Below are 71,580 nucleotides of genomic sequence, written 5' to 3' on the forward strand. Positions count from 1 at the left end.
TATTGAGAGCAGAAATTTAGAGATGCATTCATTTAGTAGTAAACACCAACCACTGACAAAAATTTGGCTCTTGTATTTATTCATAGGCGTGGGTCCTGCACAACTTAAGTGGTCACCATTGGCTGCTTAATAGCAGTTGGCCTAAATAGGGGTTTGTCCAATGTGAAAGAAACATTACTTTTATGGTAATCCCCTTGGAGGCTTGTCAATCATTTATAATTCTAAGTGAGCAGCCAATAAATGACGTTCATTTGAGTCAGATGAATGAATCTTGATATCCAATGAAACACCGGGCCCTGGTTGTTCAAAGTGTGGATAACATTATCCAGTGGATAAAATGTATTATTTAGTTGGAGTACATTTTATCTGCTGGTTAAAGTTATTTGCTCTTTGAACAACTGTAGCCAGATCAAGATCTAAGGGTTTTGATCTGAGATCAAACACATTTTTTAGCTTACATCAAACTTGCATTTTAAGTACTGTACTAGTGTTGATACTGAAATGTTAAAATTGCACAAATTTCCAATAAAGCTACATACAAAGTACAGCCCACTCCTGCCATTTTTCAAATCGTAAGTGCATCACTGTTCTCTGAATGGCTAAAAACTGCCTTTATGCAAAGTATGCTGAATGTGCAGTCTCTCTTGGTCTTTGTCCTTTCTGTTTTCTTTCACCATGACAGAAATATAATAAAAACTGAAATGACTAGGAGAAACCTCTGCTAGCAGAGTTCCTATTTTAAGGTAGAAGTTATCAATAGACACTTCTCCAAAATGGCGGCCAAAAATTCAAATAAGATAAAATAAAAAACGTATATACCAGCACTAGAAAGTGCACTTTTATTTTAGTAACCCTCCAAAGTTTCAGCATATCAGGTGTAATATCAGCTAAGAAAATGTAAGTTGAAAAATGAAAAATTTACAAACGTTTGTATGACTGAGGGTATGACGTATACCCCCAGTCATACAAACGTCTGTAAATTTGTCAAATTTCATCTTACATTTCCCAAGCTGATATAACACCTAATATAAAGAAACTTTGCTAGGTTACTAAAGTAAAGGTGCTCTTTCCAGTGCTGGTATCAGTTTTTCATTCAGTTCAATTTTAACTCATTCAATCTGTTACCGCCATTTTGGAGAAGGGTCTATTCTCCTCTTCATAAACTGTGAGAAGACTAGTACGAGGAAAGGATTGTGGGAAGGTTTGCGTAGACGAATGACCTTTCGCCGACACGCATTTTTGGCATTTTCTCGGAGTTGCAAAGCTTTTATTAAATAGTTTGACCCAAACGAGTATTTCCTATACAACTGGCTGCCGAGGAATTCAATTTTCATTTCGTTTACCCAAACGACCCCACAATCCTACACTCACTACAGTCTCTCCGTAGTTTATGGAGTAGGGATTTTAAATTCTACACTAAAGCTGAATTGTATGGTCGACGTATCACTCTTATCAAAATTCCTGAGGTTCAATTCACCATTACTTAATCCCTTCACGAGGCCTACACAAGGCTTATACCTCTATGATATAAAGTTTATTAGACAAATTTCGTATAGGAATGAGTTAATATGAAAGTCGTATAAGTACGACATAGGAAAACCCATGCAAACAACGGCCACCTTTAATTAGAACCTAGTTTAAAATCAAGTCCACCTTCAAATTAAAAGAAGTAACAAAAACAAATGAAAACACCACTTGAAATTCTGCCCGTTTTATTCTCTAACAATAGTATGCAATACAGTTAAGATAGGAAGAAAAATTACAGGATACAAAACTTAAGTTTTACTGAAGTCGCTATTTATCGAGTTTGAGCTTTAACACAAAATCTAACTGGAGAGGATCATGCTGGCCACAGCGAAATTCTAAATCGAATTCTTATTTGACATCCTATGTCCAAACTGTTGTTCTAAACCGTGTTTCCCTAATTCCTACCTTTTAAAGTTAAAAAAAAAAATCCTAAGCCCTTATTCGTAAAGGTAATCACAAAGGCTAATTTTAATCCCTAAATCCTACATCGGCCAATTCTACAACGTAATTGTGTCTGCCAATAATGAGAGTTCTTCTCATTAAACATTGTTCAGTTACTTGCATTGTAACACCAAGAAATCTTCCTGAATTAGTAGGTTGTTAGTTTATTAATGTGGTTATACTTGTTAGAATCAGGAAGAATTCAGATGTTCCAAGAGCAGCCAAATTATAAGTCATTTTTCGTTATCAATCTACGTTTGTTGGTTTCGGAAAAAAGTAACCCGCGTTTCTAAAATCTTTTTTTTTTTCAATCAGTCAGTGAAAACCAATGTAACATGGGCACTCTAATGTTAAATTCGGCGATTTTTTGGCGAAGATCCAGGATTGCTTGTTGCAGTAATTTCTACACACAGGCCAAAAGTGATACGTAGAATTTATATGGTCGCATCGAACACGATTCAAGATAATATAATCGAATTTGCACTCTTTTACACTTGAGGCCGGCCTATCACCGGTCCCAAACTAAAGCCTATATTAGTTCCCATCTGCGTGGTTATTAGGTCGATTTACGACGATCTTTTCTAGTTCTGATATGCGCTGACTTGAATTATACTAAACGCAATATTAACACAACGTAATCACTATAAGTATGGCCACTTCAAGGGCCAGCGTCCGCATCTGTGTTTATCGTATGCGATTCTATGTCTTCCACAGTCTATAGTTTAATACATTGATGAACCAGGATTTTATTTACAGCTTCTTTTGCGTATAAGAACTTAATTGAAACAAAAGTTTCAGTTTATTTTTCGCTTATGAAAAAGAATTACCGTTATTTTTACAACTATTTCTTTTAAAAATGCTGTTGCAAAAAATATTTATGTACATTAACAGCAGAACATTTTTTTACAATATACTCAACCACAGTATAACACGAAAATTACTCGGACAAAATTAAAATGACCGCAACAAACAAAGTAAAATTTGCCTACCAAGTCTTTAGATAGCGCAGCCCTTTCCAATATGTGATGGTTTATTGCGTCACATATTGATACGTTGAGCAAGTTAAGAAACAATCAGATTGCAGAAAAATTTAATGTCCTAACGCTTCTTTCTTCTTCTTTCATTTCAGCTGAAAATGATAGCCTTTTTAGTTTTTTACCCTGTTACTCCCACAGCAAAGCATCAAATCTTTTGTGGTTCACTGAGTTTCTCGTCCACGGATGAAATGCCATTGTGTGACCCTTCAAGTTAAAAATCTCATGCAATACTTTCCAATGGTGCCGTTTTTTGTTTTTCAATAGTTTTAAAAACAAGATTTAAAAATTTCTCTTGAATTTTGATTTTAAACTCGGTATGTGGGGAAAAAGATTAAAAAGTAACCAATTATTTTGCGAATCTCTGTGAGTGACTACACTCTTTCCAGAAGACCGCAGCAGTAATGCAAACAGACCGGAAGACTTTGAAACGTCATTGTATAAGAATGATGATTCTTGCACAATCAGCCCAAACAACTCTTTTGTAAACAGTAAAGTGGAAAATATCGATACTCAAGAACAATTACTAATGAAAGTAATTTGCGAGCCTTCACAGAAATGTTTTTTAAACTCAAGGAGATGTCAAGAGGCCTGTGGAGTATTTGGGTTTATTTCAAATGGTAAAAACCCACGAAGCATGAATCATGAAAGATCAAAGGGATGGCGCGCTTGCATGCTCAATTTAATTCTGAGGTGTCGATAAAGGTTTGAACCTACGAGAGTCTAACACGAAATAAATTGATTGAAAGGCTGTCAGTGCAAAAAGTTCCCATCTATTTCTAATATATATGATATATGACCAGTGTATAAGTAGAACTTTTTGCACTCAGTTCTCTCAATTGCGAGATTATACAAGCCCCTCGCCCTAAATTCATTTCATGGAAAACAGAAATTCGTCTGCGCTCGCTCACACGCAGGCAAGTCATCCCTCTGCCTTGTAGGGTTGGTAGGAGTGGTAACAATGTATGACCTCATGAACCTTGAAACAGAGCGTAATGATATCATGAACTAATGACCTCATGTTCAAAACCACGTTAGAGATGTCGGAAGTGGTGGCAAAGCGTGAGGGTGGGGAGGGTGGCACAGGGAAAGACCGTTTCAAACATGTTGTTGGTTGTGGTGTGTGTGGGTGGGTGGGGGGGTGGGGTGTTGGGAGGGGTAGGTAGGGAAAAGGGTAATGGGAATTTGACATGATTTTTATGGAAATGACCTCGTTGACAACTCCTTGAGTAATAAGGCCAATACACTCTTTTACGCTAAATCAATCGAGTTGTTAAGTAAGTTGTTCGGGCTGATTTGCACACGAAGAAGAAAAACTCGAAGCGAAATGTTTTCATCAGTCGAGCTCTCTGAGATATTAGGTGGCCGGTAAACGTTCTAGAAAGAGATAGTCACTCACAGAACCCTTTTGGGAGAAAAAGGTTTTCTACGTAAGTTACTCTAGATTAATTTATCTTAAACTGCAAAACAGCCATTCGTTTTTTCTCTGCGAATTTCCAAAAGGAGAAGCAAATCATTGATAGTGCGAGCGCGAGTTCAAAGAGCCGAAAGCGTAAAGCGAAATGAATTGTTGCGCGCGAGACTCTTTGCTCACTAGCTCCAAACGTTGTGTTCTAATTAACACCGCGTGCGTTCTGTACAAACGAAACTAACTGTTTTGCAGCGTAAACTCGTCTTAGCTAGTTGGTGTTTTTCATTCCAACAGCTTGATCCTCTCCTCTCATTTGCGGCAAGTTAATCCACAATAATCTGACGACGACTTCCTTGACTTGTCCCTTGTACACTGTCGAGTAATGTTCTTTACGGAGTCATCTAAAAAGAGCAAACCCGAAATAAGAAAGGTGAAGTTAATTTGCGATGCCTGCAGAATTACCACATCACATTTGTTTTGGCAATTAAAATTACGTTTGCAGCCTTTACTGAATGTCACTTAGTGCTTTATCCCTGGTCACCCTCTATACTTGAAGAACGCTAACAAAATAGGTCTCTAAAACCTTCCTGTTCGTGGCTTATCTTCTTGCAGTAAGTTATTTCTATCGATTTATTTGGGTGCACTCCCTCCTTTCCCTACAATAAAAGGTTTTCTTAAACGATTGTATACACTTCTTTCCGGTAACCATGCATCATGTAAGCCTGTTGGTCAATGATTTCCTTTTTTTGTTCGCGATACTGGTCGTCTTGACAACCTATCGATTAACGGTAAGGAGAAAATGGAAGTTGAACATTCAAAGAGATGTAATTGCTTACCTCTTGAAACACAAACAACACAGGTTGTGCACTTCAGTTCTGAATGCTTCCAGTGATGGTATGGATTGGATCATAAGGAAAATACAGTTTGTGGTGTTAGCTTCTTCTGTGAGGAAGTAAAAAAAGTAAGGAAATCAGCGAAGGCGTTTAGAGATCCACGTTCGGTTAGCTTTATTCTCCTCGGTATTTCTGATTGAAGAGAGAACAAGAACTTGAACTAACACAGTGACAACAACAGAGAATTGTGTAACAGCTTGTACAAGAAACGTTTGTAATCCCGTGGTTAGCAATACAGCTATCCTTGGTTGTTGCCAGAACAATGATTGGGTATATTACTGTGAAAAAACGCCTGAATCAAAACGTGAAATGTGGTATCGCAACGTAGGCTTCTGGAACCTGCATGTACTTTTTTACACGTTGTGGATGCTTTGATGGTTTGTATCGTAAAGACATGATACGACATGCGATGATGGCCGGTTCTTCTAAAAGGAAGAACACAGAAACAAATAAGCTAATGTTTGTAGAGATCAACACCAACGACGCCAATTGCCCACTTTTTCTAACCCCTGAAAAAAACTTGAAATTATCTACTCTCCCTTTACGAGATACGAGATTATCACAAACGTGGTTTGTTTTTAAAATTCGTTGGCATTGACGCGTTATCAAGCTTTGGTGGAAAGGATTGCGGCTTTCATATCTTTCGAAAGTATAGCTAAAAAAGAAAATTAATTACTAACCTAAGTGTGAACGACTTTCAGTGACGACCAGTGATGGCATTGAGTCGACCAGCAGGACAGGTACTACATCTGGTTTAGAACCTGAAATGTCCAGGAAATTAAAAAAAAATTGTGACTTTTTAAAAGTTAGAAACATGTCAACTGCTTAAAGTTGCTTAAAACGACAAACAGCTACTCAACTTGGTCCTATGTTTTTAATTACTAACCTTTATGCCTATGTAAATCTAGATCAGCCAGCAAACTGACGACAGCACAACTGCAACAGGATAGTTTGCACTGTCATGTCACGCCACCACATCATGTCACGCAGCAACATACGTCATTCTTGACCTGAAAATAAGTTCAAATAGAAACTCAGCGTGGTTTCCAATCAACAAACGTAAACCTGCCCAAGCTGTACTCAACTGGCCAATCACACATAGGTACACAAACACAACAATTCAATAGATCTCTTTCCAAATTGTACGTACCTGGCGCCACGCGCTTAAAAAAACGCGAGAACCACTTACTACAAAGTTTTGGCCTAATTCTAATTGGCTGATTGACTTAGATATCTACCTTGTACTATATGTGAGGCCAATTCATACTGTGACGAACTTAGTTGCACCTGATGCACAAAAATTACTCACCACGTGAATTGAAGTAGACAGCAGAAATAGCTACATCGCGTTCAGTGGACTGTGGGAACTGGGCACCTCCTGAGTGCTGCTGTCATCCTCTCAGGTGGGTCCTGTGAATAGCCTGTATAGTCTGTAGATTTGGCCATGCTTCTGAAGAATGGTTCTGCGTCAACACTGAAGCGGGACGTTGATACACTGGTAGGTCAGTAGTCGTGTATAGGAACATAGGACTGGGTCAACTGATCATGAAACCGGGACGGCGGAGTTCTTGGAAGCTGTTTCAGCTTTCTGATGATGCACAGGTGCGCGACTCCTACAACTTCCTGAAAAAATTTGACTTGAAAGATAAACAGTTTAGTATCTGCAAAAATGTAAAGAACTCAAACCAACTGAAACCTGTACTGCTTGGAGTGCTCTAAGCAAAATTTTTAACACTGAATGGGACGGAACGGGACGGGACGTCCCTACACCGGCAGGCAGTCATCGATAGAAACCTCAGCATCATGAGATGGTAACTTCAGCGCCCTGCAGGAGTCTCTCTCCATCTCTTGGATGGATGCGTGAAAACACATGGAATCTAGGACAACCTGGTAAAATTGCAACTAAAAATATTCACAGATTAGTCAATCTCGTACCCAGAGTCTTCAGGCCTTTTGGTCAGCGGGACAACGCCGGGAAGACTCTGGGGACATCGAAAAAATTCAAAGTTTTTGATTGGCTGTTCCGTAACGGTTTCCATTGTTTTACCGCAGAAATCCTGCGGTAATAAAATTCGATGTCCCCAGAGTCTTCCCGGCGTTGCCCCGCTGACCAAAAAGCCTGAAGACTCTGGGTGCGAGATTGCAGATTAGTAGCCTGAAGAAAGTGAAATGCAAGTGAAATATTTCTGATAGGCTGTGATATAGTAGATTGCGACAAAAATAGAAATAATCTATCCCCACCCCAAAAATTCTGCTGGTATTGGTCATTTTATGAGGTTGAGTTTTAAGTTTGAGTTAAGTTCGAGGTCGATTTTATAATATAATAGAACTTAGAGGTTAAGTATTAAATTTTTATTCTTTAGAGTCAAACGTTTATTTTAGTTTGAAAACCTGGCCTAGTTTTATAGTATTTTATCCCTAACGCTTATCTAAATTTAGTGTATTTAAACCTAGTACTGATTTTACTAGATTTAGAATTTAGCACCTTGCTGATTTAATGCAAGCCTAAGGTCCTTAAGGGCTATGGATACTGTTTACCGACATATTCGAAGTATTATTGTTTATTAAGTTATAATTTCATACACTGCACCTAAAAGTGAAAACTTTTCCTCGAGCTCAAACTCAACTCAAACTCAAACCCCGCATGTAATCAATTGCCTTTAACCAGCTCCCCGGTAGTACAAATTATATCTTGTTTTCTTAGTCTATTTTTTCGACTGGCAAGGTTAAACACCGAGATCATATCCTATCCTATCGAGATGAAATTTATTCCAGGCTTCTGACGTGTGACAACACATGACAATTACTGATAGACAGTAGAAATTTTCACGGATACCACAATTAAAGCACGTTTGGCCTGCTGTTTTTGTCGCACCTCTTCTTAACGTCCACTACTGTAGGTCTGCGGGCTGACTGTTAGCTGGAATTGTAGTTAAAACACCATGAAGCCACGGAACGGCATACAGCTGTTCAAAACACTGGCAGGAAAGTCCCTCAAAGACGAAGACAGGGATGCGAAATGGTGACACTGCCTGGAAAATCCTGAAAAATTCTGCGTGGTCAAAACTTCAATTAGAGAAAAAGTTATTGTAAGAGTAAAACTGCTAGAAGCAGATTAAATTAATTCCCTGTTAAACTTAGAAGTCCGATTTCGGTGTCCTACTAGCAAAACTATATATTTAACTGACTGAGGCTGTAAGGGTAACAGGTTTGAATCCTGTCCCAGTTTCCGGTCTGAAATTACTAGCTTGTAGGAAGCATGTTTAACCTGTTTGCACGAGCTGGCTTTGAATCCATCGAGGCTACAAGCAATGTCCTGATCTTTCGATCCCTACAGTTTCCTTGAATAACACAACACGGTAAGCAGAAAGGTACATTAGACGCAGAAAGATCAACTGGGTTTGAATCTCATTGATTGAAGCCACCGAATCTGGTTTATATAACAACACAAAAAGATTGTAATAATCAACATGTAAATAGAAAAAAAGTACAAATAAACATTATCATTATCATGGTCTGGGCTTTTCATCTTGTTAAGCCGTCTTACCTGTACCCACCAGAACACAAATAGAAAACGAGTCAGTTACCATTATGATCACTTGGGTGTCAAATAAAGTCTCACCGAAGCTTCACGGGTCTCTCTCAAGCGGTTGTCGATCGACCTGCTTTCAATGTCATACGTAACACAGCACAATTAGTAAAAAACTGAATCAATACCAGAGAGGTCATTTTGGTTTGAAACTCACTTGATTGAAAATTATCTCAGCTTCCGAGATCATTCCAACGTCTTGTAAGAGGTAACGTATTTAATGGAACACTGAACGTCATCACAGAACCTTGGGTTGGAATCCTATTAAGCCTGCGGTCTGTATTCTTGAGATTCTAGCTTCTAGGAGTTTCTAAGAACTAAACAGCTATTGAATTGAGAATACTGATAAACTGCTTCGCTCCACTAAGGCCATTGGGTTTGAATCCCAATGAAGAAACGAATTAATTATCTTGGGTTTGGCCTACATACACTGGATTGCACGACTCGTTAACACTCGTCATCCATTCCGGTGTAATGATCGAGTCTCAAAACCACAAGGTTGCTCATGTGCTATACTTACAGTCTTGTGTACATGCTCCAAAGCCATCTGAATTGCTCGGTGTTAGCCTTGATAAAAAAAGGGTTCAAGAAGTGGCCGTCGGCAAACATACGTCGCACGGAATAGGAACTGAAAGAGTGCAGAGTATCATTTGTTAAAACGAGGGAAAAAATGTGGCTCACCTCTCTCGCCGGTTCGATGCCGTGATCACAACGTAGCTCAACGTCAGTGTGTGTGTTATGCAATGACAAACTGACAAGGACTGGTGATCTCTCTGCCTTGGGATTCTACAATCAAAAGAAAAGATGGTGGCACGCATGGAAGACCTTCAATTATGGGCCGGCGTCTTTTGCGTCTTGACTGTATTCTTCTGTCGGAGGAACTTGGTAATCCTTCTGATCGCCGCAAGTGGACTTAACGCGTCTTGATTTCGCATTCCAAAAGAGATTAGTCACTCACGCTGGATGGAGAAGGAAAAAGGGGAAAATTCGGTGGACGTCTTCGGAACTGCCCCAGCAAGTGGAGATGGCTGCGACTGATAAAAAACTGAAGTACTCTGAAGTCTCCAAAATCCAGATGATTTGAATTTTCGGCCTGAAACAAAAAACGTTAGTTGCCTAATAAACCACACAAGGACACGACAAAAACACGCATCCAGTCTTGTGTTTGTTTTTCAGAGTTTTATTTCAAGAAATTAAGTGCCATTTTATGGCTATTACATTCACGCGACTTTCATAGTAAAGTCGCAAATCAAAGCGCATCCATTGAATGTCGTAGCTGTTGTCGGCGAAAAAGACATCGACTCTTTTGAAGGAAAAAAATCGTCGTTTGTTTGCTGAAACCGAACCAAATGCATCCATGGAATGTCGTAGTTGTTGTCGACGAGAAAGACGTTGACTTTTGAAGAAAAAAAATCGTCGTTTGTTTCCTAAAACCGAACCAAATGCAGCCATGGAATGTCGTAGGTGATGTTGGCAAAAAAGGACGTTGACTCTTTTGAAGAAAAAAAAAAGCGTCGTTTGTTTCCTAAAACCGAACCGAATGCATCCATTGAATGTCGTAGCTGTTGTTGGCAAAAAAAGACGTTGACTATTTTTTGAAGAAAAAAATCGTCGTATGTTTCCTGAAACTGAATCATTTGGTTAGTATTGTCCCTGAAATAAAATTATTGTGTTAGTACTGTTTAGTTAATTAACTGGGCGCAGTTTAAGAATAAAGACACAAGACGCAAAATAAAGACACAAGACACAGTTTTTTGTTTTATTTTCCTAAGTATATTAGTTACATAATTGCTTAAAGTAATGTTAATCAAGCCACAGGACCTAATTGATTAAACATGCGACGGGGTGCGCTCTTACATGAAAAATTTAGCGTCCAGGAAAACCAAAGAGTGTTCCTGTGCCCGTAAAACGTGACACCCCGAGAAAATAGAACACTCTAGGGCCCCTGGACGTTTCGCAGGGATCAGCTGTGGCTTGCTATCGAGACACTCGATACCAAGCTTGCGCGTGCAGCACAGGAACTCTGCACTGACGAAGCCGAAAGCCGAATTGATCGGAATCGTAACGAAAAGCCGAAAAAAAGATTTTCGAAGGCCGAATGAGAGCGAAAGTTTCGAAATTTTCAATCGAAAGTCGGACCGATCGTTAAATGGAAGATAACATCATTCCCAACCAGTGCTTTCTACGGCGAAACGTTTCGGAAATACTGTTTAGTAACACGGACGATTTTTCTTATATTAGCCAGCAGTGATTGGGAACTGGTGTTATCTTCCAGTGTGGTACAGCTTCGTGGCGGTATCACGTGGTTAACCCACGTACCTCATGCCAGGGTGCATGATTGGCTGCTTCTCCTCCAAGGTTGTGTTGCAATCTCTTGTCGTAGCTGGAGCGAAGGCGGGCGATGTTAGGTCTTACCTGGGACGGGTGCCGGCCGGTCAATAGCACGTTTTCACGACAACTTCATTCGAATACAACTACCGGGATTCAATAAATGGGGCTGAATTTTTGAAGTTGTCTAAGGCCTTATCCCTCTTAGGCTGCGCGAAAACGAAAAAAAAAAAAAAAAAAACAGCTCTAAATTCTAATCGACTCATTGAAGTAATTTTCGGGTTAAAGATGAAATTGCAGTGGTCGTATCCAAATTACGCCATCGCGAAAAAACGCACTATTTGATATTACTTAATTACAATACAGCAAATTTAACATGCGTTGCTAGGAATAGCTTCAGCGCACCATTGTAATCCTCTTAAAACCCTAATTTGCGTCAATGTCATGAAACTCTTTTCCCTTTCCACTAAATTTAGTTCGCTCGCGTGCCAACTTTGAAGCTTTCCTTGCAACTCAAGTTAAACAGCTGTGATTTAGCTGTTATAACAGCTATCTGCTATCTTCAATGTCTACTCTCTTCTTCCTAAGTACTGTAATTAGAGGAAAAAACCATTTGCACGAGAAGGCAGTTTGACTACAGCTACTATAATACTTCAGGATGGACGCGAGTCTTTTTAATTTCAAGCCAAAAAGTCATTGCAAAACCAAAGGAAAACGTAATGTGGTACGGAGTTGTCAAATACGTTCACAGTGCAAAGGATATCATTTTTACCTTATTCAGGTCCGGATCCTTAGTTGGTCGTTTTCTTCCATCGCCGTCTTGGCAACTACCTCGTCTACTTTCACTGACTGCCTTAGCTTCATAAGCTTACCCATGGCGCGAGATGATCTTTGGTCTTCTTTCTTCGACCGGCCGGCACCAAAGCAGTGCCAATACAGTGCCAGTGTAGTACCAGTACAGGACCAGTGAAGTCTGAGGGACGTTTCGTACCATACCAGTCTCCATAGGTTGTGAAGACTACATACGCCTACGATTTGTAGACGATCTAAGCTCTCTCGCCCACAAGGTGCAATGCAGGCCTTTCTCATTTGCAGAGAAGACTCCTCCCACGAGGCAAGATCAACAAAGAAACAGATATACGTGAATTCGCTTATGACGAATTGGCTTTCGTATTCGTCTCAATGTCCACGCTGCCATAGCAAGAAAAGCCTTCTAAATGCCTGTCACTTTATACAGTACTCCTGAAACTACTGTACTATCTAGATATTTGCTAGCTGTTGGGCTGGCTATGGTGAGGCTCCAGATGCTGTGATGATTCTCCGTGGTAGGTTTGTCTCGAAGGCTAAGTTCTTAAACGATTTAAATTAAGGGGAGTGCATTGTCCCACGATTCCCAACTAACTACTATAACCCCATTCAGACCGGAGAAATGCAGGGGGTGGGGGGAGGGGGGGAGCGCTTCTAGTAGGTAAAAAAAAAGCAAAAAGCTGGTCTGAATAGGGTTATGAAGTCAAGAGTTTCCTGAGAACTGATCTACGCTCGCAAATTTGGCGCTAGGCTACCGTCTTTATTCATTATGTCCTGCGTGTACCACCCTGAATACTATAGCGATAATTTTCTTGGCAATTACTAGGCGCCTTAGAAAGACAATAGCCGTCCAAAACTGCGAGCCTGGCTAACTACCTACCTGTAACTAGAGAAACCATTAAACTTGTAAGGAGTGGCCAAATAAGGGCTCCTTACGGCAGTTGAATGGCCTTGCGTTTCCAGTTTACTAAATTCCGCTTCTTAATTAAAGTCTGGTTGAACCTTACGATGAAAAGCCTCACTTTTTACAGCGCTTGGACTGTCAAGTGAAGCGTGATAGATCAATTGAATTTCGCACAACTAAGCGGGAGAACGCCACGGAGACGATGATGACGATGACGAGAAGTGTTTCCGAAAAAAGTTGACGTTGAAGCCGATCGATCGAAAAAACATCGAACAGAAGACGAATAATTTGGAGAAAAAAATCACTAATGAAAAAAATCCGATAACTAGCCGAATAACCAACCCACAGGAAGTCTGAGGGGAGGCGCGCGAACCATACCCAGGGGACCCATTAACTAATTAAACTACAGTTAAGTTAAGCCGAATAAGAAGTCCGCAGACTTCTGGCCGAACGTGTGTGTATAACTGAAGTGTGCTTTGTAAGGTTCATCCAGAGCTCCTATTTAACCCCCATTCCCAACCCACAAGGAAAACACTGACCAATGGGCTCCTGCCCATATTGAAGATGTTTTCTTTGCCTTGATTGGTTGAGGAGAGGCTGAAGGTAAGTCTGAAGTGGCTGAACGAACAACTGGCCAATAGGGAACCACTGGTGGTTTTGACGCTGGCAACTGGGTGTGCTAGCTTTGGTTCTAGCAAATGGCAATTGGGCGTACTGTGGTACTGGGCATGACCATTTGCGTGCCATGGGTTTGGAGCTGATCATATGGGTGAAGACCATTGGGTGTGCTGACGTGGGATGCATTGGAGCCACGGATATTCAGGATATTTCACTGTAATGTTGAAGCAGCAATGTACTTCGCTGTGATGTCTACTCAGGAGGCCAAGAAAACTAAAAATTAGGAGCAAAACATAATTTCAATATATCGTTATCACACTGTTTCCAGATAATTCAAACCATTCCCCAGTTCTTAAGCCCTCGCTGTGCACTTACGTTTAACTTTCAGCATTTCATTTGGAAAATGAAGTTGCCTTTTTTTCCAAGGAAATTACAGGCGAATGCTCCGTAACAAATTCGCTCACTTAGTACATATTAAACCACTGCTTAGCGTCAATTCTTGCATTTTAATTTTTTTGAGGACGTAAAGCGATGAAAACAAACATACTTCTTCATTTTGAAAGTAGAATTAGAACAAGACTTACCTTTAAATTTCTAGGGCTTTAAAAACAGCGTACTTTTGTTGTTTGAGAAGGTGTTGTTGTTCGCAAGCGCCGACCAGACAATGTGCTTTGTACGGCCACTTTTAATAAACTCTGAGTTTTTTCTCTTGCTCTTGAAATTTCTGCAAAGAATAAGAAAGATTAAACTTTAACTTACAAATGTCCACATTAAACATTGTAATAAAAAACTGAACTGAACAAACAAGCCGCAGAAAATTAAAAATTCACAGAAGCAAATCTGACAAGTTTTCTTTGACTTGCATGCATGTGTGAAAGAAAAAGTTGGAACGACGCAAAATGTTTAAATGCGAAAACTTTAACTAACCTGTTATCGTTCTCTACATTAGTCTTCAAATGAACTGCTGAATTCACGGTGCTTTACCGCTGTTTCCGTCGATATTCCGGCGAACGAAGGCGGACATGTTTCCGTTCACCGCAGCCTGAGTTGTGTGGCAAAGAAGACAAATTTGAATAAATTTGAACGAGTTTCAACGACGAGTTTGGAAAGCGCGCCACTTCATCCCACGTGCTCCGTAGTCTTCCCTGATTGGCTGGTTGAATTAATTACTAGTAGCAACGCACGACATATCGCAACGCACTACAATGGCTTTGCACGCACGAACTGCACGTGAATTGTTGCTCATCATATCGCTTATTTATTGTAATTAGCGCCCTTTTCAGAAAAAAAAAGTTCATTTGAATTGAATAACTGAGTCGAGTTTTCGCTCTTAATCTTTGGACGAACATTTCCCTGCAAAATTGTCTTGCAGCAAAATTCGGCACAAATTAGGGACCGTTCATTTTTTATGAGCATGGGGGGGGGGGGGCTGGTGGGATTTGGGGGGGGGGGGCTACCAAAAAAAATTGAGTGAAAGAGGGGGGGGTCACCAGCAATAATTGGCTAGTAGGGGAAATTGAAAGTGGCTCAACACAGAAACAGATGAAGAAATTGAATATATTTTGTTTTACATACTGAGGTCGAAATCTGCATTTCATATTAACAACAACTGAGGAAATGAAGCATATCTGTTGGAAAAGCAATAATGAATATAAACTGAAGTAGACACCTATGTTTGTACAAGTTCAAATCAATATAAAAACGTAACAGTCTCACTATTGAATCATCCGTGGGGGAGTAGTTTTCTATTAAGTGGTTGTACTCAGAACTATATCAATAGATTGTTTAATGTTCTGTTTAATAGTACTCACTTTTATAAAGACTGTTGATTGGTAAATTATTTGAACCCAGGAGTATCAGTAGACTCAGTAGTATGCCTAGTGTGAACATCCAGATTAGTTTTTAATAATAGAACTGTTGTTGGTGACTTCAGTTGACGGTAAATCTGAGCAGAGGCCATCTTCAGAAAAGCTTGTAACTGTCATTGTTAATAGCAGTACTTTAATATCCAGGCGCGTAGGAGGGGGGGGTTCGAGGGGTTTGAACGAACCCCCTTTGAAGATCAATACTGGCGGAAGAAAAAGCACAATGAGGAGGTTGAACAACTACATGAGGTGTACCATGCGAGAGAGTAGAATGTCCGCCCTGGTTCTAAATGCATATCAAATATGATATGCCTGTCAATCTTGACGAGATAGTCAATTTGTTCGAAGGCCTACACCCGAGAATGATGCAGTTTACCAGCTTGGTGTATGACTATCAGCAGATCGAATAGCTATCAGAACTTGGCAGGGCGAGGAATGTACATTGAACTTTCTTGTTTAAGTTGAAACAATTATGCCGCAGAAATGATGTATATAGCTTAAAAAGCTGCTGTAAAACAAATTTGTGATTCGCCTAAAATGGGTCTAAAAATGCAGGAAATGAGGTTTCTGGGAACCTAGATTTTCACAAATTTCCGGGAGAGCATGCCCCCGGACCCCCCTAGTAAGAGCGCCTCCAGCGCTCAGCAAGATTTGGGGCTCAACGAACACTCCTATCTAACCCTTACCTACGCGCCTGATATCTGTGTGTCCGCTGTTTTTTTCTGTTTAATATGACTCGTAATCGTTGATTGGTATGCTTCGATCCGTATTTTGTTAGTCAGATCTGTACGTGTATTAATTGTTTCTACTCGAAGGGGAGTTATTTCACGTTAACCATTTGCTTGATTAATTTTTCTAGTTCATTTGAGAATCTAAATGGAATTTTAGGGTTTGCCGTTGTCGTAAACGTGTTGCTATCTATAAAACGTTTTTTTAAACAATAGAAATCTTTACCTAAGCAGAGAACGGTAACTTTTTAATAGTACTGTAAAGAAATCACAGTAACAATTACGTTTATCTTTGATATAAACAGTACATAAGCGTTTTGTTAAAGTTAGGAGTATGATTTGTTTCTGGTTGGGCGGGAGGGGGGGGGGGGGGTCATCAGAAAAAAATTGTTTCTGCTGAGGGGGGGCCATGTGGAAAAAAATTGCATGCTAGGGGGGGGGGGGGGGGGTCATACAGTTTCGTAGTGGTAAATAACCAAATCCCACCAGCCCCCCCATGCTCATAAAAAATGAACGGTCCCTTAAATTGCACGAATAAAACGCTCAGTGTAACATTTCTTGCGAAGTATTTTTACTGCGGATTTTTCGTTACCACAAACAGGTGTAGTGAAAGACGACTGAGTTAACATAACAGAGCGATTAAAATTGGGCCAGACCCTTTTCCTCAAAGTACCGAAAACCATTTTATGTGCAGAATGTTCCTCAAACAAAGAATTCATTTCTATTGACTTTAAACGCTAGGTTTTTTATTATGGACATGGTTATGGTCTTTATGTTAGAGCGGTTTCCAATTGAGTGTCGTAAAACCAAAACCAAAGTAATTACTCAGGCCAATCCCAACAGATGTAAACAACACAACAAGCCAATCAGAATTCGAAGCAAATACGTGTAACTGGCGCCAAGCGCGGGAAAACGCGTGCGGCCAAAACACGATTGGTTTTGGTTTGGATTCCCATTGGTTGAGAAAGTGGCGCGAGTTTTGTTAACCAATCACAGAGCGTAGTAATGCAAAACCAAAGCAAACCCGCAATTACTTTCGACACTCAATAGGACATTTTCACTATGGCGTCATTTGACTACAACTACCAGAATCCTCAAGCTTCAGTTTTTTATTTTCTCATGCTAACTAGAGCTATTGTTCTTTGCTCTCCACTGGCATTACAAAATTTGAATTTGAAAAGGAAAACGAAATGAATTCTGGTAGTTGTAGTCAAATGACGCCATCATGAAAATGGCCTATTGAAAACCGCTCTAACGTCCGACAGGGGTACTTCAGGCTGCCTTTTTCCACCCCTTTAGTAGTTTAGAGGGAAGTGAATACTTTAAAGGTTCCCAAAATATACTTTAATACCGAAAAGGAAGCACAATCAACCCCCGTCATTATGGACACCGTGGGGAACAGAAAAAGTGCCAGTTTTACGAAGTGTACTTATTCCAAAAGCGGGTTAATCTCGGCTAGGGAAACTGGTCATAACAAGTTTGCTCGAAGAAGGCCAGCCTTGTCTGGGGTTGGGGGTTATCGAAGACACCACCTATCTGAAAATTTTTTCTTGGCTGCAAAATTTGAGTTGACACAGAAAGATTCAGCTAGCAAGAGTCAGCATTGCTAGATTAAACAAGAAAAGTGAGGTTTGAATCTCATCGTCGTTTGGCTATGCCGAATAAAGACACCACCATTCATTTTGTGGTTTTCGTGGGTCCTGTTCGAGTATAGTAGTTTTGACCACTTCCCCAGACCTTCACTAAGCTATAAAATAATTCTAGAACGAGAGAAAGGAAATCAACTCAATTCAATGCATGGAGTGGGACAAAAAATTTGTCCATAATAATGAGGTGCCCGCACGAAAAGGGTGTTCGTAAAGCACGGTTCATCTGCACTTTAATACTAAGGGTCAGTTATTTAAACAGAGTTTAACTTATGCCCCGGCTTAAGACAATCAGTGGACCTCCAAATCTGTTTATAAGTGATTTATTTTACGTAGATAAATAGGTTTTCTAGTCTGGGATGCAAGCCTTCTTGTTACCGTTAGCAGCAGACAATGTTTAGATTTGACTGCTGGCAAAATTGAAAATGACTTAGAACGTGGTTTTGTTAAACACCGTCTAAACTATCTTTTAATAACTGACATAGGCCCAGTTCAGACGCTGAACTTTTCATGAGCCGAACCTAATGCCTTGAATTAAGTACATGAAGAGTTCGGCGTCTGACTCAATTGAGAACGGCTGCCTCGATTTGGAACGGCTCAGCCGTTCTTCCCGCCTGGCTCAGCAGGGAATATCGGCTTTGGAACGGCTTTGGTTCAGACGTCGAACTTTTTATGAGCGGAACCTAATGCATAAATTATTATAACGTATTTCAGATGCTGTCTATCGTAGAGAGCATGCTTTGCTTCAAGTAAATTAAGTTCGCCGTTTGAATCATGATCAAAAGGCGGGAGTTTCGCCATTTGGGCCGACCTTAATTTGAATGAAGTTCGGCTCATGAAAAGTTCGGCGTCTGAACTGGGCCTAAGTATTAGAAATAAGAAAACGTAGCAAAAACGGAACAGAAATGCCTGCTGAAAATATGAGTGTAAATAGTTCTGCTGTACCAATGACGAGGCGATTACAAATTTTCAAGTTTGATGTTTTATTGTTATAAAAATTTTGTTTGTTGGAAACTAACATTCTCCACATTTGATTTCATTTATTAGTAATTCAGCCAGGAAAAAGAACATTCCATCAACATTGCAGAAAACACCTTTGAATTTGTCTCAGAATGACAGAGAGGCGCCTGTCACCATTAAAAGGATAACTTTCATTTTAAATTTTCAAATTTTCATTTATAAACGCAATGCATATTCAATATTACATTTCCCACCTATTTACATGGCATAAAACTAGCGGTTTTTACCAGTACAGTGTGAAAAATGCACCAATACCAGTTCAGTCAGTTTAGCCAGTTCCCAATATAAGTCGAATGTTTGGTTTAATCAACAAAGTTGATAGCTAAAGGTAAATTGATCGCCGTAAAGAGATTCGAGTGCTGACGGTTCGAGCGTTTTGACGTTTCGCTCTGAACGTCAGCACTCAAATCTCTTTATGGTGGCCGATTTACCTTTAATTAACAACTCTGTTGATAAACCAAACATTCGTTTCTACTCCTCAATGACGCAGAAACTAACTCCCTTCTCCAATTGTCTCCAGGCCCAGCAAACTAACTTCTTTCAAAGACAGGATCGCGAGTATCAAAGATACTCATACTTATCCCATGCCATGGAGAATACAGCCAATCAGAAAGCTAGAAACCCGTTGCATATTCTGCGGTATGCAGAAAAATTCCCGAAAAAATCCCCCAAAAAATCCCGGCTTTTCTCGCGGCCTACAAGGCTTTTATTTATTAAATGAGCAGTACCTATTAATATTTTTTTAATTTTTGATCAAAATAATGTACTTTCAAGAAACGTTGGCAATCTGTTGAATATTCTTTCACTGATTGTATTTGCTGTTAAAGCATTAAAGAGTGACGTTTTGTGTTAATTTAATGAGTGGCATGGGATAAATTAGTTATGCAAAGAGTTCTCGTGGTATACCGTGAATATCCCGCTCGTGACTTGATTTTTCTTTGTATACGCACTCGCCTAAAGGCTCGTGTGTATACTAAGAAAAATCAAGTCACTCGTGGGATATTTCACGGTATACCACTCGAAAGCATTGCATAACTAGTGTAGAAGAATATCAAAGATAGGATCGCGAGTATAACACATGAGCAAGCGCAAAAATGCTCTCCCACGAGGCGGCACGATGTGCGCTGTGCGTGTTACATCCGCTCTTCTTTCCGTCAGAGAAAAGACTTCTCGTGACCTATGGATAAACGTTCTAATATTGTTGTAAAAACATCCAACATTTGCTGTGTATCAATGTTAGATGAGCGGTAAAAAAAGCAAAACATTCATACCACAAAAAATGTTCGTCCCACATCATCTAACATGCTGTACCAAGAAATGTTGTACAACAATGTTAGAAAGTTTAGCTTGGGCTAACTCCGAAAATGTTATGTTTTCTTATGTTATGCTGCTGACAACAGATAGCCATTCTGATGACCCATTCTGAGCATTCTGTCATTGATCATTGTCCACATCCTTCATTAGCTATAACTGAAGCAAAAATTCAACCATCTCTCTCACGTCTTGCTTGGTTAAGCAGTTCTGAGAAGAAGCTAACGTTGTTGTTATGGCTCATCTCATCCGACTGGGTTACTTTTGAACGTCCATGGCACGAAGACATCGATAAACAAGACAAACTCTCAATCAGCTCTCCTGAATCTTGTCTGGATTGAAGAAAAAGTGAAGTTTTTTGGGAAGAAGGCTTATTGTTATTGACCTTGCTTCAAATGGCTCGCCATCAATTGAGAACCACGAGACCTAGAACGAAAAAAATATATAAATTAATTAAAGCAGGTTTTGATTGGTTCGAAAGATGTCCTCAGTAAGACCCAGCCCCAGTCCTTCTATAATTATTCTAATTTATGATATTCTGCTTCCAGTTGCAGGAAAGGGTAGCGATGCACACAAGCCACAGGTGACTCACGTTGCCAGAGCTTAGCGGGGCGCTGGTCCATCACAGGCTACCAGCATGAAGTGACTTGGAGTATTACTACTCCCCACTGGATAGAATGTTAGTCAATCACAGAATAAACCTCAGAATGGTCTCAATGGTGTCTATATTTTATAGGTGGATGAAGCGATACGATGTGCAGCAAAGTTACTTATCTAAGCAAACCATGTGACAATGTAGAGACCAAACTCTTCTCTCCAACTACACTCTGATTTTTTCCAATTTAAAACAGTTTGATGGAAAGTCACTTTCAGGAATCACGAAATCTATGTGCCTCTGCATGAAAACATACAACAGCGCTAACAGTGTAAAAAAACTAACAGACCTTCTTAGTGCTTAAAGGGCCATTTACCTTGTGGTCTTTTGGTTCCAGTCTCAGCTGTTTAACCACTAAACATCTGTGCCCTAGGTAAGGTAAATTTCAAACTTGCATTAAGTTCCAGTAACTACTCAAGAGTATTTTGGAAAATGAATCACTGCACTACTTGGTAAGTGACTCCTTTTTACTAAAACTGATAATCTTCGTGTTACATCCTCGTCTGCATTCCCAGAGGGATACAAAAGTGATGGGGGATTTAGAAACCAAGGAACCCTCATTTCCAAATGTCATTCAAGTTCATTTTAACTCTAAAAAGGGAAAATATTCCAACAAGTAGAACTTTATATTTTCTGTCATAACGTTTCCAGCATTTACCCTGCTAGCACAGCATTTCTTTTTGGCAAGTCTTTTAGCATGTACAGAGAATAGCTAGGCAACCAGTCAGAGCATGAATTATGTGATAAACGTTTGATCATTATAAATAATTATTAATGAATAATTATTGTTCATTATTACTTGTGTTATCTTCCTGATTGTGTCTGCCTTCTTTTTCCATTTTTTCCATCTTCCACCTGTTGCAGTGAAATTAAAAGAAAATTGGAATTCAATGGACCAAGGATGATTCTGTTTGCCAGGCATTTTGTTTAGTACACAAAACAATACAAAACTGACAGCAAAGATCAATGTGGGTGTCTCTTGACAGTTTAAAGACGAAGCTCAAAATTCTTCTTACTTATTTCCAGGTAAATAGATGCGTGATATAGCAGACAGTTGATATTGGTTCAAGATGATGATCAAATAGGACCCCAATGGTACACAATAATGAGAAATGGTAGCCATTGAACAAGGAGAATGAATATAGTATAGAACTAAATTAGGAAGCTTATATATGATAGGATATCATACTGACCCTGTTTCAATAAACTCAGTCTTTGTGAAGTCTGAGGGCCAGAGCTTTACCTCCAGAAAACTGTCACTCTGCAGATTTAACAGAAACAAAGTTATATCTGGGCATTGACTGATGGGAACTTTCATGGAATGGTGTGCCGTGCAGGATACCCAGATGAAAGTCCTTGGATATATCTTTGTTCCACTTGAAGCTTCAATTTACCACAAGCCTCTTTCCAGAGATACCCTCTAACTGGACTTAAGGATTTGCATTCTGTAAGTAATTTTCTGAAATCAATCTATTTAATTTTGCCAAAACATATTTGCATCACCTTAAAATTTGATTTCTAGCCTTCATGTCTGTTTGACGGTTCAACTCATTGACTTCATTCCACATGGCTTCTTACTGATGACTGTCATTTCAACTACTGGCTTGCTACCTTTCCTTGTATGTATGTAAAACTTACTTTTAAAATCATTATTTAATTGTATCTTAATTTATGTAAATGTCATGCAAATGTGTTTAGGACCATTCAGTTTTTTACTTTAGAACATACCCTTAGATATAAAGGGGCACGTAGTCAAGATGGGATAAAGATTGCACAGACAAATTCCATACCAGAAACAGTTTACAATGTGTGCTAATTTCACATAGAAATCCTTGCCCTATCTTGACTATCTGCTTCTGGGTCTTTGAGGATAGCCAGAACACTAAATTCCATGCATACCTGCAAACCTGTTTGACTAAAAGGTTCCACAGTCAAGCCAAATGTTTGAACGGGAGTAGTAATCCATCCATCAGTTACGGTGCTGCCTTCTGCATCAAAATACCTCTGCTGTGATTGGATGGTGCTCTCGCAGCTGGCTGCTGCCAAGACGTGGGATGTACCTGTTTTTTGTAAGCTAGTGGACATGCCTCTTGACACATTTTGTACTGACTGATTCACTGGGTATGAGAGGACAGTATTGACAAGTGGAGGCCAGTCCTACAAAGTACACATTTGTGGTAAGATACATGTAAACCTCAAGTCCAATGAGACAGATTGAGCAAACTGTTCAAGAGAAGCCATTCTCTTTGCCTGAGCCCTCTTAATAGACTTTTTATGTTTTACAAACTACAGTAACAATAATTTATTCCTGTAACAAGACAGCTAACATCAAAATGGAAAGCTTTTACAGACCTTAACGGCTGCTACAAGATAAGACAACTTTCTTCTTAAAGGTCCCACTATCCAGAACCTGTTGAAAGAGATATGAGCCATTTAGAAAATGCTTGTCATTATTTTCTAAAGTATAAACTGGTGTTTACATGATACAAGTTCGTATTAACCATTTTCATAGAGAAATGAACTGAATTCAGAAATGAAGTAGTTGAGGCCATGTCATTCCATGTTTACATGACGTCGAGATGAGTTTTCACAAAAGCATGAGAATCTTGATCCAGTGGGTGTACATACTGGTGTTGTGACTGGTACCAACATGAGATTTTTTTTTGTCAGTGTCTTGTAATAATAATACAGAGCCACACGAGAGAAATGAGCTACATTTGCACTGTTGCATTGGTGCCAGTATAGTCATGTTCAAAACCTCTTAACACTTGTTATGATCAACTCAAACCTGCTGAGTGGTACATACTTATCTTCCTTTTCATTAGCGTCTCTAAAGGCACCCCAGTGTAGCTTGGAAAGAGCAAAAGTGGAGCGACCCTCATCACCCTTAAACAAACAAGATAGCCACATTTAGCTTGCCAACAGCATGAAAATGAACCCAGGCTACTCTTATGTAAAAATCACAGGACAGTGTTTTTATCAAGAATTTTTGACAAACACCCCTAGAGGTACCAGTCTCGCCATAAATTCCTCCCCTTCCCCTAGACCCTTCCCCACCCACTGCAAAAGGTAGAAAAAAACCCCTAATTATTTCTTAATTCTTCACTTTATGATTATTAGGGTGTACTCGATAGGTCAGCTATCTTGAGGCTTTCACTATCTCAAGTGATCAACACCTATGACACACAATCATGAGACAAAAAAATAATGATTAATTTGAGCTATCAACTTATTTCCTTTAGATTAATCTTTACTTACAGCTACTCCCCTGCCTTTGTTGAACAGTCTTTTGCTTTCAGTGAGTGTTCAAGAGTCACAAGCTGTGCATAACGGAAGCAAAACTAACCTTGATTTCCATTACATCCACTGGCTTTATGTATCCTTTGACGATGGCCAATGCAGCATTCCCAATTGTCCTAGAGACAATTTTGAACAAATATATGTTAGTGTTTGTAGAAGCTGATAGGTTATGCAGATCATATCATACATCTTCAATTGGCTTACAGTATATCTTAGTCAAAATATAATAAAAATAGGACATTGCAGCAACCAGGACGAAGTTTCTGAAAACTGTACTGTTCCAGTTGTTCCACCTCCACCTCCAGTCAGGGGCAAAATGGCGCGACGAAACTTTTGTTGTGCCATTTCGCCTGCCCCTGACTGACTGCCCCTGGGTCTCCGAGGATGCTCAACATCTGGCTTGTGATCAATTCTGATCTCTGTAACATACAGCAACTACACTGTAGGGTGCATTATTTATTACTGTCTCTCAACACCTCCACCAAGTAAACATTTTGGCAATCACTAAACCCCTCAGTATAACACGTAGTGAATACTGTCTGTGTTACAATACTAACCTTGCTTCTGTGACATTCTTGTTTGAAAAAATTCTGTTACAGAAGGAATTATGGCTTCCAAGAGGGATTACTCCAATGGGAATCTTGCTAATTTCTTCCTAAAAGTAGTGACAACATAAAGATTGATGTTATTCTCCTTACATGCAGAAACTCAAGGAGAGCAACAGGGATCCTTCCATTGGATACCCACAATCTATATCTTGAAGCTACTGCTATTTGAAATCCCTTTAAGCCCTGGTATCAACATAAATATTCTCCTTAATGTTCTCTATAAACTTCTTTTACAAACTTGGCCTTTGGAGACCCCCTCCCACCCCTCCCTGGGAATTTCCAATGATCCTCTATGGGGTAGGTATGGATATTTTCTGGAGCCACATTTCTACACCTATAAGGATTTAGGACATGGCATCTGTGTGAAGTTTGTACGCCTGGGGAATGGCAGATCTTAAAACGGTCCTAATAATCTATTTCACAGATGTGCCTCTTGAAAGAGTCAAGAGTTACACCTGAGGCCAGATCAATGGGAAAATTGTTCCCCTGTTTGACAGTACATATGTTATGGTTCATTTTTATCCTTGGTTTAAATTTTACTTTCCATTGTTTCAAACTCATTTTATCACATATTACCAATTACCCAAGAACAATAGGAAGACAAAATTTAAACCAAGGACAAATTTGAACTACAACATATATATACACTGTACTTTTGGGCAGTATTACTTTAATTGACAGTTCATTACTAAACACTTGTTTCTATCTACCTGGTCACTCCTTCTTAACAATCCAGTCACAACCTACAGCCACAAACAAGAAAAAATACACAGTTTGAATAGAGACACACTAGCCAACTCCTTGGAAATGAATAAGAGAGTTTGAATTCAAAGAATTAACCTATTGATCTTTTTCATGAAACTAAACACAGTCACAAAAAATGTTGCTCGTTGACCTCAAGCAGAGTGCCATCTCCTCCTGCTACAATAATTCCATCTGTTTTTGGATCAATGTACTGTGTTAGGGTTTTAATTTGCCCTTCATAATCTGTCTGAAAAAAACAATAACAACAAATCTCAGAAAAGGTTCCAGAAAACTGTGGTGCGTATGATGTTATCTTCACATTCTGTATAAGTAGGAAAATAATAATTGATAATTTGCTATATGTTGAGGTGGCATTGTAATGTCGCTAAATGTAATAAAGGCAAAGTTAGGCTTGAGCCAATGCAGTCAGTCTAGTTTGTGGTAGTTCGTGATCTATGGGGCAGTCCATAGGTCCCACCAGGGCAGGTTCCAGTTGTGCAATACATTTAGCTTGCAATTTAGCTAATCTTCAGTGATCATTTGTTGTCAATGTGCAGCAAATCGTTGCAGATTCTTGCCCCACCACATGCACCCACATTTTGGCTGGGGGATTTCAGGAAAGTGCTGGGTTAGATAAGTAAATAAAATCAGTGTGACGGTGTCTGGTGGTGGCTGCTTTGCTTGCAGGGGTGGTTCCCAACTGCAGAGTTGCCAATTATTGGATACCTCTTGGTGTTTCCCAATTGTACGAGGCCCCCCACTAACTCTCTAGGTTACCAGTTTCTCAAGCTGGATCATCTGTTGGTGGTGAGTTTAATAACTTTCCTAAATATCATTTCACTTATTTCCTATAAGTACCTTAACAATGGTAATATCTAGGCCTGCTATATGAAGTATAGGTTCAGCATTTTTCTTTAAAAGAGTATCAGCACTTCCACTAGGAAAAAGAAGATAGATAAAACAAAAAATGAAATAAAGGAAGATGAATAGAGTTCTTGGTATAGTCTACATCTGAATGATAGATAGTTGTAATGTTGGTCATTGAACTAAAATCAATCCAGAAATGTCATTGTAACTATACTTAAGGCATTATTATGTAGTACACTATACTTTTTTTAAGATGTGTGTCAAATTACAACAAAAATAGGGGAAGAAGGGAGCAAAGAGAGATTCATGTTCATTAAGTATTAGGGATTTGAAAGATCTGTTAATACCTTTAGTAACATGTACCATTTGTTTGAGTCTTGGAATATGACATACAATTTATTAGTAAATAAAATTAACAACATAAAATTCTAGATCTAGTCCTGGGCTAAAATTTGCTTGAAAGTCAGTCTTATTATACCTAGCTCGCCCTACATTAATGGAGAGAATTTTGCTATTTCAAAACTGCCTGGGTTTGACCATAAAAACAGCTTGAGATAATGAGCCACAGGGCTGTCATTAACAGCCAGTAGCTGCCTATCATAGTCATCAACTACAGAGAAGATAGCCGGCTACTTAGAGTTTGAAAATCACTACACAGACCCCAAGATTGAGAACCCAAAATGCTGGTCATGTATGTTGTTAAGAGCGCTGCAGGCGCTAGCAGCGAGCGCCAAAGGCGCAAGCTTCTAGGGGGGTCGGGGGCATGCCCCCCAGAAATTTTTGAAAATTAGGGTCTCTAAAATGGCCATTTCATGCAATTCATGTAGTTTTTCAACATGTTTTACAAGCCATTTATTTGTCATTTGTAGGAATCATGGCATGAAAATTAAGATTCTTTTAGGAATTGGCTGATTTTATCAAAAATTCAGAGCTTGAACACAAATGCGGGTTTTTACTCAGTTAAGGCGGGTCAGCGGGTTTAAACGTTCAAATGTGGGCCAGACCTGCCTGGCGTGGGTCACTTGGGGCCTATGTCACTATAAGCTACAGCCATCCTTGGAGACCCAGGGGCAGATAGCTTGGTCAGGAGGAAGTCAAAACGGGTAAGTTTACAAGAACGAACAAGCTTGTTCTTTCTTGTAAACTTACCTATTTTGGGTCTCCAAGGAGGAGCTACAGCAAAAACGGGAGACGTTTTAGAACAGCTACTAATTCCTTGTGGAGACAGCTTCTCCAAAGCTTAATGACAGCCCTGAGTCTATGGGTATACATTTGGGATGGCTTGTTATTTGGAATTTATGGTAAATTTTGTACCTTCCAGATGCTGGATTGAAAAACAAGGTTAATCTTCTTGGCTTTTTTAGGGATGGCAATGTTTTGTCACCAAAAGCCTGTAAAAAGAGATCAATTCTCACATGGTTAATGACCAGAAATAGGTAACGTATCAAATTGTGTCACGACTTCCAACCATACCATCTTGGTTGGGAGGAAAACAAGATTAAAATTACACTGACTGTGTCGGATTTCAGTACAACTTCACTTGAGATTTAGAATGAAAGCGTTTGTACAAGAAACGTAGCGCAAATATCTTACCTTCGCTTCATGGCACAATTCTCGTCTAATCATGTACTCCCTGTAAAGGCAACACATACAATCTAAGCTTAAAAGACGGCCACAGCAGGGTAGCAAACAAATTTACTTTCATGGAAAAGCATGGACAATTTCCTCAATATTTCGTTTGAATTTCATTAGTTTAAGGCAATAAAATGCTACCTATACTTATTAGCTCCATAAGTCATCAGCCAACCAGCAAATACTGCAGCAGCAATAGACTTTTTTCTGTGCTTTCTTATGGTGTAAAACCACGGTTTTACGTCCGCCATGTTGAATTTCTCATCTCTTCCCCAGGCCTTCCCGAGGTTAAAGCAAAAGCTACTTCAAGTATCGATAATTTCGTGTCCGCGTGATTTCCAATCAACAGGAAGTTGAAGAACAGGAACAGAACAACGCGGTGGAAATTAACCCAAAATCTGGATTCTGTTTAATATGTAAAATAATAGTATCTTATTTCATTCCGCTAAGTTTACAGTCAGCAGCCAGCCGTATTTAAAAGCAGGTAGCTATTTATTGTGGCAACAAATTTTCACAAAAGCTAAACAGTAGTTGCTGCGGTAATTTTTCCATACATTAATTTTTTTTTCGAGACATTTATCCTATTTTGCGGGTTTCACAATAAACGGTAAAGGAAGACAAGAAAGCAATAAGAGAAAGACTCTTAAATTAGTCCCTTTTTTCCTTTTGGTGTCGCATCAAAATTAACTACAGTGTTTTTGACGAAATCACGGTTTTCATTATTCAACTTCCGTTTTTTTCGATTGAGAATTTCTGCTCGCATAGAACGTGGTTTGTTTAAACAATCCACGTTCTAATTTATTAGTAGGTACCCCAATAAATTGACATTTCTGTCGAGACAACATGCACTTGACATGGCCATGAAAGCCAAACGCCTGGAACTGGTGTCCAAAATGCCAAAACCTGCAAATGAAACACGAATTTTCCGCATTCCGGAACGTCCCAACCGGGAAAACGACAAAGCGGGACTTCCTGTTTCGAACTTCCATTTTTCCCAGAAATTTTCCATTGGGACGTGCCGAAGTATTTCATTTACATCGAAACCGGAATTTCCGGAAATTTTTTGAAAGTGGTAAAGACCTCGAGTTTCTACTGCACTTCATATCCTATATATTTGGCGCACATGCCGTCGTCCCGCTCAGTTATCTTTTCTGCGAGCATACGTTTCCTGAAAGACTGTCTGTTATTCCTGAGATGCAATAATGCCTGACTGGTTATCTGGCTGCGCTGACTGGACGCTTGGCGTTCGCGCTCATTAGAACGATTTAGAATTGCGTTTACTGCAGATTCGCGTTTATGTTTTGTTGAAGAAAATATGTTCATAGACCAAAATAGTGCAAAATAATTCTGTTCTGTCAATCTAACCCAAATCTACTCAATTTTAATGAGAAACTGAAAACAGTAAATGGCGGTGAGTGGCAAATGAATTAAGGATAATCATGGTCACGTCGTCATTTCTACCGTTTTGGCGTTTACCGATTTACCTAAACGTAATTCTAATCTCTCTAATCGCCCATTCAAATATCCATAGATTTTATTTCTCCTGGGTTTTCGACAATGTTGAGAGAAATTGCCAAGCGCTGTCAGCATGACTCAGAGTATATCTCTCTCCCCTTTCCAATCTTTTTTATGTCTTGCGGTATAGCAACTCTGACTTATCATCCCATCAAGTTAAAGAAGAGGGTTAAACTCCACTTACGGTTGGTTGGGGAGAGAACTCAATAAATTCAAGGGCCGGAGGTGTTGGTGGTAAGGGGGGGGGGGGGGTTGAAATTACAGTCATCCCTGGGAGTCTCTGTACCTCTCAAAAATAGTAGAGTCCATCAAACGCACAAGCAATGGGCACCGGGAAATCCCATGTCGTGAGAATACATCCCATGAGTCGGGCCTTCTCGTGGAATACGATTTTTGTGTTTACGCTCGCCTAATTTTTCTCGGTCTTACCACCGAGAGAAACGAGGTAAACTGCATAGTAGGCGTAATTGGGGACGGGGAAGGAGTGCAAGAAAAAGTGAGCGAAGAAAGGGGGGGACTTCTCAGTCCCCCCCCCTTTTCTCTCACTTTTTCTCGCTCCTCCCCCCCCCCCCCTTCCCCTCCCCGACGCCTTTTCCGCCGCTCTTTTCGCGGCAGATAAAACAAAATCCCTGAAAAGGCGTATTCTCTCACAGGCTGTAATCGTAGGTATGTTTTCATTACTTTGAGCAATGGATGTTGTTGTCTCATTGAGGCTTTAAGTAATCCGAAATAGTTAGCAACCATAGGGTTTTAGCCCGTGCAAGGGTTATTAAATTTTTGAGAATATTTTGAAAAGATCTATTTTGGAAGGGAGGTAGGGAGGATGTAAAGAATGAAGTTACAATTAAAAGACGTACCGCCAGACAGTCCGCTATCAACCCCCTCAGTGAGTGCTTTCCGCGTTGTAAGCAAACTATCTTTTTAGACTGTGAGTTACTCAGCTAGATCGATCACTCGCGCAAAGTGACTTCGCTCGCTAGATCCATCGCTCACGCTACAGAACTTAGTAGAAGAGACTGCCCTCAGTCTAGAACAAACTCGCTTCGTGTGTGTATCGTTTTGTCCCAATTTCTTTCCCCGAAATTACGCCCCATTTCATAAAAAAAAATAAGTGTAGGCCCCTCTTGAAAGAACGAAATCCTAAGGCATTCGTTTTAAGGAGCGAAACTGAGAGAATCGGCTATTACATCATGCGATTACAGTGAAGATATAATGGAAAGTGGATGTTTCGGCTAGCTGACCCTGAATTTATTAGCTTCTGCACGTAGTTTCTTTAGTCTTCCTGGCCAATCAACTTTAAGATCAATGCACGTCTTCTGCGTAATATTACTCGCTGTAACTGTCCATGGCAATCAAACACATTAAATAAAACTAATAAACAAAAAATTACCTACCATGAAACCCTGCTCTAATTTGAGCAACACTAGTACTGTTTTCGTATAATGTGGCTGAGCTAAGTGATTATTGCAAATTGATTTTATTTCTTTTCGTTCGCCTATTCAATCTATTTTGAATTTTGTAGCAGCATTTCATAATTATAGAGACTAGCCGAAGCAGCTTGGTCTACCTCATTGAAAAGCTCTCTCGATATCTCTAAATTTTACGGAAGCGTTAGTCGAAACAAGAAAAGTGAATACTACGTTTATTAAAATTTCTCTGTCAGCCGTCTTTATACGGTTTCCCTTGTCTAACTACTCATCTCGGTCAATAATAGAAATGCCTTTGTTTGTATTCATGCTAATAAAAATGCAGAAACTGATGTACGCTGTTTGAAACAAAAACGGAAAATACACCGCGTTTCTGCGGTTTCAGTTACATTAAAAGGAAATATTTCTATGAAGCATACCGTTCAGTGAAGCGAAACAAATGTTTTGTCCTTATGGAGTTGACCTTGGCAGTTTCTTTCGGTATAATTTCTCAACAAAATTTTATTTTCGTGCTAAAATTCAGTGCGCTCGTGACCTTGAAAACGCCGAACGAAAAGCGAGGCGGTTTCACGTACAACAAATTATCGTTAAATTTAGAAATTAAGCGTTGCAACTCGGCCTTTCTAGCCCCTAACGAAGGTTAATTTTGTCTTCAACCGAAACAGTTGGGCAAATTTATTAAAATAATCAGCCGGCTTGAATTCTTAAGCTTAAGTCACGCTTAAGGATTGCCTGTGAAATTGCTCCTTGCGAACGAATTGAGTAGAGCGTAAGGCCGCGTGAGTGAAAACACTTCTCTCTTTTCTCTTTTTTTTTTCTTGTCATTTGCTGGTAAAGGTTTTTTCTTAACTTCAGAATAGCTAAATCAATGATGGAAACATTATTTCGCAATTTTAGCCTAAAGGATTTTTAGAACAAAACATACCGTTCCGGAGAGATGACGCCCATCAATTTTCAACCGAGCGGGCGAGTAAGGGGGCGAGAAAAGACGAGGCGGTTGCATGCTTGATGAATTGCACAAACGGCGTTAAAAATATATGTGTAAAAGCCTGTTTTCAAATTAAATTGTTGGGCAAACTTGGTATTGACAAACGAATGAAATCCTATCTAAGAATGATAACAATCATTCAAGGCAAAACTAGGTTTAGAGCACTCCTTAATTTTTTGTGCACGCAATCGCAACCTTTTCTTCGGGATTTAGTGCTTGTCTCGTTGGGAAGATCAGCTTTTTCTGTTCCACGCTTGGTTGCAAAATGAAATGAAACATTATAAGGTATCACATGTCTATTTTTCAAACTCAATATCTCTATAAGGAATTAAAATTGTATTCTAACAGACATGTTTTTTCTGTTGTACTTTGAAAGTGTGGTATCGCGTAGGATGTTTCGCGTTTTTGCAAGCGAATTGGTTGCCACGATACCACAGCTATTCTAGGCAAACAATTATTTTTTTTCATTAGGAACTGAAAACTTCAAATGCAAGCTAAGAACGTGTTTATTTGTTCCCGTGGGACACGATTTCAATCAGCAGGATACAAAGCCGATATTCTCTTCAAATCTATTCGGGAAAACATTTTCTGTTTGAGTTTGCTAAGGCAAACCAAAAGCAATATTCTTCTTAAGAGCGTACATCACGTTAACTTTGTTTACAACGCTTAGCTTAATAAAGGAAACGAAACGACAACCGAAAGATTAAGAGCCGAGTTGTTTCTCCAGCCAATCAGAATGAGACACGCCCCTAAATGGGTGGTTCCCAAAACGTAAGTGAAAATCAGTTGCGATAATCAGCAAATTCATTAATTACGGGTTGCATTTGTGATTTGAAGTTTCTGTTACAAGATTTAGAACAACTGATAACGAGAAAAGGTACACAATTTCGTTTAGCAAAAGTTAAAACGTGAAGAATAGTAGTTTACCAGCGCGCCACTCCCTAGGGACGTGACAAGTCCCCACCTCCCCCCACCCCACCCTTGGGAAGTGCAGTGTATTGGCTTTGCTCGGGTGTGGCCGTCGTGTTTAGCTTCCACAAATAATATGGCGTCGAACGAAGAAGGTTCGACGCATACAAGAACAATACAGAAGAGAGCGAAGAAAACCCAAGATCAAGCATGTCAGTTTGATGCTTCTCTACTCGAAGGTGAGCGGTAGAATGAAAGTTTCGTTGCGTCTACGTAGTGTGTTGCGAGGCCGGAGAACACAATGCCTTTGTAATGCGACGATCGTAATAATACAAACTAAAATCTTCTTTCCTTTTGTCGTTTTTCAGAGGAAAGGGGCACCTGTGAAGCTTGCAATCAAATTTCTGGGTAAGAAAGTTTAACATTACTGAACCAGCTCTGAAAAGTGCGAAACAGACGCCGCTTGGTTGAGATTTTGTATTGTTTTGTGCCCCGCGTCGAGCTATATGCCGGCGAAATTTGTCGATGCAAGCCCCCGCGTATCCTTTCAGCGGTTTTGGGCAATTTCTAGCAGTTTGCGTTAAACCGATTTTCGCCTTGGTTTGCTCCAGCAATCTTTCTAGACGAGCCAAGTATTGTGGTGAATTTCTTTTTCTACAAGAATTTCAACTTTGATACCGAGGATCGTGAAGTGTAAGAATATTTTACAAACAGGAAACGGGGAATCCTTGAAATTCCAAGGGAATTGGATTCGTTGGCGTGCATCGTAACTTGTTCTGATGATTTCCTTTGCTTCCTGATAATTTGACGATTATACTGCCTGGGAGAAACAGAAATACAATACTATCTAGTCGTAAAGTTTGCGGCCAGCGAAAGGAATAAACTTTGCGCAACTTTTCCTTGTCGATATTGGAACTGCAAGCTAGACGAATGAGCATAATTTTTCACGTCACATTCTCCAATTCTGACGTTCATTCGTGTTCGGTGAAACTCGCATATTTCTGTTATCGTTTTCGTCTAGCGTTGTTGCGTTGCGTCGATTAAGTTTATATTTTGATTTAGAATAATCTTTACAGCTAACGAGGGAAAACCGGCCAAAGACGCACATACATACACGCTCGATTCAGTGTTTAGATAAATACAAGATTCGAGTTGAATTGACTCTCCGTTTAGCATTTCCTGTTTAATAATTTTTTTTCTCTTACAAGAACATAAAAATTACAGAACTTTTTCTTTTGATTTTAAAGCTGATGGCGTTTGACTGTTATGTATCCACAATTCTTCATAGCGTAAAACTGAAACCCGTTTCTTAAATTGATTTTCTTTCGTAGTCCATTTCACTATTTTAAGGAAGTCGAATTTAGTGAAGACTTGTTTAGGCCTATCCTATAGTTTTCTCGTCTCGATTCACGACTTGTCTCCGTTGCCAAGAAAAAATATGGGATAACGTCGTATTTATAATTACTGGAGTTATTCATGAATTTGTAACGTATGTCTTTATACACACACAAAAGTTCAAAGCCATGATCAATTTTTTTGAAAGCTACATTCTACCAATTGCCATTTTCTCTTATAAGACACAATGCTTGGGTTTGAGATTCGAAATAAGTATATTTTATTTTGCTATGTATATATAAAATATTTTTGTTGCCCAAACTAGATGATTTTGCAAAATAGTTTTCTTTCATTTGATATATAAGCTTATATGTTGTGTAGTTGTATCTTATTGGGGTTTTTGTTTGGCCCGGTATTTTGTTCTGTTACCACACCCTTGAACCCATTAGTTCTGTGCTCCACCTAACAGCGTCTACGAAATATAAACATCTTGCTTTAATAAGCCAAAATTTTTTACAACAGTGCAATTAATTCAGGAAAGATGCCTTCTGTTTTATTTGAAATGGTAATAAAGGGCATTTTTGACTGGTGCTATTAACTTTTCAAGAAAATTTCAGTTTAATGTGTCAAGATTCTTCAAATTTTTTGATTGCAAAAGAATAGTAATTAGTTAGCTTGACATTAAGTGCATCAGGAGGTTTCCTCTGAACATTCGAATTTGTCATGTTGTTGAACATGCATAGTCAATGTGGGCATTGTGGACATCTGCTTTGCCACAAAAGGGTTTTTGAAACAAATCTTTTTGCTGCATGGATCAGTTCTCGACACTCTCTATGTTTGCTCCCAGGAAAATAAATCATGTCTTGTAATATGTAGTATTTAGAGTCTGAATGAAAATCTTAAGTGTGATTATTCTCATGAAAGCTACTGAGCAGTTCTTTCCTGTGGTACTGCTTATAACATTGTACAAGGTGGTTCTAACTTTTGAGTCTGTGGATGGAATCCTAAAATGTGAACATTCAGGCATTTCCGGCTGAACTTTCTTTTGATTTAGTTTTGTCAAGTACAATATCTTTCAAAAGACATCTGTGTTTTTTGCCCAGTTCTGAACTTGCTTGCTCTCACACACAACGATATACATGTACTATGTTTAAGACATGTACTATGTTAAGTGCATGTAGATATTAGCATCCAAGCAAGCTCTCTTAGGGGTGGGGGAAGGGAGCTTGGGAAAGTACTTTCTCTCCCTCTCTTCCTACCCTAACCCTAAGATGTGTTGCTTGTTGGCTAAATAGAGAAATTATAAATTTTTGATGAGATGTCAAGTTTATTGTCACAGGAATTTTTTGTAGCGTGTGCTTCTTTGCTTGAACAAAGTTTCAAAGTTGTTGACTGAAGTTGTTATATGCCATGGTTCATCTGTCTCCACATGTGGTTCTAGAGTCTGAGGTCTAATGATGTGCGCACAGCTGGTTGCTGTGAAATATATTTCAGGCTGGATGGGAGAGGTGCCACTCTATGCCACTTCTCGTGTGCAACTTTGCCATTTCTTCCTTGGAAAGTGCATGCAATTCCAAAATTGTAAAATTGAGTTGTTTGAACAGAGAACTCTCTAAAATATACCAAAAGGCGTATAATTTTGGTACCACATGGACAGTCATGCAATATGCCAAAAGGCATATTTGGTAACCAAAGGGTTAATGGGGGTATTTTGGTACCTGTATCCTGTTACCTGTCTTCTTCATATGGCAGATAAGAAAATACTTGTCTAGAGAATCAACTCAGAGATTGGTTCATGCGTTTTTTACTAGCAGATTGAATTACAGTTGTAACCGTCTTCTGTGCGGTCTTCCACAATACCAAATCCAAAAGTCTGACAACGTGTGCAGAATGCATGTGAGCAACTGATTTTCATAGAACCAAAGCACTCGCTTATTACTCCCTACATTCTGCATGATCTAAGTTTTCCTTCCATCTTGCAAAGCTCATTTGAATACCTATATATCACAGGAGCTACATTGCCAGACGTAACAGAAGCCAAAGTGTCTGGTGAACTCTTCCCACATGTCATTTGTTCATCTTTGTGGAAACCATTTCATTGTATGAACCTTGAATGCAATGCAGTTTGTGATGCATTTGTGTTGTTTGATCTTGGTAAACTGACAATCTTTAATTTCTTTTCAGTTCTGCAAATTGTCTTTCTCAACCACATGTAATACAGGTGTGTAGTTTTTGTTGCTTATTGCAAAACTGGTTGCTCAGTTTTACAGCATATTATTACAATACTGAGTCAAGCTTTTGCTGTACCTTGGGGACTGTTTCTCATAAGGTCTTGATCCTTGTTAACAAAGTTGCAATAATTTTTTGTTATATTTATTTGGAAAGCTAAATGCAAAAATCTTTTTAATGGGCACATGTAATTACAAAAAAGATTGAAATAAAAAAAAGATGTTTTTGGCCCAGTAAGTCTTCTTTTGAGAAACTGTCCCCAATGGCCAAAGCTCAACTCAGTTTGCTGTAGCTTGAAGCAACTATTTTAGGACTGGAGCACTACTCTTAAAATGGGTAGATTTCTTTTTCTTTTTCTTTTCTTTTTTTTTCTTCGTCGTAGTCACAAATCTACACATTAATTTATTTATTAAACTCTGCCCTCTCCAAGAAGGGATATACTGTTCTGATTGTCTTCAACAAAAGCAGGCCAATCAAAATCCATTCTTGTCGCGTATATCGCGAGGGAGGGGACCCACTCACTTCTACCTGTGTGACGTCAAAGCATCATTTGATTTATTCATTAAACCTGGATTAAATTTGTGGCGGCCATATTGCCGTTTTCAAGGGAAAATTAACCATTTTGAAGTGTAAACCGAAATATTAACTTCTAAGAAGCACTCGCCATTTAAACAGTGGAAATTGGAGAGTTCCTGGCGAAGGAATCTTTTTTGTTTGACAGTTGTAGAACCACAATGATCTGTCATACATTAATGTAAATGAGACCTTCTAAATACTAGTTCGGATGCTCTACCACTGAGCTATAGGAGACTTGTGGGAGCTAAGGCCATTGAACGTTAGCCTTAAAGGGGAAGTATCATGGGGTTTTTGACCTCTTTTGTTAAAAATGGTGAAATAAGACCTTCACTCTGCTACAAAATAATTCTAGAACAACAAGAGGAGAGAAATCAACTCAATTCTTGACAGGAACACTCGTACTCTGTTCTAGCGCATTTTGGAAACAAAAATACGAAAACTTGAAAAACATTAGCCTAACATTTTTCAAGTTTCAATCCATTTCGACCTACTCTGTCTCTGGCCAGAGGCTCTAATCGACAGTTTTATTACACTGGGGTGATAATTTATAACAAAACTTGACAATTATTGGGTTTTGGAATGACATCAAATTTTCGTGATACTTCCCCATTTAAAAAGATAGCTTTTTTTGTGACCCCATTAAATAAACCGTTCTAGCGCAGCTCCATTCTGAGTCACATCTTTTTAGCACTGTACACATGTATTTGTAGAAAGTTGAGTGTAGTCCCCAAAGTAATTTGGAGAGTTAATAACAACGGGCTAACAAATGAGCATTTATTTATTTATTCCAACAGCTTGACCCAGATGGGCAGTTTGAGCGAACTACAGTAATTCGAGTTGTTACTACAGATGATGATGAATATAAGGTAGGCTAAAAAATTTTGCTGTTCACATTGTGAATTGCTTGGGGAGCAGGGATGACACAGTGGTGAGAGCACTCTCCCCCTACCAGTGTGGCCCGGGTTTGATTTCTGAACTCAGCGTCATATGTGGGTTGAGTTCAATGTTGTTGGTTCTTGTCCTTACTCTGAGAGGTTTTTGTTTCTGGGTACTCTGGTTATCCCCTCTCCTCAAAAACCAACGTTAATTCCAATTTGATCTGGAAATTAGTGCTCTGCGTCATATGTGGGTTGAGTAAATTTGTTGTTGGTTCTCGTCCTTGCTCTGAGAGGTTCATCTCCAGATCCTCTGGTTCTCCCTTCTCCTCAAAAACCAACATTTCTAATTCCAATTTGATCTGGAAATTAGTGCTCTACACTAAAATAAAGTGGTTTTTTTTTGCTTCAATGGCCAAACTTTTCCTTATAGATTTCTTACCAAAATGGTCAAATTGTATACCCCCCCCCCCAACCCCTCCCTGTACACTGCCCTCATATACCATGGCTATCATAAACCATGATAGCTTTTAAATCATCGCAGATTATTCTGTAAAAATTTTCACAGGTTAACTCTTTTCTGCCTGGTCAGTGACGTTTGACAACAAACTGGTCTTGGAAAGATCTTAGCATTAAAAGGAAAAAAAAATGGTACCCCCAGTATCATTTCTGTTATGTAGTTTGCCACCCCTACAATTTTTTTATTTTTAAATTTAATGCACTTACGGAGCCTGACATACATGTATCTCAGGTGGTTCTAGGCATTAAAAGCTGCAAATTAAGCTTCAGCTTGATGGTAGACCTATCATATGTGCCAATCCTTGAAATTTTGTAGTTTTTAATTTTGACATTTTAAAAGCATTTCTGTCAAAGACCTGACTTCCTTCAGTTATCTTGATGTGAGAACTAAATTTTACTCATCAAGACCTTTTAAATGGTACATCACACATGAAGATTGTGTTTTTCTTTGCCTGTTTGGAAAATCAGGCCAAGAGAACCTTGGCTGGAAAGGGTTAATGCTTTTTAACCTTATAACCTTTATTCAAAGTAACCTTCAGTGTCCTTTATAATTTCACACTTTATCTTGAAGTTTCCAAATATTTAGTGAACTACCCTAGGTGCTAAAATTGAGGAAAACACAAAACTTTGAACGCTAAAAATAATATTATAGTTGTATTATTGATAAGTTTAGCAAATAGAAGCAAGGTTTAATCAACTGTTATTTTCATGGTCGTCACACTACATTTAAATCAAAGCAAGCAAGGACTGTGGCTGAAATGCTCTCACCTTTTCTTCTGAGGTGGCCACAATTTTCTCCTTCCGTAAGTGAATTCTGAGCATTTTAAAAGCACTTTTACATGTATTGACAGGTTAAAATGCTCTCTTTCACCTTATGTATTTAATCGTAATTAAGTCGTTAGCCTTACTTTTCCCTTTAGTTACAAGGTGTTTCATTATTGTAAACTTTTCACGTTTGTTTGAAAGTTGTCACCAATAAAAAGTCTTATTTATTATCATCCATGGGTTTAATAAAACCTGCCGTCATGTGAAAATGTAAGGAACATTAATTTTGTGCAAGCATGTATAGGAGGTTTGGGTGTGGGAACATGGAGTTAACTTAGCTGATGATTTAATTCATCTTATATGGTGTTAGGTTACAGAAGCATCTCCAGGTAGATATGGAGGTCGCTGTAATGGTACAGACAACCCGCCAACAGTTATCGTCTCCCCAGGAGATCACTTAAAAGAATACACGATGGAGGATGACGATTATGAACGCAGGTCGCAGTCTCCTCCTGCGGTACTTTTTGATGAGTAAGTCATTATTCTAACATGTCACCAATTATGTGTAAAATAACTACTCCCCCCTCCCCTACCCAACATTGCTACAGTGGCAACATTCTTTATGCATTAAATGAAAGTTTATGCCATCATTTTGTCATTGGACCACCTGTACTATTTGTGTGGTTGATCACACTGTCTCTGAAACATCTTGTTAGAAGGAAGCAAGATAAGGTTTTAAGACGAAATACAATGCTTTTATTCCCACTATCATCATCAGAATACTGATATAAAGTGCAAAGTCTAATTTAAAGTTAGTGCATTAAAATTTTGTTAAAATTGCTCAGCTAATGGGAAAACTATAACTTCATGACAGATGGGTGCATGGCAATGTCAGAACTATGAAGAGAGTTGTAAATTAATGTGAAACAGCTGCTTGTGTAAAGTGGGATGTTTCCAATAGATTTGAATAGATTCTTTTAGTTTGAGTTGTAAACTGATGGTAGCACGTAATCTACATCAATTAAAGGGGAAGTTTTTTGAGGATTTGGTGAAAAGCCAAATCCTTTTTTTTACCCTATAAGCCCTAATAGTGATCAGTATCTTATTTCTCCTCACAATATCACTGCTTGATCAAACATTCAGGTTTTGATCACCAAAGATGAAATGATTCTAAACAAATAGACCCGTCTCCAAAATGGCGGCCGAAAATTCAAATAAGTGAAAATTAAAAACATATACCGGCACTAGAAAGAGCACTTTTACTTTAGTAACCCAGCAAAGTTTCAGCATATCAGGTGTTATATCAGCTGAGAAAATGTAAGTTGAAAATGAAAAGTATACAGACATTTGTATGACTGGGGGTATGACGTATACCCCCAGTCATACAAACGTCTGTAAATTTGTCAAATTTCATCTTACGTTTCCTAAGCTGATATAACACCTAATATGCTGAAACTTTGCAAGGTTACTAAAGTAAAGGTGCCCTTTCCAGTGCTGGTATCAGTTTTTCATTCAGTTCAATTTTAATCATTCAAATCTGTTGGCGTCACTTTGGAGAAGGATCTATTCTCCCAACTAGTATTGTGAGAAATATGCGGAGAACAGTGTTGAGAATTTGCATGTTGATACTCGGGCTTCCAGGGTTAATCAACAGAAACCTTAAATTTGTTATAGAGTACCACCCCAGTGTACTGTGCTAAAACAGTCCATGAGTGTCTCTGGCCACAGGGATCAGAATGGATTGCAGAAATTTGAAAAAAGTCAGGCTAATGTTTTTCAAGTTCTCACATTTTCTTTTCCAAACTGCAATAGAACAGATCAGTATTTGTCCCTTTCAGGAATACTGGTTTATTTCTTTCTCTCTGTGTTGTAGATTTTATTTTTAATTAAGTGAAGGTATTGGTGGACCATTTTTAACGAAAAAAAAGTCAAAAATCCCTGTAGGTGTGATGCTTCCTCTTTAAGGCAATCATGAGGCATCTTTATCTGTTTATACATGTGCTTAAATTAATTTTGATGTTCTCTCTCTTTCCAGGAGTGAACCAAATGTAAGCACTGGGAGAGAAAGTCGAAAAACTGAGTAAGTTCTGAACAATACATGCACAATAAAGACAGTACTGGAAATGACTGAGCTCCCCCAAAACTGACCCAGGCCTAAGTAACAATCTGGCTACAAATAGTGCTTAAAAACAGCAGCCCTCCTAAAAATTGATGTACATATATACAGTTATGTATACATGTTTATTGATGTACCCTAATCCCAATTTTTCAATAAAATGACTAAGAATGGCTACTCCAAAGCACAGAAGCTATCCTTAAAATGTTCAGCTACTCATAGCAAAGATAGAAATTATGGAAACCAACTTGAAAAAGTCAAGCTGATCAATATTTTAAATTTTTTCCCTTGTTTCTTAGATCAAAATGATTATGTCTCGTTTTGGCTCATTTTGTCTCCGATTTCATCTCATATGGGTCTAGAAGTAATTTTGAGTGTGGCAGAATTGTCTGTCTATGGTAGATGTCAATTGGCGAAGGTTTGACTGTGTTAGGCCAGGCACAAAAATGCATTCAAAACTAGAATGAGAAGTTATTTGTTTATTTATTTAAATCCCTGGGTAAGTGTTAAGCTGTAAGTTTAAAACACACTGTTGACTTGCGTATTTGTGTCTAACAGTTCTTGTTGTTGTTGTTTTCCAGCAAAACCGACCATATGAAAAGAAGAAGGATCCACAAATGTGATTACGAAGGCTGCTCTAAAGTTTACACCAAAAGCTCGCATCTCAAAGCTCACAGGCGGACCCACACGGGGGAGAAACCCTACAAATGTTCCTGGGAAGGCTGCTCGTGGCGCTTTGCACGTTCTGACGAACTTACAAGACATTACAGAAAACACACTGGTGCAAAGCCATTTAAATGCTCCCACTGTGACAGGTGCTTTTCAAGGTCAGATCACCTGTCACTTCACATGAAGCGTCACTGAGTTGGTTTTCATTTGGCTTCTTAGAGTAACAATGACTTTTGAATAGCGGAAGCTGTGCGGTTGGCCAGCTGTGTTTGGGGTTGGGGCTGTGTCCCTTCACCATGAAGCTAGTCAGAGTAGAGAAGAAAGACACATCTTCTTCTGATTTTAGTAATTCTTTTTTCATACAGCCAAGTTTGTGACAATGTGTATCACAATGCTCAATGAAAATATTGGAAAGTGTCTTTCAGCAAATACTGTTGAGCGCAACTTGACAACTTTCGTGCTGTCATCACTACATCTATTTTATAACGTGTAACAACTCCCATTTTCAAGCAGGAGAGAAGAATTTGACTTTTTGTGTGGACTTCCATGGAAGAATAATTGCTGGTCAAATCATGGGTATTGCTGAGTAACGCCTTGCACTTACCAAGAAGTATTGAATTTCGGCTTTCCTCACTTGCCATGATGCAACTGGTATCCATGAAGTGCAGATTACATCTATTCAAGATTTCTGTTTGGAAGATTTGTAACATCCTGCTACAAAAGAATGTCTTCTGCTTAAAGAAACCATGGTCCATCAAGGTAATGAAACCCCTATTTCCTTTTGTTTTTGTTTGTAACAGCTAAGCGTGAAGATCAATCTCAACCTTGAGAAAATGTATATATAGGATTAAATTTTAAAGAAATTTAGTTCATTGTAATTTGTACTTTGTTATTTTTACACTACACTGGAACCCCCCTCCGTCCCCCAATGGCTATTCATTAACCCTATAACTCCATACACATTCTCCTCACTTCGCCTCATAAATTTCTTATGGTGTTATTTGGGAGAATTTGTTTAAACATCAAGACACTTGTGGTCAGTGATCAGTTCTTTTATTTTCATGATTTGGATCTTTGTTAACAGAAGTAGTGATAGTAATAAAAACTAGCGCTAAAACGAATGATGTTTCAACTGCTGATCAGTGGAAATGTGGTTCATTTTTAGTGCTTGCTTTGATTACTAATTAAAAAGTATCGTGAACAAAGAATTTATTTATTTAAGTAGCGGTATTGTTAGGAGAATTTAGATGGTGATCATTGTTGGCGATTAGAGGGTCATTGTGAACAATTCACTATTCTGGCCACTGTTTTTGCCAATGCAAAACATCCCTTACGTTAAACAAGCCTAGTCTGTAAAGATAAGAAAAATGCTGAACCAAGGCATCATGACCATTGCTACAGAGGTATGCTGGAAAGTTACCGTCATCGTCATTGCTTGCAAGCAGTGTTCATGTTGAAGATGTACCTGTGATGGGGCATTTTGAAAACTGGTCTTCCGTTTCACTTTAAAAATTTTGCATGTTATCTTACAATGCAAACCTTAGAGCTAACACCATATTACAACCCTTGAGTAGCGATACCACTATATTGGTGTTGTTTGTATTAGCATTAGTCTTGTGGTCCTAAGTAAAGGTCAGTATTACATTGCAAAAGCTAATGACCATCCTTGTTAAAACAGCCAGATTTTGCTGGCCCCAATAATGGTCTAATGCGAATGGGTTCTAGCGTACATGATATTTTCATTTTTTTAGAACACTTTTTACTTTAATTCGTGAATATCCATTTTGGCATTGCCAACTATTTCACTCTTGCGCAGCGAGTAACCCGGTTAGCAAAACCGTGTAGTTTCTACTAGCATTTACTCTAAGGCTACTTGCAGTCCCATTTTCTATAGTTAGTCCTCGCAAGCATTACATAATTTAAAAAAAAGTGGCAGTATCTAACAGTACAGTGGAACCCCAACATAACAAAGTGCCAGGGGACTGGGGGGATGTGTTTATTAAAGTGGTTGTTCTGTTCCAAAAATGTATTGGTTTCTTGCAGAGAAGTTTGCTTGTAATTAATTCTGAAATTTCTGCATCAGTGGCTCTAGTGAGAGGAGACTCCTGTCTTAAGAGATCAGAGTTGTGTCTCTCTCGAGAGGAGGCGCATCTCTAGGGAAACAAATCTCGTTATGCGACTGCTAACTTAGTTTTGAGTAGTACCACTATAACTGGGCTGAAGAATATTGTTCATTATTTAAAACTGGATCATTGTATAATGCAATTCCAAGGATTTGATTGGCTTAGCAGACATGGTGTATGATCCATTATACCGTACTCGATAAATGGAGACCATTAAATTGTCTTCTGGTTGTTCTTGCAAAATGAAATCAGCAAGATCTAGCAATATTTCTTAAATTGTTTTTAACAAAACAATAACATACCCAACTCATATCCAACAAGCGCGAGTGAAATGATTATTATTTCACTCGCGCTTGTTGGATATGAGATGATTATAGCCAACTCAATACAATGTCTTTACTGATCTTAAAGTCCCAACATATCTCCGAGGAGACCTCTCAGTATAAGCCCGGGGGTTTCTTGAGGTCTCCTCGCCACTTCTTGCTTCTTTTACTATTATTATTTACTCTAAACTTATGTACTTGTAATCCTAGTTTATCATTCATTGTAACTTTCTATGTTTGTATGTCGTGGTGAATAAATAAATAAATAAATAAACTTGGTGCTACGTGCCTTGTTGGCTATCTCTCATCTCATATCCAGTGCACGGTTTTGGAATAGTAATTGTTAATATTATTATACTGGGGTGCCCATTATAAAGCGGTTTGTTATGTTGGGGTTCCACTGTAAATAAATTAAAAGGGATTCACTCCTTGGGTTTGCCAAATCCTTGTCCATTTGAATACCTTCTTTTGTGATCTTGCTGACAGCGACTTATCATGTGTGTAAATTGATCAGGAGAGAAAAATGGGACTTGCAAGTAGTGTACCAGTATTACGGTATGAAACAGGGAATGTAGGCTTATATTTGCCATCATTGTTACAGTTTGAGTAGAGAGTGATTGATTAGGTTCATGTTATTGGCTCTAATGTAAATAGGGGGTGATTTTGTATACTTTATTGCTGGTGAAATATTTGTAGTTATTTAGACATGCATTTTAAGAAAGTAATGGGATGTTTTGCAAGTTAAATCTATTCTGGCTATAGCTGAGTCTGGGTATTTGTTGAGCTAGCCTGCAAGAGCAGACGCCATTTTCAGCTTTTATTTCACTTGCTGTGAAAAGAGAAACACAAACCGGAAAAGGCATCTTCTCTCACTGGCTACTGTTGAACAAAGAGGATTCAGAAATAACTCATGTGGTTCATACTGTGTTACTACACCTTTAAATAACACGTGAACTTTGAGGTTAAAGAGTCAGCCAACCATTGTATTCTTCACTGCTGTCAATCATTATAGTGAACTTTTAGAAAGTGAAGACGTTTAGCTCAGTGAGATAAAGGGTCATGGTCGTATGCAGGGCAGATTTCACTCCACTTTGTTGGTCATTGGTTATCACCATAATTTTGATTGACAGCAGTAATGATCTTGTCTTGAAGTTCAGAGTTTGCATGTTAATTATTGAAAGGAGCAGAAAGCTGGGAGAAGCTTAGCACTTTCACTCCCAGGAGGTGAAAACTGGAAAAACATTCTTATTTCACTTTTCGAAGTATTATAACACAGAGAGTATTGTGAACGTACTGCTCAGTAGCTCAAAGATAGAGCCACCTCGTACAGCTTAATAAACAGCAGCACAGGAAAGTGTTGCTCAGTAGCTTTCATTTGAAAGGTGTTTCCAGGAAACTAAGCACTGAGCACTCAGTTACTAGCTTTCATTTGTGTGCATTGTTACATTTCTGGCCGGATTCAGAGACAAAGGAAAGAATATAATATTAGTTTATTCAAGGAATGGAGAATTGAGTTAAATTTTTCAGTATCGTTAGCCTAGTATGTGCCTAATTTCAGAAAAAGCTACCATCTTGATTGGAGAGACAAACACTGCCAAAATGTTTGATGTAAAGTAATAATAATATTATTTCCTTCAGTACATAGTGTTCTGTTGATGATAATTTCTGTCTTGTTGTGTGATATTAAATAGTCAAAAGATTATCAATTACTTCAATACATCTTTATTCCACCACAGACAAGTTTAACTTAGATTTTTGGAAAAGCTAATGTGGGATTTGTATAGATAAGTTGATTGAACAGAGGGAAATCATCTTGATGAGAGAAATGCACACCTCCATACTTGTAAAATTTGAAAACTTCACATTCAATGAAAATGTTCCATGGAAATTTATCATTTGCTTTTAGTTGAGAGGTTAATTCAAGCGAGCAAAGGTCAGGGAGCAAAACAAGCTTGATGCGGGCAGAACTGGTCTGCTTGCTCTAGGTTTTTTTCTGCTTTGCCTCCTAAGCTTACTCCCTCGAAGATAACAAAAGAGATTATAAGCTGTTTTCTGTATTAATTTTGGTTGTAGCTGTTTGCTAGTTAGTTGGCCATCCTTACCCAAGATCACACAACATTACCTTCGAAAAACTGTACTATAAACCCTTCATTTCTTCATCATTTTTTTTTATTAGTATTATTACTTTATTTTGCACTTTCTTGTCTCGTACCTATCATATGGGTGTTTTTCAGTCGTAAACATTGATGTCACTTGCACTGCCGTTTGCTTCTTTTTTTTTTTTAACCCTTTAAGCCCTTAATGATCAGCATCAAATTTCTCCTTGTAATATCAATGCTAAATCAACCCCTGAGGTCATGAGAATTAAGGATGTGATCATCCAAGGTGAATTTTCGTGATATTTCAATAACTTCTCTCCAGTACTTTTATAAGAAAAGTATGGGGACTAGCTATGAGAATTTGTTCTTTGATATCAGGGGTTAAAGGGTTAAACACAGTTGGAAGGCAGTTGTGATTCTATTTTTCCTTTACTTTTTTTTTATCTTGGCACAGCTTCATTTGTGCCACAAAGAACACTTGGGTAAAACTTGTACAGAGCTAGAATTTAGCCTAAAGCTGCATTGAAGCTTATAGCCTGGGAAAATAGGTGTTCGTTTTCATGTGTTCCTCCAAAAAAAAACTGTGTGAGCACCAAGCTGAGAGATTTCCTTCCAGCTAAACATGAAAGTGCATAACTGCCTTTGACTAATCCTACAAGAATTTTAGGAAACCTTACAGGGCCTAGTTGATGTTGTTGTTGTTATATATAGTTTTTAAGAAAATCAGATTGAAACTTACTTTAAACACCAACGGTTTCTTTACCCTTGCACCCTGTGCTCGCCAACACGGGGTTAGCTTAAAGAGGCTGACGTTTCACACGTTTTGACACTAATCCAGTACAGTATTAAAGTTTATCTCTCTGTTTTCAAGAAAGGTAAATTGCATGTAAACCATATAAAGGCAAGGAAAAGTTTCATGAAACTGTTTTCTGGAAGTTTTCAGCCGGTTGCTCAGACAGTTATAAGGGGGCCGCATAAAGGATACCGGTATCTCAGTAATAATTATTATTATAATAAAGGGTACATTGAACCATATGCTCTGTGAGTGTAATTTGGTGCAGTGTACTTTTTACATTAGACCAACCTAGCAGTTGTGTCGGATTATTTTTCAGGTGTGAATTGCCTGGTGCAGTTCACCTGTGTATAATAATAATATAACGGAATGAAAATAAACGTTGAAATGAAAATCTGTTTGTGGGTGTGTATGTCAATCTCGGTTCCTCGTTAAAATGAGAGGCCCTTCACATAGCATGGCCCAGAAAGGGGGTTGGGGAGGGAGGGTCTTTGAATCCCATGAGCCCCGAAATTTTCCCTTCTTGAGCCCGGGACCCGTAGCCTCTCTGCCGAAAGCGCGAACCAAAAATGTCTTCAGACTTTCCGTTTAGCTAGAACATAGTTACTTGAGAGACTGGTTAGGAAACCTTGCCGTGAAAGCAATGTTGCTGCTATTTATGTTGGAAGGGCCGCGACCCTGCACAATCCTTTGTTTTAATGTTCACACCACAGTTGAATATCTTAACAAAAAGGCTTCGATTGGTCAGTTGCTCCAACACATTCCAAATTCTATTGTTGTTTGTGCAGGGTCAAGGCCAAAACAACAACAACAACACTTTATTAACAATAGACAGTTACAAGGTGTTATATACCTACCCGCAAATAGCTGAAGCTAGTCGAGGCGGGTAGGTATGTTTATGCTAAACTAAATACAAAAACATTTGGTGTTTACAACTGAATTGACTAAAATAAAAGTTAAATAAGTAGTAAACAAACAAGTGACGCAAAAAAGGGGATTCGCTAGCTGATAGAAATTAAAGGATTGTTACATATTCAGAAGCTTTTCATTATTTCAAGAATTGAAGAAGGTGTAAGGTAAGCATTTTCTTTTTTTAAAATGTTGATTAGTATTTCATGTATTTGTTTCTTGAATAGTTTTCTGTTGTCAGACTTTCTAATATTATCCGGTAAAGAATTCCATAGCCGTGCACCAAATCGAGAAAATGAATTCTTTAGTTGATCAAGACGTGAAGACATGATATAAAATTTGTCGGCGGTTGCTGACCGGGTGTTGTAGGAGTGTATATCTGAGACATGTTTAAATAAATTTTGAATATGAACAGGTGCTAGTTTGTTTTGGATATCATACATTAAACAGGAAACAGATTCGACATAGAGAAAATGAACAGGTAGGATGTTAAGTTTAATGAAGTAAGGAATAGCGTGTTCACTTTTTGTAGAAAAGTTCATCAAACGTAGAGCTCGTTTTTGTAGGAGAAGGAGCTTTTCTAAGTTAGACTGAGAAGCTTGACCCCACGAACTAATTCCATACATGAGGTAGGGGGAAATAAGAGATTGATATAACTTAACAAGAATAGAAAAGGGTACAAAATGTCTCAATTTAGCTATGATGCCAATGGCCTTGCTCATTTTTAGGGCGATTAAATCTATATGAACTTTCCAGTTGAGATTCTTGTCAATGAGTATGCCAAGATATTTCACATGATCTTTACATTCTAATGTTGAATATGAAACTTTATCATTGTCGTAAATATTTATCGTTGGTTGATAAGGAAGTTTCTTTTTGTAATTAAGAAATATTACATAATTAGATTTCTTAGTATTTAGAGTTAATTTGTTCGCTGTTAGCCATTCGCAAAGTTTGTTTAATTCAGTGTTTACTTCTAGTTCTAAGGATTTAAGGTTCCTATTACTGCAAAGGATACTAGTGTCATCAGCAAATAAATAAAAATTGAACTTATCTGAACAGTTAGTGATATCATTTATATACAACAAAAAGAGTAAAGGCCCTAGAACAGAACCTTGAGGAACGCCACATTCCGTAGGGGCCTTTTCAGAAATATGGGGACCGATATTAGTTGTTTGTGAACGCGATTTGAGATAAGAAGAGAACCAATCGTTGACTATCCCTCTTATTCCATAATGATATAATTTCTGCAGCAGTATTTCATGGTTTACCGTATCGAATGCTTTCTTTAGATCAATGAAGATGCCACAAGTATACAGCTTTTTATCCATATTGTTTTGAATAGTGTTAATAATATCTAGCGTTGCATGCTGGGTAGAATGTTGTTCTCGAAAGCCGTATTGAGATGGAACAAGAATATCTGTTTTACTTAAGTAGGATTTTAAGCGCACACACATCAATCTCTCAAAGATTCTATTAAAGTTTGAAAGAAGTGAGATAGGTCTGTAATTGTTTGGATCTGTCTCGTCACCGTCTTTGTAAATGGGAATGACTTTTGCGTGTTTAAGTTTTGAAGGGTAATTCCCACAATTAATTGAAGCATTGAATATATTCGCCAAAACATAAGAGAGGGTAGAGCTAGCACATTTTAAGATTGAAGTTGGACTCGAATACAGACCATGCGCTTTGTTGTTGGAGATGGACAGAATTTCGAGTTGAACCTCGTAAGGGGTCACAGGAACAAAAAAGAAAGAATTCAGGTGACTGGTTTGACGATAATAATCAGTGAAATGGTGCAAAGATCGGGGTAGCTTCGAAGCTAGTTTGCGTCCAATGGAGGCAAAGTGGCTGTTAAGAATATTGGCAATTCGGGATGGGTCTTGCGTAAAACCGCTGTTATCAGGTTCCTTGAGTTTACAGATGAATTTTCGATTTCTCTTTTTGTTTAGCAAAGTATTAATACATTCCCATGTCTTCTTAACACTCAATAAATTAGATTCGAAGTATTTATAATAATACTGTTTTTTGCTTAAACGGGTTAGTGTCAAAATTTGATTTCTATATAATTTATATTTCTCATTATCGCCTGACAAAAATAGTTTGTTCTTGACTTTTATTGATCGTCTAATGCCTTTAGTAATCCATGGTTTCGAAAATTGCTTTGCCTTACGACCTGAAAGCTTTTTTAACGGTGCGTGTTTATTGACCAGTTTATTAAATCTATTGTAAAACGTCGAGAAAATTTTATCGATGTCTTGATGAGTGTTTGTAATGATAATGTCCCAGTTGATTTGAGTAAGTTCATTGTTAAAATCATCAGGTGAAAATTTAGAATAATCCCGCACTTTATGTGGAAGAGATAGGACTCGATTAGTAGGGTTACGTGAAATACAGAACTGAGAAAAATGGTCAGTTAAATCGGAGATTATATTGCCACTTACAAGGAATTGCTCGAGGTCATTTGTAAAGATATTGTCAATAAGTGTAGCCGACGTGTTATGTACTCGAGTGGGTTTGTCAATGGTTGGAATAAGGTGAAGGCTTTGAGCGGTCAATAAAAAATTTTGGCTGATATTAGAAGATTGCGACTTGAGTAGGTCAATGTTAAAATCCCCGACTATATAGACGGGCTTATCATAGAAAATATATTTTTCGACAGCTTCGTCAAAATATGATTGAAAAGATTCCGGAGAATTGTGTTGTCTATAGAGAATCCCGCACACAATGTTTTTCTGTTTATCCAAAATAATTTCAATCCACAGAGCTTGGTAGGCCTCATTAGAGGTCTTTTCTAGTACCATGTAATTTAGAGTGTCATTGATATACATTCCAACACCTCCAGATGCCAGGGGCGTTGGGACGTACTCAAAGTTGTAACCTTTTAATTGTGGGATATTTTGATCCGAATTAGCATAAGAAATTTTGGTTTCCGTGAGTCCAATAACAGAAAATTGAAAGTCTAGTTCATCTAAAAGATGTGTTTGCAGATTGTCAATGTTTCGTCTAATACTTCTTATGTTATTATGGAAGATTGAAAATCTGCGTTTTGTTTGATTTCTATCTAGGGTTTTTGCAAACTCACAAAAACTATGTGGTGTATAATATTTACATCGGATACAAGTATTTAATTGGTCTTCGTGATCATCTGGATGGGTATTAAGGCTAAACAAGTCAATGTCGTGAAAGCTACGTAGTTTATCTAAATATTTTTTAGTGGGTAAGTTCGGAGAGAGAAGATTGTTGAATTGTTCATGTGAATTAATTATGTCATAACCATAATAAGGAAGATCACGCATCATCAGCCTGTTAACTTTTTGCTGTTCCTTACTTTGGCTTCGTTTTCTCATCGCAAATATAATGCAGATTCCATGCTTACCACATTCAGTTTCTCACAAATTACTCATCCTCATTTTGTGCATCAGATCCTTGGGCTGTCGCCGCGTTCTCTGGTATCAGAGTGGCAAGATCATCCATCCTATTAAGCTTAATGATTCTTGATGTATCATTTTGGCGCAGGTAAGGAAAACAAAGACATATAACGAAGAAGTCTATCAGGTTTCATAACCATTGCCTTTAAATAACTATGGCTAGAATCAGCACCACTCAAATCCCCCTTACCCCTTCCCCCCCTCCCCCCCACCTCCTCCCGCCCTCGTTCTCAAATTACACTTAGCTCAAAATCTCAGTGTCTTGCTGACTTACTCAACTATAGAACGCCCGTATTTAATGACTGGTCCCCTGGCCTTTGCGTGGAAGCAATAGACCCTTCTCCAAAATGGCGGCGGAAAATTCAAATAAGTTAAAATTAAAAACGTATACCAGCACTAGAAACTGTAGAAAGAGCACTTTTACTTTAGTAACCCTGCAAAGTTTCAGCATATCAGGTGACTGTAATATCAGCTGAGAAAATGTAAGTTGAAAAATGAAAAATTTACAGACGTTTGTTTGACGTATACCCCCAGTCATACAAACGTCTGTAAATTTGTCAAATTTCATCTTACATTTCCTAAGCTGATATAACACCTAATATGCTGAAACTTTGCAAGGTTACTAAAGTAAAGGTGCTCTTTCCAGTGCTGGTGTCAGTTTTTCATTCAGTTAAATTTTAACTCATTCAAATCTGTTGCCGCCATTTTGGAGAAGGGTCTATTGCTGTTGAAGTTTTTCATATCCACAGGAGTCCATTGGGGCGACACGAAGGCCAGGCCATTAAGCACACGGGACATCGCGCGCGCCAGAGATAAGCGATATGTTTTTTTTACGCCAGCTATCAGAAACGCTTCCAAAGAGCTTAACGTAGCGTTTCCAGGGAACATGTTTTTGGCGAGTATGCCCCCAGATCCCGTTCCTCCTTCGACTACATGCGGGTGAAACCGATCGTTCAAGTGTTTAGTATCAGGAGCCCAATGGTATCAAGCGTTTGGTAAAGCAATTACCTGGTCTCTGATTTCAAATGTTTGAAAGCGTATACTTTTGATGTGTGTTTCCTATCGTTTACGCTAAAATGATCAAAGACGCTGATGAAAATGGAGAATTTCAAAACGCTCCGTCCCCGCGGGGGAAGGAGGGGGGTAGCCCCGTATAGTGGGTAATAAGGGGAGGTTCGGCCCGAGAGTTGTGCCTTTTCACGCGCACAGCCACGCGTGTGAAAAGGAAAGGGAGAGTAATCGAAGTATTGGAAAGGGTAGCAAAAACTGAGCAGAAATTCCTACCGGAAATTATAGCGCAAAGATTACTTGGCTTGCTAACGCAAAAGAAAAAAGAGAAAAGAAAATAAAAAAACACATTAAAAAAAAAAACACTTGAAAAAGAGGCCTCTGTGATTTGAAAAATACTTATTTGGGGCACTTTAGAGTAATGACAGTAACGAGCCTCACAGGCGACTCGAAGACTTCGAAGGGGACGTGTGGCAGAGAGGCACAACAGAAAGTTCACTGAAGACGTTATCAGTAGAACGGTGCACGACGTGGACATGAACAAGACATCAAAATGGCCGACAGTAGCAAAATTAGGAAGGACGGATGTCGGTGAGAAAGCACCCACAAACAAAGCTCAATATTTTGCCGTGAAGTGCTACTTTATTCCTCGCGGCCGCAGGGATCTCGTTATACACTCACGTCAGACAAGAACGAGGTATTTTTGGCATTATGAAATCATGATTGAAGAGAAGTCACTACGAAGAGTCCAAGTGTCCTGTAGCACGAACGTTTCGTCCATCAGTGCATACACACTGATGAAGGACTTTCCCCGAAACGTTCGTGTTCCAAATGCTTCGGTACTTATCTTCAATTCAGTGCTTTTCATGTCTCAAAACGGGAATTATTTCAAGTGGTGCCAAGTATCACCCGAGGTATAGCAACATTTGTCCTCTCTCATACATAATGAACAACGTAACTATTTTACTATAGGTTTTTTTGTCCTGTAGAAAACAAACTTGCCTATATTAAGGCATCTGTCCAGCCAGAGTTACGACCTTTATAGTCAGATTTTGCCGGCTCTTAATTTAAGGGGGTTGACTAGCCACCCAATCTCCCCCACCCCCCTCCCCCTCGATCCTCCGATCCATATCCTCCGCGGTTTTATTTTGTAACAGAAAAACTCTTGTTACAACAGTCAAAACGCCTCCCACTATGTCGAAGTTAAAATACGTACTCTTTATGATCACATTTTACTTTTTCTTGTAAATTTTATACTTTAAAAATAACCGTTGTAATAATAAAATATTCCTTGAGCGAGTTCGAGGATCACGTATGCCGCCAGTATATTACACTTAGCACAATGTTGTTTTGTTATATTTCTTACTTTCAGACGTAAATAGCTGTGACACCCGAAGTAAAGCTCTTAAGCAATATTATAAACTGCAGTAACAGAATCAGACGGTTTTGTTTTGTTAAGTATTTCTGAGTACCGTATTCAGTTGGTCGATGACGTTATACTCTTCGTGGACACTTCGGCACGTTCCCGGCTGCTCTCGAAGTTTCTCCGAGTACATCCGTTTGCGTCATCGTCATTGCCTTTGTTCCCTTTGTTTCGGCGGCGGCGACGACGTGGTCAAAATGCGGAACCCCAAGTGAGTAATTTTAGAGCACTATGACGTTCACAATGAGCTGTTTTTGTAAGGAAGTTTTTTTATTGATTCACCGCAGAGCCACTACCGACTACCGAAAAGTTAAAACCGTCACGTGGAACTAACAACTCGCCTTGGATGCGAAAGAATTCTCGCAATTGTGATATAATTTTGTACTCAGTGTACCGTAAAAACCAAACTAAAAGAACTATGAAAATAATCACGAACTGATTAACTTTACTGCTTACTTGTTTTAGAATCAATTGAGTGCTGGGATGATTACTTAATCAGATAAAGTCTTGTTGTTTACCGCAAACATTTCAGAGCTAGACCAATAACAAGCTAAACAAAAGAGCTTTGAAAAAGTTTTAATTATGTCGTAAAGCAGCCACGGTGAATGGCCTGTAGTGTAATTCTACTGAGAGCCATATGAGTGTATACGTAATTCGAGCATCTCAGTCTGAAAGCTGTGCTTTTTTTGATGATTCAGTGCGCAAAAGCTAATATAAAACACCGATTAATTACATGCAAAGGCACGCGTGTGCTAACATGGAATATTAGCCTCTTGTGCCCCGATGGGTCTCCGATACGTGCTTCATGCATGTGCGGTCATGTGCGTCCGTCGCAAAATAGACAAAGCACCCAAAATTTGGAAATCATCACGGTGCGAGCTAAACTTTTTAAGGCTAAAATCAGTCGGAGTTGTGTCATTAGAATGGTTAGAACCAACGTTTGAGCGTGAAGATAAAAGCCTTAAATGTGACCATTCTAATAAAAGCTACTGAGCAGAACTTTACTCCGGGGCTGTTTGTTATGTTGTACAAGGTGGTTCTAACTTTTGAACCTGTGGATGAAATCCTAAAGTGTGACCATTCGAATGAAAGCAACTGAGCTGTACTTTCCTGTGGTACTGTTTATTATGCTGTACAAGGCACTTGGCCAGTTTCTCACTTGGGCTATAGACGTAATGCTTTAACAGTGACATTCAGTTCATGTGGAAGTTAATGAACAGAGCTAAGTTCTCTGGTGTTATTGTTTGTTTTTCAATATATTTATTTTTTAAATACCGATTACCAAACTTCATTTCTATTTTAAATTTTGGCACTGTTTGACTTAATTCTCCGTGTACTTTGTTCTGTGGGCAGCAAACCGACCACGTGCTTACGGTTATTTGTTCCACATTTCCAAACCTAAAGTCCTGAACGCCGCCGGGCTGAAATGGTAGCAAGTTCCATTCTCTTTTGCCTCTATATCGGGTGCTGCTATATTGAGCTCGCGGAGCACTTTAGATTTCAAGGATCACTGTTATTAATTCGTGCAGTATATGGGCTACACGGTAAGCTTCAAAGGCGGTCAAGAAGACCCCTCTCTAATTCGTTTAACGAACCGATACACGCTGTTAATAGTGGTTTGTTTTCAAGTCAAAGAACCGTGAAACTTTTTCAGGTTCCAGTGGAAAACTCTTTCCTAAAAAATGAAAGATTGATAGCAAAGGAAGGTCGTTGATTTATTGGGCCCATTTCCAAGAACACTTTGAAAGCCACAACAGTCTGCTTCCTCTTTCTATAGACGAGGAAAATTTCAGTTAAACTTTCCGCTCACGGCCAAACCGTGCCATCATCTGACGTTAATCTCTCAGAAAAAAATGTAAAGGAAACTCAGTTTTTTTCAAGTTTCAAAGTTCCTTTATTGTCTCGATGAAGGGTGTTTAGCAAAAAGCAGCGAAAATTTGTATGTCAGCGTTGACGTGACGTGTGAAAAGAATGCAGCGTTTATGGAGAAACTAGTAAACTTTTCAAAGCTAAACCATGACAGTATTTGTGAGTTTGGGCTTCAAATTTTGCAAACGTTGTGTAAATGTTGCATACTGATAAAACCCCGAAGTGGGACCAATTTTATCAGTGGTATCTTGAGATTTGCGAAAATGAAACCTTATCTTGGCAACGCTTGAAAAATGAAAAGACACTTTTATCAGACGTAAAAAACCGCTACGTCGACTTCGTGCACCGCTTCAGTTTATTTTAGTGTAAAGGTTAATAATGTATGACACTGCGGTTATCTGCGAAAACGAAAAAAGAAATATAAATATTTTCGTTGGCGTGAAGCTTGGCTGATGCGTTTGATTTTCGCGTGAGAAATTTGTTTTGGAGTGTTGTTAGTGGTCCGTCAGCTATGGAGATGCGCTCCGGAAATTTTATCAGTATTTACTGAACACTCGCCAACCACTATACTGATTCACGAGTTTGGGTTGATTATATACCCGGTAATTCCTGTGTGCATTAAATGCAAAATTCTACGTAGTCCTTATTGTATTTATAAGTTCAGTAGGCTTGCTTTTATAAAAGGTACATTATTCATTTTCAGTCGGCAAGAAGTCAAGAGTATCGAGTTTGTAACCGTTGCCTATATCGCGAAAACTTCAGCACTCCTTTGCAATATTTTTGTAGTGCATTTGAGTTTTAAAGAAGAATAAAAGTCTTCTTCTTCTTCTTGATCTCATTCTTCGCCTTCTTCTCCTTGTGTGTTTAGTAAGCTGATTTTCTTTTCCCCACTTGAAGCTCTTGTCTTCATAAATTATGTCTTATTCATGCGTGATAGCATTCGGCACGACAGCACGAGTCCATCAATATTGCTTCTCTGAACGTCTTAGAAAATTTTGTTTTCTTTGCCTTAAAAGCTGAGCTTAATCTCTTGAATATACGTGCCCCCGGAAATTGTATTGATCTACTCACGCGAGCCTGCTTGTTGACTATTTTTAGCCAAAGTTGCAAACTTCCCTTGCTCCGACCACCGATGAAGCTTGCTGTGACGATGAGATTAAAACGAAAAAGAAAGAAAATTGAGGATTTGGGGCGATATGCATCAAAATGGTGAAAATAAAAGTTGTTTTGCATGAAAACTGGTTTTTGGTTTAGTATCTTTTTATGATTACCGATGCATGACAATAACAACGGTTTGACTGAAAATCATCGTACGTGATCAGATAGGTCATTATAATCGGTGAAGAAATTGAGCACAATATAAGATCGGTTCATTCTTCATTATTTACATGCCCCGAGCTAACACTTGTTTACCATATAATCTCGGAATATTTCAGTAGCAATGTTCGGGCGAGCTAGCCTAAACGCTGAGCTCTTAGTTGTACAAAGGGTTGGGTCGATCATGACTTAGCCCAATTCTGTTGATTAGTGAATGATATCTGTATATGAAATACAGATAACACTTGGTAAACCAACCTTGCCTCTATCAAATTAATTATAATGAACTGAGGTATTTCAATCTGTATTTCTAGTCTTTGAAATGAATACCCCGTTGTATTATGAAGAGATGCGCAGAGGGCTTAATAAAAGCTCAACCTGAACACAACAAATTATATAGGTCTTCGTAGGAGAACAGGCCTTACTCATTTTGGCTCAGAGTTTTACAGGGACCGTGAGAAAAAATCACTCAGAAATGATCAGAAAAATTTCTCTTATTGTTGCTTAGCAAGTTGATCACTCGATCACCTAAAAAACTAAACAAATTACAAGAATATTAGACTTTTATCGTGAATGCGCGCTAATCACGTGCAATCACGTTACCATCCGCCTTTCGCAGCCATGTCTTGGCGAATCACTATACCGTGAAGAAGATTTCGAAATGTGATCTTAATTATCCGGTTAGATTTGGTGAACTTTTGCTTTGAATCAGTTCTCCAAGAATTGTTAACGGTTTGAGAAGTTAATTATATCAAATTAACACTCGAAAGATTGTTGCATCCGGTTTCCAAACACCTTGAAGTTGGTTTTAACTGAAAAACTCGGTTGCCCCTTGTTTCTTCTGCCCACTGACTTCTCGGTGTTTGGAAATCGGATGTAACACTCTTCCTGCTGCTTAATATACTACATAACAAACCCGCGCGTTTTAAAGGTATTCAGAGTAAAAGATCATGATACCGTAAAAGTCGAAGCAGGGAAAGATACTTCCCTATCATAAGCTATATAGGTATGTGCGGCGTCAATGGATGTCGTTTTTAAGCCGTTTTAATCTGAAATAATGTATAGATTTTAACGGTTTGGCCTGAAAGGCTGAAAACGGATATGGGATTTTACAGAAATGGATAATGGATTCTAGAGACTAGGCCTAAAAATAGATATGAATTTTACAGCTAGCCCAGGTCTGTCAGTAAAAGAGTACTTGGAAAAGGGTACCGAAATATTCCCTATCTTGGTCTAAAATAGGGCTAGGGTTAAGAGGACCGGGTCGCACACCCCTACCAAAAATACTCAGTTAGCCTTGCAATATCGTAAATCCAACCTTATATGTTATCCTGACGCGTGAAGTAACTTCTGCTCTCCTAAATTAGCGATAACCCGGCATACATATGTATACTCCAGCCGTACTTTAAACCAGATGAAGAGCAGAGAATAAAGGTATTATATTTTCACTGCCAAATCATTATGTTGGGGGAAATGAGCTTTTACGTACAGCTTGTGCCGACCTCATTGAAGTCGGCAAAATCTACTTAAAATGCCTACAACAGCGGATTTCTCTGCGTTTACGATCATTCACAGGAAGATTTAGCGTGTTATCGGTTAAAAATCTGCTTTGGGTTTGGGGATGATGAAACGAAACGTAGAAGATCATATCATAATCTTTATTTGCCATAAAATACATTAAAGACAAAAGTAGCAGCAAAGATATGGCGAGTAGACCTCAAGAAACCATCGGGCTGATATCATGAAAAAGGTCACATGAATGCAAAATGGTGCTGCGTATGTTCGGCATGAACAATACAGAATTCTTTTAATTAAAAACTTGCACATTCGTTCAGTTTCTTGAAGGTAGGAAAGCTAGATAAACCAGTAATGTGTGTTGGAAGACAATTCCAAGATTTATCGGAAAAAGACAAGATAAGAATTATAAACTGTTCAAGATAAGTACGACAGGCATTTGTAGGTAGATAACTAAGGTTGTTGTTCTTTTTTCATTTTTTTTTAGTGCAATCCATTGAATGCAATAATAGTGTTATTGCATTCAGTCTTTGCGAGATTTATTAGAGTACAATAGGAAATATCACGCGATATCCACCGATGATTCACTTCCGTAGTAACAAAATTGCGGGGTCCGGCTGGTAAACTGCTTCCTTTTATTTTATTGTCGATAACAAAAGCTGTTATAAACCGTAGAAGATCTTAATCGGCTGTTATCATGTTATCCTAGCTACAAAAATGGCAAAGAAAGTGAGTAATATGCTTACGTTTGTTAATGCGGATTTATTTTCGCCAGATCTAATTTACTGAAATTCCAAACCCACGCAAAATTAACTAAGAACAATAATAATAGGCATCGGCAGCTTTGAGCAGAGGTAGCCTTACACACGAAAGTTTCTGGTACACCGTCAGGGTACTGACTCATTTTACTGTTTTCGTGCACATAATCTCATCAAAATTGTCTTGTTTATTTAACAGACTTCGCGTTCGTAAGGAAGCTGAAAGAACGTGTTAGTGCGACAACAATATTGACCTGAAAAATAATTTGAGGAAAAGGAAACCAAATTGATCATCAATACTTCCCATTTAACAGTTAAGTTACAAAAATTGGGTGTGAATTGAATTCAAAAAGCTTGTTTGCACTATAACAAACACATGTTATCAAACACGACAGTTAGGTATGATATCCGCTTAAATCATCGGTAAATTAAACACTTCCTATTGAGCAGTTTTCTGTTAGTATAAATTTTTATCGTATTTTAAGTCCGATCATTGCAACAGACGAATGATGGGAGACATAAACTCATCATTAAACAGTGTTGTTCTGCTGTTAAAAATCTGGATTTTCCTGCATGTAAACCAACTAGTGGGAAACACACACCCTCCACTGAGTCCATTACAATGTAAGATTAACTGAAAACTAACTCCCCTCTTACTACACTGAGTATCTCAGATCAAAGTTTGTCTCTGCATGAAGCGAAGTGGGTAGCGTACCATACGTTCCGAATTAGATTGCAAATATTAAACAGTAGATCGAAGACAGTATGCACTTGGTAAAGGACAACAACAACAACAACAACAACAACAACAACACAATTATAAACTCGATAGTAGGACAACGCAGTCAATAGACTGGTGCTAAACAGAACAGTACAATGGCCTGGTGTACACTGATCGAGCATCGCTCCTGGCCTAGCATCAGTCCCGGCTTCTTATCAGTTATGATATCTTCTTAGACGGAAATCCTTATAAGAAACTGACTCATGCAGTAGGTTATCGGTTGCTGTAGCTCATCATACCCCCTCCCCTCCACCATCTCTAAGAAAAACGGTTCGTTAAGTTGGTCCCCGATAGAATGTATTCTCTAACTTCATCTACTCAGCTCCCTCTTAAGAAAGACGGCGCGCGAAGTTGGTCCCTACTTGTTATACTGTGTCCCTTTAGGCATCTTCTCGAAGATAGACTTAATTGGTTCGTTCTGCTGTACTTTAGTTCTCCACGTTCAGTCATCTTATGTTCTCTAACAAGACGCACAGTTCTCCAGGACACAGGACACGGTATGGAATGGAATAGGTCCCTGTATGTCCATTTGACAAAGTGACAATGTCTGAGGTCAATCACGATGATTTGATTGGTCATCGCTACCGCAAACGTAGGGACTTCGGCTGAAAAACCCTAAATCCAGTTTTCAGCTGTTTTTGCCGTTTTCTAATGAGTGCATAAATTGGCTAAATCTAATAGGTGGGCGTTAAATCTACAGTTATTAATTAATACTGATATTCAAGGGGAAACCTCAAAGTGGTTCAGTGGTCGGCCTCTCAATTTTCTTTTCCTTGCAGTCATGAATATTTGCACGAACGGAATCATAGCAGACGGCAGGAACTTTGAATAACTTACCGGTGACATCCGATGAAAAGCCGAGTAGAAATATGATAAGGGAAGACTGAAATGATAGATAACACGCAATAATTGTGGTTATCTGAGGCGTACCGGAGCCGATTAAAGTTTGTTTCTCTTCTAACTGTTGTCACCGGCCTACCAAGTCAAATTCAAATGCCAGTAAGATGGTATAAAAACAAACTTGGAAGCATGAAATACACCAGTTACTGGAAACTGGTGAAGTGCACTATGCAGTGCAGTCTTTTTTTCTCAGCTTTAACCGAGCAACATATACTCAACATAATTTTCAAAACTTTAATTTAAACTTGACATTGCACTGCACAACAGGCAACTCGCCATTGTTCTAAGACCTCTTCTAAGTGTTTTGTATCTCTTTTTTCTTGCATCAGACAGTCAAGAGTCTGGGAACTAAATGTTCTCGAATTTCAGCTATATAAAACAGCGAAAAAGGCACTAACTTCTGCCTTAGAATTCTTTCTTTTAGCCTTCAGTTTTCATTATTTTCGTCCTCTTGTCAAACTTTGCGTGACGAAGGAAATGCAGTCGTCTCCGACCACTCTTTCTTGATCTGTTACTGCGTCAAGTTATCAAAAAGAAAGGAAATGGTTAAGATAAAAAAGCAATCAATGAATCGAAGCGAGAGTGTCTTTACACTATCTTTGGCCCAAGTGGTTTATGGTCTGGTTTATTATAACTTATTTACCAGCCTGCTTCCCGCGCAAACTGAATTGAAAAAGAAAAAAAAAAAAAAAAAAAAAAACGGAGCCAATGATGACTTGTGGTTTACTGTGAGCAGAAGACTTAGTGAATCTTGAGTGTTAATTATCTTGTTTATACCCCGTCGCCATTCGTATACCTCGGCGCAAGTTTCCAAAACTTTTAATCGCATTCTCGATAAAGTCCACAGATAATAGACTTGCTGTTGGCTAAACAGTGTTACCATTTCTGCGTTCTTAAATCCGTTAAAAGAACAAGACAGAGTAACACTTTTTGTGAGAGAGCGTGATTTTGGTCTTGACTAGCTCAGTAATAAAAAGTGACCGATAAGTGATAGACAAAATCCAACTGACAAAAATCGTCTCTGAAAGTTTATCTCTACGAGATCGGATAGACTTGTGCGTTTAAACACGAAATTAAGCAAGAGGGTTTTCACTGAAATGGATGCTTGCGGGCACATCTTCAAGTGTATTTGCACAGCGGAACTGTCAAAATTATACAGTAGAGCTGAGGTATATCATTTACTTTTTCATTCATATTGATCCTAAAGTATGTAAACTTTCTTCCGCAATTCCATTTCAGTCTTCAATGCGCTTCAATTCTTGGCTTTCGGTCTCTGGATAATCGTTGAGTTTCGCTGTAGTGTTGCTTATTCCTGAGTTCTGTGCTCGAAATCCATTCACCAACCATTCAAACGAAAGTGCCAAATCATTGCTTTCACGTAGCGGTGCTCGGTACGGTTTAAAGGTATTTTCATTTCATTTTTCAGTTCATATTCACACTTCGAAATTTTGTTAATTTTTTAAGTAGGAAAACATTCAAGAAGATGAGGGGGAAGTGTGCTGTGGTTAGAGAAGCATAGCTTTCGAGCTAACCACCGCACACATGAATTAAAAGATTAAGATAAATTCTGATAAACGCAGTGTGCTTCTGAATGATAACCATTGCGTGCAGTAAATCTTACCGCTAAAGTATTGAGCAACAAAGCTCGCAGACTAACCCCTGGGGAGAATGGCGACGAGTTTTGCAATAATATAATATCGTCATTTTGACAACAGATTTGCAGACCGCAACATTTTTTCCAATCGAGCCAAAACAAGTTGCACAATGCAGAGTATTTTTCATTCTGACCCTTTTCGTTCGTGTCAAAAAGCCACACACAACATATAATTCCAACTGTTCTTTTATTTATTTATTTCATAGTCGATGCGTCTCTTGAATAAAATAACAAAGTATCATATAAATATAACCTCTAAAAATTCCATTACATAAAAATACATCTCTTTTCTTTTCTCTTTTGGCAAACTTCTTATTTACAGATGTGTCTCTCTTGTACACAAAATATTTTTCGCGGTGTTCTGTTTTTTTTTTTTTCTTGGAGAAAATCCTCGTGTTGTGAAGGAACGACAGTCCTTGTTCAAAGTACAAAGTACTAAAATATAAACCTGATCTCTGTGCTTAAATTTTAAGCTGACTTTGCATTTCCTCTTGTGGCTTTTAAAACAAAACGTTGGATGAAGTTCAATATTGAAACATTTTCAAATACACCACAAAAAATCGTGATAAACTGATCATCATTTTCAGTATTTTTCATTGTTCACTAAACTCTTTCTGTCCCTCGTCGAATCACGTAGTGTGGTCTACCTGTTTTTCTACAAAGGAAATTATTGGTAGACCATCTAAATGAAAGCCATCAAGCAGTACTTTCTGATCAATTTAACTTTGTTTTTGTACTGGAATGGTGATCTTAGAAGACTCTTCCATTTTTCAGCTTGACTCAAAATTGAGGAGGTTAAGAGTTTAATGAACGACGGTGATTATGTGTGATCAACCCCCGACTCAACGTTCTCCATTTTGAAATGACCACTCTAACAAAGTTCCTGAGTTCAAAACAAATGGCACGGCAAATTATCATTGCCCGTCGTGTTCAAGTTTGCGTTCTTCTTCGCTCAAGACTGTTGCTGTGGTTGATGACGCTTCATGTGCAGAGCCAAATGATCCGATCTTGCGAAAGCTCTGTCGCAAAACTGACATTTGAACGGTTTGGCTCCAGTGTGCTTTCTATAATGCCTAGTAAGCTCATCTGAGCGAGCAAACCTCCACTCGCAACCTTCCCAGGTACATTTATACGGTTTTTCTCCCGTATGAGTTCTCATATGAGCCTTGAGATGCGAGCTTTTAGTGTACACTTTCTTACAGCCAGGATGTTCACAATGGTGAATCCTTCTTCGCTGAAGTTCTGGCGAGCCTCGTCGATGTGGCAGCAGTACAGTTGGTGGAGTGTAAGGCGGTGGTGGGCCCAGAGGTCCGAGGTATATCTGCTGGGTTGCCATTTCTGGTGATCCGGGGTTGGAATTCGGCGGTGTTGGAGGATATATCACTGTATAATCCGGAGGAGGTTGAACAACTTTAAGTTGATGGTACTGTGAGCGGCTGTCATTCCCTAGCGCAATATTACTCGTTATAACATTAACGGGGACTGGGTTGATCGTTGTGATTGTTGTAGTGTTCGTAAATGCCGGAGGAAGCGAGAATGTGTCCGCATTGGACACGAAAACTTTCTCTGGAACGACTGGGAACGGATTTGCGTTGTTGTTGTTATCCACAATGACACAGTCATCGCTTGAATCATCGTCGAACGTAAAAAAGTCATTTACGACGTTCGCGCTTTCACGTCGAAATTTTCTCTTTCTTGTTATCAGCGGGCTCATCGTCAGAGGCGAGGGGGCTGTACCTTGAAGATATCTTTCCATTTCCCACATCGTCTAATAAGAGAGAACAATCTAACGTCAGGAACCGATCAAACAATCTCGCATATTGAGTTGTCAAAGATGGCGCTTGATTCGGTGCGTGCGCTTGTAATTACCGAGTTGTTTATTTCACTGAGATTGATGTTGGTTACCTTGTACTATATCCTACCTTCAACTCTTTTTGTTATTCAAAAGTTCAATCGGCGATGACTAATTTCAAGGAATAAATATTTTAACTGAACTTTACACGAGAAAGAAAAGTTCAGCGCAATAAACAACTCGATCAATTTGATCAGGCGTGCTGAACATTGATTAGAAAAATAATTGTAACCATTTCGCGAGCATTTATTAAATCACTTTCCGTCAAACATCGTCCCACGTTCCGATAACACATTAAATTTTAACGAATAGTTTTCACGCGCCTTTGATTAAAAAAATACCAAGAAAATTCGACTGGGCAATAATTCGAGTAAGCGGTTACGCTTCAGTGGACTCTTGTGTCCTGTTTAGCGTAGCGAATTTCTTGTCGCGCGAATATTATTTCACAACCAAACTAAAGGAATTCGCGTGCTCTGTTTAAAATATTCAACCAACCTGTTGCACTTCGTCGAGTTTTGCCATAGATGTGAATTGCGCGCTTGGAATTGCCGGCCGCACGAAGTTATGAACAGTGGTGGCCAAATCACACTCAGAAGCGCCATCGATGACTGTTCTTGCCTCTTGAATGACTGACACGGGTAAACTTGCGAGGGCCATTGCGACTTGATCGGTGTAAAATACCCTGACTTGTCTCTCTCAGCTGTTAGTAATCAGACAAAAATTGAGTATGTCCAACTGGCAGTTGTTTTGACTTTTCTCAATGGTGATCTAACTGTTCCAGTTCAGTTTCCGATCTAATGTTGATTTGAATTGAACGAAGACATTGCTTTATATGCTTGTTCGAGTAGATTGCTCGACTTCTTCGTGACCAAATATGGCAAATGTAGGCGTGTTGGCGGCCAAATCTCATTGCGGTTGGCGAAAAACAATGCGTATTCCCTTGGGTCGAGCTCTGAGCCAATCATAGTGGAGCAATTTGGAAAGGTGTCCTCTTGATGACGTCAATGGAGAGCAATTAGGCGTCGGGGGTCATCATAAAGTAATCTTTGCGCAATTTGATTGGCTGAGAGGCGATAGCCCGGAATAATTCTTTGAGCGATCAAAACAACTTGATTATTAGAAAGTTGACGTTTGAAATGAATCCTTTGTCTGTTAAAATAAACACATCCAAGACAATGGCAGGTTGTAATTTCACCTCATTTGATTGAATGACTGCTGGAAGATTCCTCGAACCTGCATTCCATCGGTATTCCGAGTGATCTAAAACAGTACGATCTTGTGTTTATTGTGGTATTCAAGCGAAGCCTTAACCTTCGGCAGCTTTCAAAACGACAGTTAAATGGCCCGAGAACATCTAATTATTCCTTAGGGACATTTAACAATAATCAAGTCACTCGACCAAAACAAGGTATTGTTTGTCGGATCGTGGGAAAATAATTGTTATGGTGCACATCGTCGGAAAACATGACCAAATCGGGAAGTGGCGATCTCTCACGAGTGTGACGTCACAAGTGGTTATCAATAGACCGAACAACTGATATCGAAAGGTCGGGTCACTATAGCTATTGATAAAACGCTTCGTTCTGCTTAGCTTGTGTTAATCATATTAGTTGATCAAAGATTTGTAAATTATCGCAAGAAAAGAGCATTCCAAAAATAAGCATGTTGTTAAGCTTAAATTCGTGTGCTTTTATTAGTTTGAAATTGAACCCAAAGCGCAATGTTTTCACCCGCCAAAGCGCGCGAAAATTTTTACCAGTCAAAACAACACTATAAATATATACATAGAAAGTGTCAGGGGCTGGGTTTACCAAAATAAACCGCGTTAATTTTGTCCGTTGTTTACATCGGGATGTCCTTGTATATTGGAGCACTACGACAGACTGTAAGTATTCTCGATCTCTGCCTCAGATTTAATATTCACAGCCGAGGAAGTTACGGAGTTCATCAAGATAATTTGCACTTCCTCCGGCCGACCTACCACAATGGAAATTGAAGGAAGGCGTAACGCTCCAACGCTAATTCGTTACAATGTAAAAATGTAACCGTTTAGCCTTTTGAGGGACTGCCAAGAATTCTGAAGTACAAATTTAATAAGGCTCAAAAACTTCGTAATTGGAAAAACAAATTTAAACGAAAACTGAAAACACGAGCTAGATTCACTTGAATCACAACACAGCTAGTCAAGAGTGGAAAGCTTGAAATGGTTGTTAGCTCTAAACTTGGATAAACAACTTTTTCATCAAGGCTAAAGTGGATATTGGGTGAAAGCAATACTTTAGCTTTGACAGAAATCTGACCGCTTGTGTCGAGATCGAAAAGAACGACAAAAATTTCAACCACTTTGTTTTGTTCAGAAATATCAAAATCTCGAAGAAATTATCGTGAATTCCAGACTCAACATCGATAGCTATCGTTTTTCACGCTCGAGATACCGATAAGACAACGAGATGTTTCGGCAGGAAACCGTAAATAGCATCGGAATGTCGAAAGCCGATATCCAAGTAGGGGGCGTTCGAGTATTAACTTCGTAGGCGGAGCCGAAGATTGCCGACCGCGGCGCGGTAAAGAATAGGGTCATTGAAAAACTTCCGAAGTCTGGGATAACAGACTGTTTACAGAACTGCACTAAACGATCAAGAACAAAGGCTTTACTGGGCGTTGCCTGAGGGTCAAGTGGACAGGTCAACCACAGCGTACCAAAAATAACCCTCTTCACGGACTCGTGCAGTATCGCTGTGCTGTTTATACTGATATAGACTAGATAGTGTGGTGGTTCATTCCTTATAAGCATAAACCACCGTTGTTTATTAATATAAACTGTTTCTGTTTGCGAATGATTTTTGCTTTGTTTTGTTTTGTTTTTCTGCTCTCATATTGTTCTGATCGAGAAGACCCAAGATAGTTTTCACCGACTCGCGAGCGCAAATTGTGCTAGCTGTCATCGCATCAAAGAGAAGTTATCCGGACAAATCAGTAATCCCGTTCAATTCATATCCAGCAGAGAGCGCGCTAGAAATAGAAAGGCCAATTTTAACAGCGTGTGCTGAGTCAGATAAGCGGTGTTGTTACAGAGCGCTACAAAATCCTCTTCCTTATCTGTTTATCGTCAAATTTAACTGCAAACTTTTATAGCAGATGAAAGTGAACCGATTTTGCGAGCAGATTTGGGAAGTGGAATTAAAACCTGAAAAAGAAATCACTCACATACAAACTACCCCTATACTTACACTCGCGGAGTGGGTGACATGTTACATTTGCTGATTATCAAGTAGCGACGCCAAAAGTGTAAGTAATAAACCATCGTTATAATACGAAAAGCGAGCCAAGGATAGAATCTGCTTTTCCGCGGTATTTAAAGAAAATTGATATTTTCTTAACAAAAACTGTTATTTTAATTGTATTAAACACATTTTCCGGGCCACAATCGTCTACTCAAATTATTTCTGCATGTTTTGCGTTAGTTTGTTTTCGTTGTGGTTTCGGAAGTTTTCGTGACCTATCGTGGCTAGTTCGGTTTCCTGCGGAGCTGTCGTAGCCCCGTTGACGTCAATTGCGGTTTTCCGGCTTAGGATCGAGTAACAAACAGCTTTCGCTGAATTTCCTGCTTGAGAAACTGTCAGCATTCTGCTGAACAAAAATATTCAGGTGACAGAGAGTATGAGCACGACTGTAGTAGGACGACGTTTGTCATCTTATTTGCGTATTGCTGATGAACGTTGCAGCTTAATGGATTGGATTTTGCCCTCAGTATAAGTACAGATAAGTTTGTAAGTTTCTGTGGATATTTCGTTCGTTATCATGTAGTTCATACGGTAGATACATGCCAAACTAGCTGGATCTTGCGATTTTCTAGTTGTAAAACGCTCATGATGTATAAGGCACTAAAATTCTGAATATCGCATACTTGGTTGTCGATCGTTTGGTTGCTTATAAGTTCTCAGTAAACACTCCGTTAAAGCGGACTCGAATTTGAACAGAAAACAGGCATCTTTCCCTCTCCTCGGCAGAATCGTCCCGATAATAGTAGAACAAGCATTTTGCTAGCTCTGTTTCCCTGAATTATTGGTTTTCTTTCTTTGAATAGTTAGAACAACGTTCTTGCTTTGTTATTTTACCTATACCCACCTCAAATAACCAGCTCGATAGACCGCGAGCCGTTACGCAGAATTCTTTCAGATCAAATATACTCACGTTCAGTTGTAGAATATCGTCTCGTATTGCTCGATTTTTTTCGCTTCAGCTTCATGTGTTCAACGAAGACAGCATGCGTGGTGCCAAAATAATATTTGTTTATAGAACAAAACGGTTTAATAGTTAGTTATCTTGTTAATGATGAAACAACAGCCATAAAGTTGCTCGGATAAGAGACACTAAGGCCATTCCCTTTACTCAGTTGGAAACTCTCTTGAACAAGATTCGGTTTTACGTGTGGCCGGCTATACGGTCCATCATGCAAGTGAGTTTTTCTATACAATAGTTTATGTAGAACTGATACGATACTTAATTTATCTGTTGAACGAAAACGTCAAACTAAAATGATTGTATTCTCTGTTCTATTTGTATTCTTTGTTGTATTCCTCAGTTGTATTTAGGTTTCGGAAGTTCAATAAAGCCCGGCATTTAACTTGACTTGTCTTTATGAACGGCGTGAAATTCCTACTGGACTGAAACCAGGAGTGAAAGAGCATTGTAAGCGTTTTCCTCTTTCTATAAAACTAATTATCCGGCGAATCAAAACACCACGCAGCCAACCCAGTTGAGCAGCCACAATTTTTCAGTTCATGCCGGACACTTACGATATTCCAGCTTTACGTTCTGAGTCCGAACTTTACTGTCTGGCGTTAGTCAATCGGTTAGTTTGTGAGAGAACGAACTTGTAGTAGAATTACGATGACCAAATCGACTCCGGAAAAACATATGTTTGTTTAAGTAAACTGGAGTTTCTTGTGTGAAATCATTAACTGTTACTGTAAACCCGGCCGTTTTGCATAAATACGAAGGGTTGAGAAGGGTTCTTACAGTATATTAGATTTTTTCTCAGAATTATTTAGCATTCTAAACATCAACAATCCTTCGTGATTTCCAAAAACTCTTCATGTCAGTCTGCGTTAGTCACACACAATGAACTGAGTTCTTTGTTGTGCTTCTCACGTACCAAACGAAACGAACTGCTTCCTCATTTCTTCGGAGGTTAATAAGACGTCTCACGTTGGCGTATTATATTTTCATGTAACTCTAATTCTCTCACGAAGACTCAAAATAACAATTCCATTAGGAAAAATCACAACTGTTTCTGGAAAATGCTAAGCATAAACAAGCAAAAAACAGTCATCACAATCCAATGAGTGCTGATGAGTGAAGAACCTTTTATTTCAAAACTCAGCTGAACCATTTTATGTGTTCAACACTGAGCTTTTAATCCGGTTACCATCACACAGGGACCTCCAACCGACGTTCGGATGCCTTAGTTGAAAATTTAAAGTTTTAATTTAGGAAACGAAATCTTATTTCCCAAATTTACGAGCTGTTCTTAGCTTTACGAAAATGCTAGCTGACCTTAATTCGCGTTTTAATTCAAGATATTTGTCCCTCCGAAAACTAAGGGATTGGTTTTCCAGTGTTATTTCATTGAGCTGACACTAAATTCGAACAGATATCGATCGAAATGAACCCGACGTATGGCGTCCCTGATTAAGGAAGGTCGCACACTTTAGAGTGTCATCCACCCACTCAAAAGTTAAACTGAATAAGTTTACAAAATAAAAATTCACCACACCGGAAACTGTTACTAAACTAGACAGCTTTCATCTTCAGTAATGGTCACATCAGATTTTAGTTTCTGATTTAACCATGCACAGACTCAGAACGGCCAGGGACTTAAAAAAGTACAGCATAATAAACAGCACAGCTGGAAAATGCTAACCATTTGGATAGTCCGGCACACTTAAGATTTTATCAGACTCCACCAACTCAAAAGTTAAGAAACTCTTGTAAATGTGCCATGATACTGAAACAGCACCACAGGAAAGTTGTGCTTTAATCAGAGTAACGGTTTCATTTGAATGATCATAATTTAGTGATTTCAACAGTCTACAGATTCAAAAGTTTAGACCCCTCATACAGCATAATAAACCGCCGGAGTACAACAGGAAAGCCGTGCAATTCAGCAGCTATCATCAGTTTAAAAGGTTACATTTTAATCCAAAGAGTCTAAGCTAATTCAGTAGACTGAAGTATACAAAAAGATTCAATTGATAATTCAACTGTAAACTTACTCGGCTAAGCTTGTCGGCAACTTGTCTTAATTTAGCTTCGGTTTTGTCATTTTCTCATGTGAAAAGTTTGAACTTCCAAACCGAATCAGCGCTCTGTCGTCGACGGAGCTTGGCCCTTTGGAGTTCCTGTCACGTTCGCGGGCAGCCGAGCTGCATTCGCTGTGCATGTGTTCTTAGAATATACGTGAGGTCCTCAGCAATGAATTGACGCGAATAAAAACAGGTACTCGAAGTTACAAAAACATGTTGACGACAACTTTTGAAAACAAAGCCCGTCTCAGTTACTTTTCATGTGATACTCGGTGTCTGCTGTAATCGAGGAAGTCATTGGGGAAAACTTTGAACATACGAACGTACGGGTATTGACGATTGGTACTATTTACCTTCTTCGTAAAAACGGAAGGCTATCAGTTTGAAACAAACGAAGACGCTACGAACATGATTACTGGCCACTGAGAGGTCTGCAAGTAAAGTAGTGGATTTTCTCCTATTTTTCTTTAAAAAGTAAGGAAGAATAATAGGTTAGCTGCACAGAAAAAAGAATTCTTGGTGGCTGTTGATACAACGACCGAATTCTGTCGGAAAGGTTCAACTTCGATGCAGTTGAAGTTAGTTTAGTAGATTGCCATTGAATTTTACAATATTAGGGTCAACTTGTGCGAGGATAAAGTTGATGCAGTATTAGAAAAAAATAATAGA

General features: G+C 38.8%; 4 protein-coding genes and 2 long non-coding RNA genes across 6 annotated transcripts in view; 2 read left to right on the forward strand and 4 right to left on the reverse strand.

Moving 5' to 3' along the window:
• Window positions 1-545, forward strand: part of LOC146471615 (coiled-coil domain-containing protein 134-like) — a 6,713-nt gene extending 6,168 nt beyond the window's left edge. The window contains exon 7 of the mRNA XM_085120162.1: window positions 1-545. This exon is cut by the window's left edge and continues 617 nt beyond it. The gene's annotated coding sequence lies outside the window, so the exon portion shown is untranslated.
• Window positions 546-5,634: 5,089 nt separating this feature from the next.
• LOC146471616 (uncharacterized) lies at window positions 5,635-7,250 on the reverse strand. Its single transcript, XR_014866685.1, has 4 exons — window positions 6,616-7,250; window positions 6,193-6,316; window positions 5,987-6,067; window positions 5,635-5,731 (listed from the first exon to the last, which is right to left on the reverse strand). It is a non-coding gene; the product is annotated as an uncharacterized LOC146471616 (long non-coding RNA).
• Window positions 7,251-11,785: 4,535 nt separating this feature from the next.
• Window positions 11,786-14,615, reverse strand: LOC146471617 (uncharacterized). The gene is made up of 3 exons (XR_014866684.1): window positions 14,480-14,615; window positions 14,137-14,276; window positions 11,786-13,825 (listed from the first exon to the last, which is right to left on the reverse strand). It is a non-coding gene; the product is annotated as an uncharacterized LOC146471617 (long non-coding RNA).
• Window positions 14,616-18,750: 4,135 nt separating this feature from the next.
• Window positions 18,751-28,199, reverse strand: LOC146471618 (acylglycerol kinase, mitochondrial-like). The gene is made up of 15 exons (XM_085120138.1): window positions 28,070-28,199; window positions 27,890-27,929; window positions 27,611-27,687; window positions 26,288-26,366; window positions 25,581-25,676; window positions 25,396-25,428; window positions 24,635-24,732; window positions 24,124-24,193; window positions 23,584-23,663; window positions 23,130-23,187; window positions 22,677-22,934; window positions 21,971-22,038; window positions 21,577-21,632; window positions 21,094-21,146; window positions 18,751-20,548 (listed from the first exon to the last, which is right to left on the reverse strand). The coding sequence occupies exons 1-15, from the start codon at window positions 28,177-28,179 to the stop codon at window positions 20,435-20,437; spliced, it is 1,290 nt and encodes a 429-aa protein (XP_084976264.1). The 5' UTR covers window positions 28,180-28,199; the 3' UTR covers window positions 18,751-20,434.
• Window positions 28,200-32,698: 4,499 nt separating this feature from the next.
• On the forward strand, window positions 32,699-47,587 carry LOC146471619 (uncharacterized). Its single transcript, XM_085120159.1, has 7 exons — window positions 32,699-33,006; window positions 33,136-33,175; window positions 36,287-36,323; window positions 37,702-37,773; window positions 39,437-39,597; window positions 41,102-41,146; window positions 41,764-47,587. The coding sequence occupies exons 1-7, from the start codon at window positions 32,904-32,906 to the stop codon at window positions 42,044-42,046; spliced, it is 741 nt and encodes a 246-aa protein (XP_084976285.1). The 5' UTR covers window positions 32,699-32,903; the 3' UTR covers window positions 42,047-47,587.
• A 15,334-nt stretch (window positions 47,588-62,921) lies between these two features.
• On the reverse strand, window positions 62,922-65,457 carry LOC146471620 (uncharacterized). The gene is made up of 2 exons (XM_085120147.1): window positions 65,099-65,457; window positions 62,922-64,519 (listed from the first exon to the last, which is right to left on the reverse strand). Exons 1-2 carry the CDS (start codon window positions 65,258-65,260, stop codon window positions 63,704-63,706), a joined length of 978 nt encoding a protein of 325 aa, XP_084976273.1. The 5' UTR covers window positions 65,261-65,457; the 3' UTR covers window positions 62,922-63,703.
• Between the last annotated feature and the right edge of the window lie 6,123 nt (window positions 65,458-71,580).

Source organism: Pavona decussata, unplaced genomic scaffold (genome assembly GCF_977016875.1).
Source record: "Pavona decussata unplaced genomic scaffold, jaPavDecu1.1 SCAFFOLD_102, whole genome shotgun sequence".
Taxonomy (NCBI): Eukaryota; Metazoa; Cnidaria; class Anthozoa; order Scleractinia; family Agariciidae; genus Pavona; species Pavona decussata.

Coding starts and splice junctions, on each gene's coding strand:
- LOC146471618 (XM_085120138.1), bottom strand. CDS start 28,179: ATGGCGGACGTAAAACCGTGGTTTTACACCATAAGAAAGCACAGAAAA. Junction 22,935..23,129: donor ATCTTGTAGCAGCCGTTAAG/GTCTGTAAAAGC, acceptor TGTACTTTGTAG/GACTGGCCTCCACTTGTCAA. Junction 21,633..21,970: donor ACTGAGTTTATTGAAACAGG/GTCAGTATGATA, acceptor TCACTGCAACAG/GTGGAAGATGGAAAAAATGG.
- LOC146471619 (XM_085120159.1), top strand. CDS start 32,904: ATGGCGTCGAACGAAGAAGGTTCGACGCATACAAGAACAATACAGAAG. Junction 37,774..39,436: donor CAGATGATGATGAATATAAG/GTAGGCTAAAAA, acceptor ATATGGTGTTAG/GTTACAGAAGCATCTCCAGG. Junction 41,147..41,763: donor AGAGAAAGTCGAAAAACTGA/GTAAGTTCTGAA, acceptor GTTGTTTTCCAG/CAAAACCGACCATATGAAAA.
- LOC146471620 (XM_085120147.1), bottom strand. CDS start 65,260: ATGGCCCTCGCAAGTTTACCCGTGTCAGTCATTCAAGAGGCAAGAACA. Junction 64,520..65,098: donor AACTCGACGAAGTGCAACAG/GTTGGTTGAATA, acceptor CTCTCTTATTAG/ACGATGTGGGAAATGGAAAG.